General features: G+C 37.6%; 2 protein-coding genes, 1 long non-coding RNA gene and 2 pseudogenes across 5 annotated transcripts; 2 read left to right on the top strand and 3 right to left on the bottom strand.

The window, feature by feature from the left end:
- Positions 1–31,361: 31,361 nt before the first annotated feature.
- On the top strand, positions 31,362–35,945 carry LOC110757865 (uncharacterized; annotated as a pseudogene).
- On the bottom strand, positions 32,825–34,980 carry LOC110757867 (uncharacterized). The gene is made up of 4 exons (XR_002526851.2): positions 34,330–34,980; positions 34,137–34,197; positions 33,988–34,026; positions 32,825–33,126 (listed from the first exon to the last, which is right to left on the bottom strand). It is a non-coding gene; the product is annotated as an uncharacterized LOC110757867 (long non-coding RNA).
- Positions 35,946–36,703: 758 nt separating the features above from the next.
- Positions 36,704–59,768, bottom strand: LOC110757860 (protein ACCELERATED CELL DEATH 6-like; annotated as a pseudogene). Its single transcript, XR_015834473.1, has 4 exons — positions 59,024–59,768; positions 58,158–58,919; positions 55,101–55,630; positions 36,704–37,152 (listed from the first exon to the last, which is right to left on the bottom strand). The product of XR_015834473.1 is annotated as a protein ACCELERATED CELL DEATH 6-like (transcript).
- LOC148295842 (protein FAR1-RELATED SEQUENCE 5-like) lies at positions 41,981–46,146 on the top strand. Its single transcript, XM_088250096.1, has 2 exons — positions 41,981–42,381; positions 43,551–46,146. Exon 2 carries the CDS (start codon positions 43,573–43,575, stop codon positions 46,144–46,146), a length of 2,574 nt encoding a protein of 857 aa, XP_088106222.1. The 5' UTR covers positions 41,981–42,381; positions 43,551–43,572.
- LOC148295841 (uncharacterized) lies at positions 47,904–53,696 on the bottom strand. Of its 2 annotated transcripts, XM_088250277.1 has the most exons (11): positions 53,408–53,696; positions 51,766–51,897; positions 51,634–51,691; positions 50,248–51,543; positions 49,667–49,977; positions 49,486–49,570; positions 49,313–49,387; positions 49,131–49,238; positions 48,922–49,062; positions 48,649–48,831; positions 47,904–48,566 (listed from the first exon to the last, which is right to left on the bottom strand). In XM_088250277.1, exons 2-11 carry the CDS (start codon positions 51,870–51,872, stop codon positions 48,282–48,284), a joined length of 2,649 nt encoding a protein of 882 aa, XP_088106403.1. In that variant the 5' UTR covers positions 51,873–51,897; positions 53,408–53,696; the 3' UTR covers positions 47,904–48,281. The 2 variants fall into 2 exon arrangements, with proteins under 2 accessions (XP_088106403.1, XP_088106404.1); XM_088250278.1 differs by lacking the exons at positions 51,634–51,691; positions 53,408–53,696 and having other exon boundaries at positions 51,766–51,899.
- Positions 59,769–72,089: the final 12,321 nt, after the last annotated feature.

The raw sequence follows: 72,089 nt of genomic DNA, 5'->3' as shown, positions 1-72,089 counted from the left end.
TAAGGATAACATGTACACCCAAATGTGCGAATAAGAGAATAATTCGGGTCTTTACGAAACGACCGCCGATAAGGTGTTTCCCATTTGAGAAGTGGGGTAGGAAGACGATTGATTAAGTAGAGAGCGGTGCAAAAGCCTCAACCCAGAATGAGTGAGGAAGATGGGCAGTAAGGAGCAAAGTACTCCCCATGTTAGCAATATGGCGATGTTTGCGCTTTGCTAGACCATTTTGTTGGGGGGTATGTGGACAGGAAAAACAGTGAATGATGCCTTTGGAAGCACAAAATTGTTTAAAAAGGCCATTATCAAATTCTTTGCCCCCATCACTTTGAAATTGTTTAACAGGCAATGAAAATTGAGTTTCAACATAGGAGACAAAAGTAGAAAAATGATGAAACACTACCTATTTAAGTCTCATGGGAAAAATCCACGAGAAACGAGTAAAGTCATCAGTAAAAAGAACATAATAACGGAAACCTGAAATTGAAGCAACATGAGACATCCAAACATCAGAATGTATTAACTGAAAGGGTTCACAAGAATAGGCCTCATCATTTGGCCCGCGGGGTCAGGGGCCTACGGGGGCCCGCCCGGCCCGGCCCATTATGGGCTTTGAGAGGGCCTGGCCCGCCCACAAAAGCCCGGCCCGTTAGGCCCACATGCATATATAATTATGTATAAATAAGGGTTTAGGATTAGGATTACATCACTTGAATGACAAATCTCCCTCTTTCATTTTTTTGTGTGTGTTACTTGTTTGAAAAATTGTGTTTCTATTGAATTCTACTCATTCCTAGTTTATAATTGGATGATTAGCACATTGATTTGTGTCATTTATTAATACAACAATTATATATCTATAATAAGACGAACAACATATCATATCACCAAACATAATCATACCACCAAATATAATCATACTTTTCTTTAACACATCACCAAACATTTGCATATTTATTCATACCATCCTTATAAAAAAAAGAATTTTTTTTTACACTTATTATGTTTTAGGCCCATTTCAGTCCGGCCCGTTGGGCTTAGCCCGACCCGGCCCGATGGGCTTTTTCAAGCCCGGCCAATGAGATGGGCTTGGGCTTTGAATTTTCTAAAATAGCCCAGCCCGGCCTGACCCGATATTTTCTCTATTCTCTTTAAAGCCCAACCCGGCCCGGCTCAGCCCATTGACGAGCCCTACACAAGAACAATGTTCATGAGACGAAAGGGAGAGACGAACAGATTTTGCTAAGGCACAATGGCTACAAGAATTATGAGATAATTTAAAATGAGAACCTAACGAGGACTTCGAGACTAAGGTGCTAAGCACTTTATTGGATTGATGACCCAACCGGTGATGCCAAAGAGACGACGAGATGGTGGAGGGAAAAGCTGACTTGGAAGGAGACACGAACTTCGATGCAAGAGAGGGTAAGACTGGATAAAGACCATCACTACAACGACCCTAAAAGAGAATAACACCTGTGTGTAAGTGACGAATAATATAACCCCAAGAAACGAAAGTAATGCTAACAGGATAATCGTGGGTGAATTGAGCAATAGAGCCAGAGGAAAATTTGACATTACCAGAATGAGTAATGGGAAGGGAGGCACCATTACTAATGAGAACCTGATCAGAAGTGGTGGAGACATTTTTAAGGGTGCGAGCGTCATTAGTCATGTGATTGGTGGCACCAGAGTCCAAGTATCAATTAGGATCATAGGGTTGAGAGATGTGCATGCCAACAAAAGGAGGCGAGAAGGCAGCATCACAGATAGACAGGGGGCACCGAGTAGCTATATGGCCAAATTGTTAGCAAGACCAACATTGAAGAGGACGCGAGGTCGGAGGAGGCCCCAGGATGCTAGAGCTGGGCTAGGAGGGACGGTATGGTCGGTGATGGGATTGACTGGAGCCTGGAAAATAGGCACGAGTGGACCGAAGTGTGGAGACTGGGAATTATGGCGGGTGCCACAGGGGCCACGTGGGTGGCTGGAACAGTGAGACTGGGGTTGCGCAGAGTAAAATGCTTGTGGCGGTGGCTGAGGAGACATAAGTGCAGTGAGAGATTGTTGGGCTTCGAAGGCGAGGAGACGAGTACGAAGATCAGCAAAAGTAGGTAGTGAAGGGAATTTCATGATAGCGGTGATGAGCATGGCATAGTCAGGGCCCAGGCCACGAATCACATAGCTGACCAAATCATCAGAGGAGACTGGGGCACGTATGGCTGCCAACTGATCAGATAAGCTCTTGGCAAGAGCAAGATATTCAGAAATTGTCTTAGTCCCTTTGGTGATAGAGAGAAGGTTGAAACTTGAGATGGGTGGCATTAGAAAGAGATTGTTGAGAAAATTTTGATGAAGATAGTCCTAAACTGCCTGTGAGGTGGCGAGACCAATAACTTGAGCAAGGACCGGCTCGGTGAGAGTGGAACGAAGAATACTGATAAGAGATTGATCAGTTTGATACTAGGTAAGATATTCGGGGTTGGGAACGGGGACCACGGGGTCCAGAGCAGTGTCAATAACTTTGTCTTTGGTGGGGGTGAGAATAGCAGGGGGGCATGGGTGAGAACCATTGATGAATCGCCAAATTTTTTTGCCAATAAGATAGGGTTGGACTTGACTTTCCCAGAGAAGGTAATTGGTTTCCGAGAGTTTGGCAGAGATAAGAGTTGACAAATTGGGGAAGGAGAGAACACCAGCTAGATAGGAGGAGGAGGAGGAGGAGGAGGTGGAGGAGGCCATGGAAAGGAAGGGAAGCAGAAGAATTTTTAAAGAAAAAGGGTGGCTCTAGATACCATGTAGAAACAGATTCTTTTCGTATTTCAAATAAGCACTGTTACATGGGTTTTATACAGTCTGTTAGTGGTGTAGGAGTTACATACCTTTTACAGCATAATTGTAATAGACAATTATGCAATTATAGGCATTAACAACTATAACGGAAAACTGTATTGATTGGCCTTTATTGTCAAGAACGTGGGGGCTGCCTAACAAAACTGTATCTTATAATAAAACTGGATTTTTATATTTTGATTTGTTGGGAATTTGAATTTCTAGTATTTCTAGTATTTCTAATGAGGGATGAAAATAAGGGAATATAAGGCAATGGCCAGGCCGAAGGTTTCAAATCCTAAGCACAAGCCCTACCCAACCTTAGAAGATCGAGCCAAGCGGACCTAATTAACCATTGGGTCAGGTTGAACTTTGGCCCATTGAGCCTTGAGTTACCCACTTTGGCCTGCGAATTGCGGGCCAAATGATGATCCCTATTTTATATAATCCATTCCAGCTAATTTATATCAGCCTCAAGTGTTTTCAGTATTTTCTCAATTACTCGTTTCTCCTTTTAGTTCTTTGTTCAATTTCTAGGCTACTAAATGCTGTCTTGTACCTAACACACTAAATAAAACAAGGAAGCCCCTTGGTAATGATAGCCAAAATCATCATCATCAGTAATATGATACAAGTTGATATAGCACAAACTTACCACATGATATGATGCACTAGTTTCCGAAGTGCTTTCTGAAATGTCATGAGATGTCATGCCCCTATCATTCAAGACATTTAAGTTGGTCCTTCTATCCAAAGTGAAAAGGTCCACAACCTTGGGATGATGGTACATCTTTGCCATGTTTGATATTATCTTTAGGACTTCTAGCGTCAGTAAATGAATCAAGTATAAATAAGAACAACATGATTACAATGATAATGTTTTTCTATAAAGAGGTTGTAATATCTATCAAAATCTATCACACTGGTCGTTGTGAAAAAAAAAAAAAAAAAAGTCACATTAATATAGGCCCTTACAATTTAAAAACTCTAGACCATAACCCACCAATAATAAAACCTTTAAGTAAAACTCAATTTTAAAATTAGATGCCATACAGGATGTGTAATGTAATTTGATTTATTTACCAATTATACCGTTAAATTACTCTTTAATTGCTGACAGTTTTTTAAGTCCCTAATTTTAAGCAATGGAATAATGAGCTACAATCCAAATTAGTTCAAACTTCCACTAATTAGGAAATATTTTTGCTCACCACTTTAACCCAAGGTGTATGCTCACCACCCTTCTTAATACTTGACACGAGTCCATAGATATAATCATGGTTACCTTTTTACTTTAATTTATATAACCATGGTTATGCTTATAGACACGTGTCAAGCGTTCTACAAAAAAGGCAAAAGACGACGGGAATTCATCGTCGTGTATCCGGTTTTCAAACCGTCGTGAAATCGACCGACATCTTTTCCAAAATAAAACCACGACGGTAAATCCCCGTCATTGTTATAACAAACAACGTCATTAACAAATAACAACCGACGTCTGTATACTGAAAAATGAGCCAAAAAAATTGTAAAGGATAAGAATAGACGACCTATTTTGACAAAAAAACGTCGTTTAAATAAATAAAAGAAACATGAAATACAATTATGATGTCTTTAAATAAATAAAAGACGACGTTATTAAAACATACTACGTCACCACTATTTATATAACCGTCATGAAATAAATTTTCCACTTCGTTTTTTACATTAATATTGACGTGGAAATAGCGGTTAGGGTAATTACTTACGACACATGTATTTCTATAGACGACGTTATATTTAATAAACAACGTCGTCCACAAATAAAAGACAACCGTTTTTCAGAATTTATACGTCATCTTTAAAAACACAACCGTCATCTAATATATTTTAAACGGCACAAATTTTCAGTCGATCGCCGTATAAATTTATATTAACGACATGATATGAAAATAAACGACGTGGAAAATATGTTAGGGTCATGACTTACGACACATTTATTTCTATAAACGACGTTGTATTTGATGGACAACGTCGTCATCATGTAAAAGACAGCCGTGTTTCTAAATTTATACGTCGTCTTTACCAAAATGACAGTCGTCTAATCTATCTGAGATGGCAAAGTTTGTCAGCCAATCGCCGTGGAAAATATTTTTAATGACATAAGAACGACGTCCAAATATCACTTTACGTCAACAAATTTACCTTTGGATTTCAAATAACGTCGTGAATTGTTCTTTTTCCACTTCGTTTATGACATAACAAGCAACGTGGTAAAATTTAAGACGATGATTTTTGAATTGTTACGGATGAGTTCATGATCTAAGACGTCGTCTTTTGTAACGTTCAGGTTCGATATCTCGCCTTTTAGACGTCGGTATTATGGTATTGGAGTCGTGTTATTTGTAATTACATGTCGGCTCTTTATGCTTCTCCGACGTGATATCGTTAATAACTGTTTCACAATACCGTCGTGGTTCTTCATTTTTATGTTTATTTTAGACGTCGGTAAATACGTTGCCGTCGTTGAATGCTCCAAAACGTCGTTTTTATTGACAATTTTATTAAAACAGACGTCTGTTTTTCACAGTTTTATGAGGACCGTCGTTTTATAATATTGAACCAGTATTTTATGTACTGATTGTTTTGTGGCCAAAACCTGCATAATGAAAGTGAAGAAAACACATTACAATTTATTACAAAATTAATGTCGTACGGTAGTGCCGTTTAGGGCATAAGTAATTTCATAAATTACAAGAGCATCATTCAATCCATATATCTTCACACCCATCTCGAATATTTTGACTCCCAAACTCACCCACCAGTTCATCTAATGTGTCAACATTTGGCATCCCTCTAGTAAATGGCTCACACTCAATTCTCACATCACTTAAGACATCATCACCAATAACATCATTATATTCTCTATTAGGCGTTGATAACACTACCGACCAACCACGATGCATCTGGTCGTCAACAAAAAATACTTGTTTGACTTGAGAAGTCAAAACAAATTGGTCATTCCTATGTCCAATTTTACTCAAATCTACAAGAGTAAATCCAAGTCGTCGACTACAAGGCCGGAAGTACTATCTATCCAATCACACCTAAAGACTGGGATTGTAAACTTTTGGTAGTCAAGGTCCCAAATTTCTTGAATGACACCATAAAAACCCATATTTGAGAGAATTGGGTTTTTATCCTTGGCAGTAGCAACTTGCATGGTATGTGCAAGTAAATAAACTCCACTATTTTGAACTGTCCGCACATCATCTTGTGCCTTGATGTTAAATTTAACACCTTTAATAAGATAGCTCCTATATGATGGCACTGCCATGTTTGGACCAGCTGCTAGCCACTTTAAATTTTCTGATACGCCATAATTGTCTCCCTCATTAAGTTCACTTTGAACCTGCAAATTAATCATATCTTAATTCAATCTAACATAGAAAGAAGAAAATTAAAAGTCCAATATGTTATTGGATAACATATACCTTGAAGCGTACCCATTGAATGAAAGTGCTATTGTGCTTATCTTGCATCCACTTTGTTCTCTTTCTAAATTTTGGATAAGCGGTCTTGATGTGGATCATATGTTCCCTACATGACACGAAAAATTCAAGCATTACGGTCCCAAACATATAAGATAAACATAAGGAATAATTTAAAATGGAAACTTAAAGAATAAAACTCATACTCGATATAAGGTAGGACTTCCTCCGTATTCTCCAAGACATATAGATGTGCTTGGTTCAACAGGTCCAGACCAACTAAGCTCACTGTGCAACCTGATAATGGCTTTGAAACTCCTATCTTCTGACTTGATGGCACTCCAATTGTACTAATATCAGATAAATGTTCGGTGCAAAATTCTACAGCTTCTTCAGCTATATATCTTTCGAACATACCCTTTTAGAACTTTCATATATCTTTCGAACGGATACATCCATCTAAAATATACTGGCCCACATAAACGAACTTCTCTGACAAGATGTACTGCTAGATGAACCATGATATCGAAGAATGAAGGTGGAAAGTATTTTTCAAGCAAACACAAAGTAACTACTACATCTTCTTCCAACTTATCTAGCTTGGAAACATCAACTGTCTTTGCACATATAGCACTGAAGAAGAAGCACAAACGAGTTATTGCATACCTTGCAGGCTTCTTCAAAACAGAACGAATTGTTGCATTAAGGTATGACAATCATGTGATTTAAGGCCAAGAAGTCTTGAATCTTGTAAAGATACAAGATTTTTTATATTTGAAGAATAACCTTCAGGGACCTTCATACCATAGAAAGAATTGCAAACCGCTCTCTTCTCTGCTCTTGACAAATTCCAAGGCCCTAGAGGCAAACAAGTACTTCTTTCTCCATACTCGGGTTGCAAATCAATTTTGACCCCCATGTTCAATAAATCTAACCGAGCAGCAATCCCATCTTTATTTTTTCCAGGGATCTCCAGCAATGTACCAATGATACTATCACAAACATTCTTCTCAGTGTGCATAACATCTAGGACATGCCTCACTGGAAGGTATTTCCAATACTTGAGATCAAAGAATTTTGACTTCTTCTTCCAACAAACTCTGTCACCATCATTTTCACCTCCACCTCCCCCTTTTTTCGAGCCCCATATGTAATTAATATCTTCAACCATATGCAGCACTTCTTCTCCAGTTAATGGCTCGAGAGGCGTGCCATATTCAGGTTTCTCATTAAAAGCTGCACGTTGCCTCCTATATGGATGATTGATTGGTAACCATTTTCTATGCCCAATGTAACAAAATTTGTGGCCATTTTTCAACCTGTGACTAGGTGTATCATCGCCGCATATTGGACAAGCTTTATATCATTTAACAACACAACCAGATAAGTTTCCATAGGCGGGGAAATCATTAATTGTCCACAGTAATGCAGCTCTGAGTGTAAAGTATTCTCCTATATGTGCATCATACACTCCTTTAATCCCATCCCACAAAGATTTTAAATAATCAATCAAAGAATCCAATCATGTGCAAAAATATAGTAAGGCCACCAGAAGAGCAAAGAAATGCTCCACCACCTACTGGAGGTTTTGTGCCTTACAAACAGAATCACAAGTCATACTCGTTTGACATGTCTATTGCAGATTGTATTTTTGATGAATTAATCGAACGCAGAGCTCTCAAACTTGGTCCAAATCAGAAACTCCCCATACTTGACGAATTAAAGGGAAAATCATACTGCAAGTACACAATTCCTTCTCCCACTATATAAAGAACTGTGTCCAATTCAAGGATTTGGTGCAAGATATGATCATCAAGGGAGATATCAAGATGGAGAAAGCACCACTTGATGCAGGGAGAGGGATCATTTTCCAAACACGCTTGTGAACATGGTAAACATCAGATGGCCTAACCAGGCCAAGAGGAAACTTACCGTAGATCTGGAGGAAGAAAGAAGCATGAAAGTCACCTTAAAACAAACAGAAAGACCCAAAGCCTCGATTGTCGCTGGGGTGGTTTTATGTAGCAGGTGCAAAGTCGAATGTGATCTTGAGATACCTGCCACAGGTGCCAAGATTGATAGGGAAATCATCAACAGAGGAGCCAAGCTAGTGGATGACATTGTCAAGCCTTCTGCTAGTTGTTTTGGACCGTACAGTCCAAGAGAAGATAACAAGGGGCAAAAAGTGTTTTTGATAGGCTTAAGGGCTTGAAAAAGCCTAGAGATCCCTTTTCTCACCAGAAAGAAATTCCTAAGTAGAAGTCCAGGAGAAAAAGAAATGGTGATCCCATCATCTCCATCTCCAAATCAGTATAGTGTGGCTGCAACAAACACCAACCATTTTATGTTAGTCTAACTCTTTCAAGAAGCCAAAGGCAATCTGAAGAAATTCAGGAGTATGCTTACTTTGTGGCTATGAGGAGTTGAAGTGATGTGAACCAGCAGCTCAGACTTTTCTGTCTGATGTTTTCCCTTCTCAGCCCAATGCTCTTTGTGATAACTTCATGTTGAATGTGCATTGGAGTTTGCATAAAGGAGGCAAGGTATGGAATCACTCTCTTTAGACCCTCCGTCACCCTTTTCCCCTTGTCCACACTAAGAGCAACCTCAGTAGTTTTCTGCACATGGAGAGAGCATTAGCAAAGTAGTTGAGAAGACCAAATCAAGGTCTGTCAAGCTAAGTGCTGATGTTAGCGTGAGGGAAAAAAGGAATACCTGTGCTGATAAGACAGTTTGTGTCTTAGAAACTTTGGTTGTTGGTTGGGGAGCTGGAACCTTTGAAGTCGGCAACCAAAACTCAGAATCAGTCCCAACTAAACCAAGCAGTGATTTATGACTTCAATAGGGAATTGAAATTATTACATGTTGATTCATCGGACTTTTTGCAGCAGTTGTTGTTTCAGCAGACTCCATTGAGGCAGTCTTTTTTGCCTAAGGAAAAATCAGAAAACAAGTTGTTAGAAAGACCAAAACATGGTTTTTCAAATAGGACTCTAATATTTTGCTTACCACAGGAGGAGGAGTAGTCGTCTTTGAAGCTTGTATAGACTTGGAAGAATAGGTTCAGATAGGTTTTGTAAAGGAAACAATCAAAGAGTCGGGATTTCTCTCAAAATCCACACTTATCAAAATAAAAGACCAAGAATGATCTTACCTGAGCAGTTGGAGCGACTTTTTAGGCATCCACATTGAGTGCAGTGGCCTCCATCACTGTCTCTCCTCTTGCCTCCCTCTCCTTGATCTCTATCTCTATCTCATTATCTTTGGAGGTCACAGGCTGAGGATGAGGCACCTCAGGAGTCTTATGCTTTTGAATAAAAGTCTTAACTACAAAGCTCAAAAGAATCAGGTTCAGTTAGTCCGATGACTTTCGAATGACAAAAATGTCAGATCAAAGTCCAAGAATTTACCTCTCTTGGCATATGAGGCTTGTGCAGTCTCCACCGGTGAAGAAGGAGGCTCTACTGCAACTTCAGTTTCTTGCTCAACCTCAATCTGAGTTTGAACAAGCTTTTCTTCCTCAGTGGCTGCCTGCTCTGCAACCTTTGCTTATAATCAAAGGAGACTCATCCTCTCCATCATCTCCTTCATCTAAAGACAAATTCAGGCAAAAGTTAGTTGAAAATTCTATACATCGGACACAACATGTCTAATCAAGATTCTAATACAGTGAAGTGTCTTACCTTCCCATTGCGTCATCCCAACCTGGGAAGCTGTTTCTGGTTCTGGAGTTTGTGCTCTCTCTACAGGAAAACAATCAAAGCATCGTTAGTTGAAATTCAGCATCTTGAGGGGTCTGAAGGAGCTCTCCAAATTTAAACTAGTATAGAGGTACTCTAGTATAACCTGCTAACAACCCAACTACCTCCCACATAAATGAGGGTTGTAGGCTTCCACTTCATACACATATTGGTGCAGTTTGCTGCCACCATATGGTAGATCTCTTGGGAGCAGGCATGTAAATGCCTAGGCAAAGAATTCTTCCGTAGCTCTGCATGCTTGGGGAGGAGTCTCACAGATCAGCCTATCCTTGATCCAAGGATACCGTCTTCGAACACTAGCCAACTGTTGGCTTTCTTTTCTCTAAGTGTCGTGTCTGAAGATGGCTAGCCAGAACTCTGTATTTGGCTCAAAGAGAGCACTCCCTATCAAAGCCTGTGCATGTACTATATCGTCTCTAAATTGCACCCCAGTGGCCCTCAACTCTAGGAAATACCATTGCAGCCACATCTGGACCATCCAAATTGGGCCATTGATGTTCATGTTGACAGGATCCATTGCCACATCATGAAGGGATCTGTAGATGGAGGCCAATACCCATTGACCAGTAGCTACATTTGTGTAGTTGTGTAATGCCTTTGCTAGATGAAGCCAGTCCACTCGAACACAATTGGAAGCATTAGGAAAGATGAACTTATTGATCCAATATAATAGGAACATCATATGTTCCTGTTTTGGATCTTTCCTAATACTTTGTACTAAAATGCTCTATGAACTTGTTGTAGGCTGAGTGGTAAGTTATTTCTTTCTTTGAGGTTGAGCACTCTCTCTTCAACTTCTCTCCATGACTGAATTTCCTCTGATAGTCATCAATGCAGTCAGGAACTCTCCCATGAGGCCTAAAACCAAAAGTGGCTGCCATGTCTAGCAGAGTTGGTGTCATTGGACCAACTCCGAAATTAAAGGCATTGGAAGAGCTATTCCATAACCTCAGGGCATAGGCTAAAATGGATTATTCTGGCTTCAAGTCTTGGAGGCTAAAGGTTATGGCATCAAAAATTCCATTTGCTCTCCAATAAGTACCAAATTGGGATTCCATATCAACCACCCAATCTTTCTAAGCACTGCCAAGCCTTAATGGCTCACTATAAGGATACAACATCTTGATGTTGGCATCTCAGTTCTCCCAGCATGGAGTATAAGGGCCCTTAAACATAATATTAGCCCTAGTCGTTTCATGGTTATAAATGTTATAACATGTCATATCTTTCATGATTGATTCACATGTATGCTTGATACTTGGAATTTTGGATGTTGCATGAAAGAGATTTTTCATAATGGACAAAGGGTGGTGGCGGCATCAATGGGTTTTTGGTCTTGTGTGTTTTTCATGCTTACCTAATATACATAGTTGTGTTGGTCTTGAAATTCTAAACACAAATATGATTTTTTCCAAGATTTTAGGATTTTATATGATTTTATAAAAAGGTTTTGAAAGAATAAGAATGTTATTTATGTTCTTGAGATTTTCATGAAAAGTTCTTGTTGATCCCTAGAGAATATTGTTTTTGATTCATGGAATTGTATGAGATATGATGGTTACATGTTAGTCAAAAATATTTTATGACAAAGGCCATGGGGTTGTACCTTGGGTCTCCTATTGCCATTTCATCTTTTGAAATTGGCCAATAAGAATAAAGATGCTTTATGGGTACAATTTGGAATTTCATGACAAATGGGACCACACACACAAAACCTCCCCTCCCCCTTGAAATTTTGGCAGCCACAAAGATGAGACCCATTTTGGGTCTTCATGCAATTACACAAAAATGTTGGGTCCAAATTTAAAATGTAGTTTCGGTTTTGGCCCATTACTTTTGAAATTGCAATTTTTGCCATAATACACTAAAAACAAAATTGTTTTGTCTTTTGGTGAAACATTAAAAAATTTATGTTTGATTTAAATGTTCCATTGGAAATAAGCCCATAGGTTCTAAAGTCTCAATTGTTTAATGTATCATATCCTTTATTGTTTAATTTGATTAAATGATTGGAATAAGGATGATTATGGACTTAAGGCTCCAAAAACCAAATTGAGCTATGTGATTGGCCGTTAATTCATTAGATGAATGGGTTTGATTGAATGGATGGATTGTAACTATTTTTTTTTTTTTTGAGGTTTCTTAAATTAGCAATTGGTTTGTAAATTAAATAGAAGCTTGCATGCTTCTCCTCTCTCATTCTTTTATGTAATTTCTATCTCCCTTCGAACACAATTCCCTCAAGGTCCATTGGGCCTTGAGTCTTCTATAGAGATTAGGAAGAAGGGAGCCCAAGAAGGAGACAAAGGAGAAAGAAGATTAGTTAGGGACTTTGAGAATAGTCTTGGGTCCAATGCCCATCAACCATGAATGTTTAAAAAAAGTTAAAACGCGTAATAAAATCAATCGCCCACCAAAGACCTAGATTCAACATCTTGACTCGATGTTCAATCAAAAATAAATATCCATAATCATCCATGAGCCTATAGACAACTATTTAACCATACTTAGGAAATGCAAAAGGTATTTCGTTAGTAGTAACACATATTCCTAATTTCAAAATAAAATAGTTTTATGAAATTGATTTGAGTTTTTGAAACTAAATAGTGGGAGTATAGTGTAACTATTAATATGTTTAAATGGAGTAATAGTTGTCCTAGGACAATATGTTGTCAAAACTATTAAAGTATTTAACAAGATAAAAGATGAGACCCAAAACTCCCTCAATCAATTGATAACATTAAGTCGATAAACGAAGGCATTCTTGATGTCCTTTGCGTGACACTTGTGAAGGCTTGCCTCAGACACGGGGAAGTTGACAGCAAAGACACATGTTTAGGAGGGATCCATTTCATGCATTTGATGTTGCAAAGGTAGGAACAAGCATAGGCCAACATTCTAATATGATGAGGTTTTATGTTTGATTCCTACACCAAGCAAGCATGGTGGGCTAAGACTTAACTAGTACAATGGGACTTCACGATAACATTCGGGGGTTCACATTTGCTAGAGGCCAAATGAAATGGGTAATCACATCAAGTTGTGAAGAGGAAAGCGCGCCTTCTCTTTATTGTTCGAGGTATCCTTAGATCCTATTATGGTGCGGTGATCCGGAGAATAAGGAGCCTCCCATCCCACTAAGAGTTTTAACCAAAACTCTCAGATTCCATCTTGAGGAATATGAGAATTTGCCAAAAATAGTGGGGGTAACCTTTTGACTTAAAGACCCGAGTCAATGCTAAATCTAAAATCAATCTAACACTTAGCTATATGTATTTGTAGATATGTCTGGATCCACATTCGCCAAACTCTTGGACAAAAATTGTCTAGAGGGCCATAACTTTCCAATATGGTACCGCAATCTCAAGATATTCATGACTATCGAGAAGATTGTGTACGTACTAGAGCAAGCTCCTGACATAGAGCCTCCTGCTGAAGATGCTTCTCAGGAAGTATGTGCTAAGCATGACAAGCATGTTAGGCCAAGTACTACATTCTGGCTTCCCTGAATGAGGAGCTTTAGAAACAGCATGAGCATATGATGCATGCTGCTGACATAATAACCCAAATCCAAGAGCTTGATGGAGAAGGCACACACAACAAACGCTTTAGAGCTGTATGTCAGCTTTTGAAGACTAGGATGGTTAAGGGAGCCCCAGTACACCAACATGGATTGAAGATGATAGGACTCATTAAGTAGCTGGAAAGTCTTAACAGTCCACTGGACCGCAACTTGGCCACTGATATCTTCCTTGCGTCCCTTTCTGATTCCTTCTTCCAATTTGTTATGAACTACAACATGGGGAAGATGGAGCACACACTCTCAGAGTTGCTGAGCATGTGTGTGACTACTGAGAAGACCTTCAAGAGAAAAGCAGGGAATGGGACCATTGCTGTTTTTGAGAAGGGTTCAACTTCTTCTGCTAAGCCCAGTAATAAGGGTAAAGGCAAATTCAATGCCAGCAAGAAGAAGAAATGGAACCCTAAACTCAAACCCAAGGGAAGCGTCAAGAAGAAACAAGAAGAAGGAAAAGAGGAGAAAGGACAGTGTTTCCATTGTGGGAAAGGAATTGCCGGGCTTACTTAGCTAGCCTGAAGGACAACCAAGCTGAAGGTACAACTTAATTAGTCACTAAAGTTCTAAGAAAATGTTTATACCTTACTTGTGTTGGCTATGCAAATCTCACGGCCTAGAGCTCCGGGCCGAGGGGACGTGCGTTAACACGTGGCTTCCTTCTTTTGGATGCGGTGCGGTTATGCGTGGGCGTGCCAGCACGGTCTACCGTGCGTCGAGATGTGGTTTGGATAAAATGGTTTAGTGGTGCGCCTGTTTGAATTCGACTTCTAATCAAACGATTGTGGCCGAGAGAGGAACTGATCTCGGCCGTCAGGTTCACGGCCTGAGCTACAAGGCCGTTTAGTGGTGGTGTGGATGGTGAGTTTTGGGCGTTGCTCCGGTGCATTGCTCAGTGAACGACGGTCGTATGATATATGGGGTGAATGAAAGAGTAATATAGATGGTGCTCCGGCGCCTTGAAAATCAAGGGTCGTATGATATATTGATGAACGGATTTTCCTTACAAACTAACACTACTCCTAGGAAAGCAAATAAGGATATTGAAAGTGCATTACAGGAAAATATAATTTGCTCCGTGGGAGGCTTTGGTTTGGTGTTTGAACCCCTTGAATGTAGCTTGAACTTGGTATTTATAAGAGGAGCTCCTGGAGGAGTAATCGAGGCTAAAAATCTGCATGGTGGAGCCTGATCAGAGCAAGTGGGTAGTCCAATCGACATTTGGGATCGTGAAGCATGGTGGTGTGACCCCATGAATCCTGGTAAATCTCGGCCGCCGCCCTGATCGTGGGTTCTGCGATTCTGGCCGTGAGGACGCATTTAATGCCCTTGTTTGGTGGTTGGCGATCTGACCTCAATCTGTAAGAATGTTTGTCAGCATGTTGGCACCTAACCACTCTGATTTCTGTCACCAAATCCTGACTTTAGTCACTTCCCTTCTTCCCTCGTGCATTAAATGCCCTTTTTGCGGCTAGTGGGTTTGCTAGTTAGAGGCGTTACTTTATTAAATGAAGCGTGGGACCCTGCTGCTATGTGAAGATTTGACTCCTAATATCTTCGGCCGTGTCCCCTTCGTCCCTCGTCCTCGGCCTGACGATACCGTGTTTGCAAGGCCGAGATGACTATGCCCTCGCAACTTTTCCTTTGTTTTGAGGAAGGTAAAAGCGCTGCGTTTTGGATTGCGAACAGGTGCTGAGGCCGAGGGGGAAAACCCCTTCGGTCGCGCACGACCGTGATTTATCAGGTACAAACAACTTGAGTCTAACAAACAATGATCTATTGTAGGTCATGTTGTTGCGCAGACAGAGAACAAGTAGGAAGCTTATAAAGATGAAGATTGCTAGGATTCGGAATCGTCAAGCAAGCTTTTATTTGTTTATGGAGATCTTTTAGAACTTATGAACTTATTTAGTTTATTTGGTTTTGGCATGTATAAAGAACTTACTTGCTATCTTCATGTTTTTAGAAGATAGTTTTATGGTTTGTATGACATAACCACTAGTTTGCTTTATATATGACTATTCGTATTATGGTAATATGAAGTTTGATCTCTATATGCTTTGTGAGTTGAATGTATGAAACTGTTCTTACATTAATTGTTTAGAATATTGAGATATGGTAAATCTAATACAAGAATGATTTCTAAAGGGTTTAGATTTCACAATCAAGATAATATTAATAGGATAAGCAATGTGTGGTTCTTTAAAGGTACCAATTCTTACCTATGAGTTGCATCTAGAAATTGAGAAATCCAAACAATCTGAACTAGAATGGAGATCATCACATGAGTTGTATAAGATAATGAATGGAATGGTATCCATTGTCTTTCTATAGCATTCACCGTTGATCGCTCATGGTTGGACTTTAGGATTTCAAGAAAGCAAAGAAAAGGGAAATCATTTAGAGAGCATCGACACTCTTTTAATTGTTATGAAGGGTTAATGCTTAAACAAGATACCTCTTAAGAGGATGTGATCTATATCATAAAGGATAATAAAGTATAAATCTTTTATGATAAGTCATCGAAATCCATCCTTACGTCGTAACCCCAAGGATAACAAAATATTTGATAAAATCCAAAATTGAACGGTAATGAGATTGAAATTGTTATAAAGTTTAGAACTTTATAGTTTGAAAGGTAAACTTGTGGGACATCCTAGATCACCTGAAGGATGTCGTATCCATCAAAGAGTTAATGGATGCTTATTGTGAAACAAGTGGAATGATTGGTTGTAAGCCACAAGCGGATTATCGGACAAAGTGACAATTCAACTCTTTTTTGTTGACTCACCACATTTAAACATCCAAGATAAATGGTATCTTGAATAAAGCATTTTAGAAATGGTTATATTCCAAAAGGAAAAGTGGGAGCCCATTCAAAGTTCAAGAGAAAACGCCATTACCAAGTGAAGTCTTCTTCAAAAGAAATCTAAAAGAAATGAATGAAAAGTTCATGTACTTATCATATAAGTATACAATCTTATATGATATGACCAAGATACTACAACAATTTGCACTTAATGCAAGATTATATTAAGGACAACAAGATGACACCCCAGGATCAAAATCTGGACAACTGATAAGTATGTCTTTTATGTTAGAGAAACATAAATAAGACAAAAGGCGAAATATAGGAAACAAACACCTGAGTGACTCTGGTCGGATCCTAATTCCTAAATTATAGGAAACAAACTCTAGAAAGTTGTTTTAGATAATCTTGGATGTTGTAACATAGTTCATGACCAAAAGCAGTACATATCTATGCAAAAGAAGTTGATACGTCAACACCTTTTGGATGAAAAGAAAAATCTCCAGTATAGGAGTAGTTCCTACCATGAAAGATCAATCCTCTTATAGTAAGAGAAATTCTCATGGGGCAATAGCTCAAGCCGAGGAACTCAAGTCTCATCAGGCGTCCAAAATTCGAAGAAAACGTTATATAAATGAGTTGGTTACTCATGACGTCGATCGTCTCTAAGTTGCAATAGAAAGTTGATATAGCAAAGATCACAAAAGCCTAGAACACATCGGCTATGTCTTGATAAGTGTCTCAAGGTCAAACACATTGTGTGGCTAATTGGCTTTACGTGCAAGTGGGAGACTGTTAGATATATGTCCTAGAAGTCAATATAAAATGGATAATTCTAAGGAAATAATATATAATAATCGAAGGGGAAAGAACATTGCTTTAAATACATAACGTACACAAAGTAACAAGTCCATTGACTAAGATATAAATGGAAAGTGGTCTAAAGAAGTTAGATGCACGAGACCTTTCCGTACGTATAAATATCGTATCCTAAAATGTTCATGGTCATAGGATCACCAATTGGACAATGGTGACCCGCAAAGATTGGTACATATTATGTTTGCTCAATTGGGAGGATGACTAGTCTCAAGTCATTCATGTAGAGACACTGAGACAGATGTGTAGGTGCTCTATAGAAGATGGAGTGCACTGAACGCGATCAACTCTAGAATTCTTGTATGGAAGTCTTACTCACAAGTGTCAAACAAAGAATTCTAAGTTGTGATAATGCAAATTAATCCTTAGACCTGAGACATCACAGTTGTCTTGTGTATATGTTGTTTCTCTTTGAGAGCACTATACGGTTGTATAAAAATGATGTGACTTAAAGGTGTTCCTCAGGATTCTTAGCATGTATGCAAAGACAGGTGAATGTACAACAAGGAATCTCTGCTCTTAGTAAGAAGAGAGAATACTCTAAAGATATGATTCGTGAATCTTTGGCCAAAGAATCGGATGGAAATTGAAACAAGAATGTTTGCAATTTCATCAAATTGAATCATATAATCTAGAGATGTCATATTAGGGATTTTGACACAAGTTTACCATATTCCGAGAATATGACATAGAGTATTGAATTAGAGAAGGATCGAATTGCATTATAATCACAAACTGACTAGGTTCTCTAAATGAATTCATTTTAGCTTGGGTAGCCATAACATATTGCTAGGTGTCACTCAGCTTGTGGAAGCCCTGTAAGGACTAATTATAATTAGCTTTTGCCAATAGAGAGAATTGTATGGAGGGATACAATTCACACTTGATTCAGAGTGAATCATTCATACTCACTGCCTTGCTAATTAGAACCTATAAGATCACACACCGAAAAGGAATCGATTGGGAAATTATGAAGAGAATGAAAGATTTTGTGACTTGGTCAAAGTCAATGTGAAAGTCAAAGGTCAAATGTCAAACGGTTGACTCGACACTTGACACGGTCAACTAAGGATGACCGGGATCAACACAAGTGAGTGATTGAATTAGTCAAGTCACTAGAGTAATTAAATTGATTAGATTAATTTAATTATTCAATTAAAGTTATGAAACTTTAATTAAAGGTCCCATATGGCTTGGAGATTCAAAAGGGATTTGACCATATGGACTTAGGCACATATGTGACACATTATAGGATTAATGTGTTGGACCAAGATAGCAAAAGATGACACACAAAGGGGGGGTGTGGCTACACTAGGGTTTAGGGGCATTTTTGTCATTCTTGTGATATTTTTTATCCTATAAGTGTGTAGCTATGGAATCCTATCATCCTAGAGTTTTCAAGTTGGTAAAATTGGAAGAGAGAAAACATCAAGCTCCACTACTACAAAAAATGAAAAAGACGACCAGAAAAAGACGACGGCAGAACATAAAACCGTCGTTGTGTTTAAAAAGACAACGGTAACAAAAAAACGGTCGTGGATAAGTGCCTTAAACAACTAAAAAATGGAGGTAATGTTGAATATTTTTTAAAAACGACGCACACAATTAAAAAGGGTTTTCTTTTTAAAAAGGTTTTCTTAGAGTTAAAATCTGACTAAAAAACAACGACAACAGGTATGAATCCACCGATGTAGAAAATAAAGACGACAGTTCACCAAAAAACCTTCTATGTTAACTCCTAACTAAACACGACCAACTGTCCTTTGTCTGCGTCGTATAATATAATGGAATCCACGTCGGTATACTTCGACAGTGCCTTCTCTGCAAATCGCCGTCTTAATTTTTATATCTTTTTAAGATTTAATTATTTTTTAATTTTGGTAGCCTACGAAAATTAAAATGAGATCCCAAGAGGTATGATATCTTACCTTTGAGATCTTTGGATCCTGATCAAAATCGAACCACCAAAGTGAGAAAGACAATATTTTAAATACACAAAATCCAAAAAGAAACCAAAACTGACCACTGCAAACTTTGAGAAAGACAATGTTTTGAAAGTTAATGATGTGTGCGTCTTGGTGTCTTTGAGATACACCAAAACGCATACATCATTAACATCCAAATTATTGTCTTTGAGATGTGAGAGAGAGTGATGATGTATGTGTGTATGTGAGAGAGGAAGACGAGCCTCCAGAGAGATCAGAAGAACTTGGAACCCTAAATGAAAACTGAAACTGAAAGAAAGAGTCAAATTTATACAATAAATCTTTAAAACTCACGGCGGTCCTTATACACACACCGCCGTCTAATTGTAAAAAACCACATCGGTTATTCTGTAATGGATTCCACGTCGTATAATTTTATGGAATCCACGTCGTATAATGTAAAGGAATCCACGTTGGTATATTACAAAAAAAGATGTGTCAAACAATATACCATGACGTGAGAGATTAATTTATCGACTTATTATTTTGGCGTGTACTACGACGGTACGTACAACACTACTGTTGTATTTATTTACCACGTCCTAAGTTCAAATTACCGTCGAATTTTTTCTATTTATACGTCTGCCTTCTCTGTAAACCGTTGTCTTATTTTTATTGCTTTTTAAAATTAACTAATTTTTCTTTTATTTTGGTAATATTTTTCTTAACACAAAACACAATTTAATTCTCAATCCTCAACAACATTTTCGTCTTAAAAGGCAAATCTCTTCGTGGTTTCTTTTCTGCCTTCACCCTCAGCTTGTTCAACTGTTTCTTCCTCTCATATGCAAGCTGGGCCCTCTCCTTCCTCTTGTTCTCAAGCTCTTGCATAGCCACTGATCAATATTTAATAGGAGCAATATTTAAAAGGCAAATAATTTCAGATAATCAGATAATCTCCAAAAACAATAATTTCACGAAAACTAATAATTTCATAAAATCAAAATCAACAAAGTGTGAAAAGCTCACTTCAGAGCATCAGGAATGACCATCCTCTTTATCTTATCATAAGGAGCATCAGGAACACCCTCGTATGCCTTCAAACAGGCAAGTGCGGCTGCAAACCCATGCTTGGTCTTGTGAGGAATCACCATTTTCTTACGTCGGAAGGAAACTTTCTTTGCACTCCAAATTTTTTTTTCTCAATCTCTTCACTTTTTCCCATTTCATTTGAAAGCCGTCGTTGTCTGGAAACAAGATTCTATCAAATTGAGGAAATGTTTCACTGGGTTTGATTAAATTCATAAGTCCATACTCTCACGACGGAAATAAGATTAAACCGTCGTCTGGTGGGAGAAGAACAGTCGTTTTGTGTTTGATGTTGTAAATTTTAAATCACGTCGGTTCTTAGGATGAGTAACCGACGTGGTGTATACATATTTACGTCATGAACGATATAAAACCGTCGTCTTATTGCCATACATGGTCTGAGAGACTGTTTAATAGGACGTCGTTGTTTTAGTGTTACCGTCATAGTGTTGTATTTACGACGACGATGTTGTTTTACAACCGTCGTCCTAATGAGATATCACGGCTTTATTTTTAGGACGTCGTTTCTTTATTATTACGTCATTTATTTTTATTAACCGACGTTGTTTTCCTTGCAGATTAATTAAAAATGGTTTCGAAATCTCAAAACAAGGAAGCTCAAGCGTCAGAGGCCAAATCAGTTTCAAAGGCACAAGGGGATGAAGCCAAATCAGTTTCAAAGGCTCAAGTGGAAGGAGAAAAATCAATTCAAAACAAACCCTCGAAGAGGATGAGATTTTCCTCAAACTCCGAGAAAGACTCGAGCACAGTCACATTTGTTGAGGAGCCAAAATCCGACCGCGGAATCAGCACAATGAGCCGTGTTGTGAAGAGGAAAATTCAGAAGATTAAGCCTGTGGTTGAGTTCAATAAAAGGGGCAGACCACATGGCAAGGCTGCTAGTGAGATGCAGTCTTACATTGGTGTTTTGGCACGCACCAGAGTCCCTCTTGTGGACAAGAAATGGGTTCAATTGCCCAAGGACGTGAAGGAGCAAATTTGGGAGGCTGTTCAAATGGCCTATGTTATTGGGGATGGGTGCAAGACCATGGTCTTGTCGTCTGCCGCCAAAAAATGGAAGGATTTCAAGTATAACGTAACTAGGCAGTATATCCTTTCCATTCGCACATGACAAGGAGAAGTTAAAAGAACCCCCTGAGCTTTATAAGTTCATAGAGAAATCGCATTGGGATGCCTTTGTAGCTTCAAGGTTATCCCCAGATTTTGAGGCTGTGCATACTGAGCAGAAACAGAGGAGGGAGAAATTGGAGTACAACCATAGGTTGTCTAGGATAGGGTATATTGGTTTGGAGGACCAATTGATGGAAACCATGCCCGGTAAAGAAATCGATCGAGCTCTTCTATGGAAGAAGGCAAGAGAAGATAAAACAGGGAACATCCCTGATCCAAAGGTTGCAGAGAAGGCAAAACTAATCGTAAGTCTCACTAACTCTATTCTAAATTTGAAAAACAGAGTGTTTTATTTTCGTATAGACGTCGCACGTTTAAATAACCGACGTTATAAAATAAATACCACCGTTGTAAAATGAATAGAACGTCGGTTTTTGAATAAATCAGACGTCTATATAGAATTAATACGACGGTTTAAATTCCGGAGACAACCGTTTTGTTTTAAGTTTACTCACGCACACACTCTCCCTCTCTCTGTCTATTTCACTGAAATTTGTGGTGCACAATTTCTGGAAAAGAATGCATATTTCAATCGAGTTTTTTCACTTCTTCATTAAAATTTACGACGGTTTTATCTCATCTAGATGTTAGCATATATATATACAACGACGGTACTTTTGTGCAGCCGTATGAAATTAAGTCCTACGTCTGTTTGTTCAATAGTTCGTCGTCTTACTTTAAATACTACGACGGTCTTTGATTTATGTTTTAATCTGTTTTTATTTTGAATTGGGTTTTTATCTCCCGACGTTGCAAATTATAAACAACGACGGTATTTAAATACCGACGTGTGTAAATTAATACTAAGTCAGTAATTTAAGAAAACCGTCGTTGTTTATAATTTACAACGTCGGTTTATTTATCTGTTTTACCGTCTGCTTAGTTTCTAACAATCTCTCTTTCTCTCTTTTAGGATGATTTGCAAAAGCAAGTCTCCGAAGGCACTCTGACTGTCTTTGGGACCAATGATGTCTTGACTCTTGCTTTGGGAACCCCCGAGCATGGTGGGAGAGTCAGAGGAGTTGGTGCTGGCGTTTCCCCAACTCAGTTCTTCAATTTGCCGAAATAGCAGAGAGTGAAATTCGGTGACAAATTGAAGGAAAGTGTGAGGGAGGCAGTCAGAGAAGAGACCTTGAGGATTGAGGCGAAGTCAAGGGAAACTATAATGAAAGCAGTCAGAGCAGAGAGGGAGGCTATGTTGGCATATTTCCGTCAACTAGTTCCTAATTTTGATCCCAGCCTAATGCTCAAGACCCCAATTTCTCCAATTACTCCAATTACTTTACCCCCTCAGGATCAAAGCCCAAAAAATCCAATGTCATATAAGGCAAGCTGCTCTAGGGCCACTGGTATCAAACCCCTAGCTTGGGGATTAGAAGATCCAAAGCCTGAAGCTGATACTGCTGGAAAACAGCAAGAGGACACGGTAAAATCTCTGCTATTTTCTATTTCTGCCTTTTAAATTTTAAATAGACGTCGCTCTTTTTAATATCCAACGTTAACATTTAAAACAACGACGGTATATATTTACCGACGTTGGAAAACAATAATACGTCTGTTTCTTTAGGGAAGCGTTGTGTTGAGTTAAATACCACGATGCTTTTACTTGATTTGCAAATTATTGGATATTAAAAATAACGACTGTGTTTTTTGCCGTCGTCTAACTCTTTTATAAACCGTCGTCTATTTCATGATGGCATGAACTGCATTTTAATTAGACGACCTTTATTTAGTATAACGACGTTATAAATTTCACACAACGACGGTTATGTATTTTCCGACGTCTATAACCTTTCCTCCGTCAGTATTTACTAGAAACCGTTGTTTATATTATATACCACGTCTGTTTTTTGGGTTTGGTTAGAGTTCTTTATCTTAGTTCACACACAAACTAACTTATATTTCTTTATTTATTTCTTGTAACAGGATCTCTCAAAGCTAGACATGCCACCTCCTCTGTTAGCCTTATGCCAACATGTCCAGACCAAGTTGTTGCCTACTAAGGAGGCTGTGATAGTTCACATGCCCAAGGAAGTGTTTGGCATTGAGCATGATACCTTCCTCTTACCTGAAGATATTTTGCAATTTGGTTCCATGGTTGAGATTGGAATCACAGTGATATCAGTATACATGAGGTAATTCTAGAAATCCCATTTTGTTTTACATTTCCCTTTCTTTTAAATTAAAATCTCATTTAATTTACTTTCATATATTTAGGTTCCTATTTGACTATTTAAAAATGGCAAATATGGTAAACCTTGTTGGCCTCGTGGACCCTGGGCTAGTCAGCTCTCAATCTGGATCTCTATCAGACAGAACAAAAAACCTGTCAAACCGCTTGAAAACAGCAGATGGGAATCAATTTTTCTTGGTCTCTTATAATCCAGGGTTAGTATTTAAAGTATTTTCCTAAGCTTGTAATATTTTTCTTTGTAGTACTATTTAACCTATATGGATCATTACGTGTAGGGGTGCTTGGGTGATGGTAATTGTGAGACCAGCAACGGAGATTGCCTATTCACTGCCAAAACGCTTAGTTGACGACGACATGAAAAGTATAGTGAATACGTAAGTTGATTTCTTCTGATCTAAGATTTTTTTTCCTTTAAAGTATTTGAATATACAACGGTTTTTAAGAATACCGACGTTATCATGACAATATAATGACGGTAAGTTATTACCGACGTGTTAAATAATTTATTACGTCAGTATTGTCTTAAAAATGTCGTGTTAATTTAACTACCACGTCGTTTGGGTTTTATTTAAGAACGTTTTAATTTTTTCTGTTCAATTTTTTGTTATACAACGTTTTCCTCTTACCGACGTTATAATGTTACACAACGATGTTAATTTTTTACCACCGTTTGAAACAAAATATCACGTCATTTTTTTTAAAACTCCGTCGTTTTGACTGATTTACCACGACGGTTACTATTTGTATTTAAATTTTTTGTTTTGTCATTAACACCCTTTGTTTTCTTGTAACAGGTCAATTAAAATGTTTGACATTCATATAAACAAAAATTCATGTAAACAGCAGGCCATTTGGAAAAATCTACACGGCACTCCTGAACAACCAACAAGTGCAGAGTGTAGCTATTACGTGATGCGATTCATGAGAGCTATTACGTGATGCAAAATTTTAGATATACTTTCTTTATTTTACTACGTCAAATTTTTGTTTAAAACTGTCGTTTGTATCTTTATAACACGTTGGTTTTTTTGTTTATTTTGCAGTTTGAAAAGAAAAAAGATAAAGTTCAGTATAAACAAGAGGATATTGACGAAGTTAGGCATGAATGGGCAGAATTCGTGAACAACTTATTACCGAAGGATAATTGATGTACATAAATATTTATGAACAATGTTTAGGTTTATTTTAGTTTATTTAAAATGTACATAAATATTTTTCTTGTAATCAATCGAACAACCATCAAAAAAATTAAATTTTAAAAAAAAACTTGTTTAGTTCCCAAAAACCGACGTCTGATTCTAATTTACACGTCTCATATGTGTACACAATGGTCGTCTTGCTGTAACTGGAAATATAACATCGACGGCAATTCTTAAAAACGACATGTAATAGTCATAAACACGGCGGTTTATAATTAATTCATCTTGTACAGATGAATTTTGTACCGATATACTACGTCGGTTAGTATAACCATATCGACGTCTTAATAATATACAAAGGCGGTTATTATTAAAAATTTGACGTTGTATATAAAAACAACGTCGGTGATATAAAATAAGATGACGTGGTAATACAATAATCCACGTCGGTTATCCAAACAATTGACGTCGTTTTCTATTCGTTTCGACGTCTAAAATTTATATGACGTCAGTTTGTGATGTTTAACATCGTTGTAAAAGGATACAACGTCGGAGAGGTCATTTTTCATTTAATTTTTAATGACTTTTATATTTTATTTGATTCCATATTAAATTCAAAACTAAATCCAAAAATTAAACTGAAAACTACCAAGAACTCATTGAAATATTGTCTCTATCCTACAGCTTTAAAAAATATAATTTTAGAAATATTTTTTTATTGTATTTAATTACTAATATTAATAATATATTCAAAACAAAATCCGAAAAATATACCGACAAATTCTATGCACTCATTGAGACAATATCTTGCCCGTTAAGGCCTGAAAAATGTAATTTTAGTTTTCAAAGTTCAAATGATAACAAAATTCAAACAAATTTAGAGACAAAGCACGTTACTCCTTATACTTTACATAACATAACCCTAAAGTTTATGTGATCCATTGGTGCCCATAAATTCAAAATTATGAAATCCATATTTTAGCCTACTATTATAGAAGGCATTGTTGTAAGGAGTCCATAGCAATTTTCGGTTCATTTTTCTCATACTTGTGTATTTTTTTAAAATTATTGTAGAATTTAGGGTTTAGGGTTTAGGGTTTATTGAAACGATGGCGGTTTTCTCCCGCTGTTTTTGGTCAACTACATAAACCAAGAATAATTGAATTGGGGATACGACGTCGGTTATTAAATAGCGACGTACGTTATGTTTACAACGTCGGTATTGTGTATAAACCGACGTCGTAAGTAAGAATTAGATGTCCATATAAGTGTTGACCGTCGTCGTTGAAAAACGCGGTACTTTAAAAGTTTTGACCGCGATCTAAAATTTTCAGAATTTCCCTTTAACCCTCAAATAGTTCATTCTCTCTCTTCAACATAAATTTGTCTGAAAGTTTTCGCTCTCTCTCAAATCGTTGGGTAGATTCTCCAAGCTCTCTCTCAATATCCATGTAAATACGTAGATTCTAGTCCCTTTAACCCTAATTCTCTCAGCTCTCTCTCAAAGCATTGGGTACGTAGATTCTCCAAGCTCTCTCTCAAGCAGTTGTTATATTCTCGCAGCTCTCTCTCAATATCCATGTAAGTACAACCTTAGTCCCTTTAACCCTAATCTCTTCTTAAATCCATAAATGTTTTCGTTGGTAGCTATGGGTTCTTTTATGTTTTGGTGTTTGCATTCTTGTAATAATTACTCTCTGTTTGGGTTCTTTTATGTTTGTTTGGCCATGGGGTGTTGGAAAAGGAATGGGGATGTTGGATTTAAGCTGTTTTTTTTTTTTTAAACTACGACGACGGTTGACGGATCGAACCGTCGTCCAAATGTTTATTATACGTCGGTTATTCATTTACTCCCGTCGTCTGCGTTTTAAGCCAGGGTTCTGGTAGCCTAAAGACGACTGTTTCTCCATTAAACGTCGTCTTTAGGCTACCAAAACCCCGTACAAATTTCTGGGTTTGGGTATCTTAATGACGACGGCGACTATAGATGCCGTTGTCTGAATTTATATTAAACGACGATTATTTTGTAAAAACCGTCGTCTTGTTCATCTTTTATATTTTATTTTCAATTTGTTCTCTGCTATTTGAATGAGGTAGTGTTTCATTGATGGTCTTTCCACTTTAATATATATATATATATATATATATATATATATATATATATATTTATATGATTTTATAGAGTGTGAGATGGATAAGTCATGGATGCATGCGGATATAAGATCAAAGGCATATGAGTTAGGGGTGGAAGGATTTTTGAATTTTGTGTCAGAAAATCTTGGAAATACAACTAAGATTCGCTGTCCATGTGTTAAATGTGGGAATATTCGATTGTTTGGGGTTGGAATTATAAGGGAACACTTATACTTTAATGGAATTGACCAAAGCTATAAGATTTGGACATGGCACGGAGAACCTTGGGAATGGACTACCAATGCTAGTATAAATGTGGAAGAAGATGAGCAAAGTAGGTTCAGTTATATTTCTGAAGAATTAGGGATGGATGATAATGATTTTGCCAATATTGGATCTGATCCTTATGAGTTTGCCAATGTGATTGGGGATGGCGATGAACCCTTGTACCCTGGTTGCAGTAAGTACACAAAGTTGTCGGCTTTGGTGAAGTTATATAATTTGAAAGCAAAACATGGGATGAGTGATGTTTGCTTTACAGAATTATTGATACTTCAAGGAGAATTGCTTCCAAAAGGAAATACACTACCTGCCTCTATGTACGAGGCAAAAAAGACTTTGTCTGCTTTAGGGATGAGTTATGAGAAAATCCACGCATGTCCCAATGACTGCATTTTGTATCGGAAGAAGTATGAGGATGCAACTAATTGTCCTACTTGTGGTATCTCAAGGTGGAAGGAAACCAAAGATGGGTTCTTGAAAGAGGGTGTGGCAGCGAAGGTGGTGTGGTATTTTCCTCCAATTCCAAGGTTTAAAAGGATGTTTCAATCACATAAGACAGCTAAGAGTTTGACTTGGCATGCTGCAAGAAAATCAATTGACGGTCATATGTCTCATCCAGCGGATTCCCCGTCTTAGAAACTTGTTGATGAAAAATGGCTCGACTTTGGTAATGAGCCAAGAAACTTGAGATTGGCTCTCTCATCTGATGGATTCAATCCCCACAGTTCTTTAAGTAGCAGATACAGTTGTTGGCCAGTTATGTTAGTTACATATAATCTCCCACCATGGCTATGCATGAAGCGGAAGTTCATGATGTTGACCTTACTGATTTCCGATCCTAAACAGCCCGGAAATGATATAGACGTCTACTTAGAGCCTTTGATTGATGATTTAAAATCTCTAAGGAAGCGGTATGGCTGAAGAGATTGGCAAAGGAATTCGGGATTGCCCAAGACATGGTGGTGATACAAAGTGATAGTCAAAGTGCTATCTACTTAGTGAAGAATCAAGTGTTCAATGGAAGATCCAAGCACATTGATGTTCGATACCACCGGATAAGGGATTGGGTGAACGATGGGGACATCATGATAAGGAAGGTTCATACAACGGAGAACGCTTCGGATTGTCTAACAAAGCCAGTCACAACAGCAAAGTTCAAGCATTGTTTGAGCTTGCTCAATCTTGTTCCATGCTAAAGATTGAGGTGGAGTTCTTGAGAGTTATCAGGACGATTCTCAAGACATTACAGATGTCCTAGAAGGCAATGATGTCCACAAGGAGTTTTAGGCTCGCCAAGGTGGAGATTGTTGGAAAATTGGCTTGCATAAAAGATACTAAGTGTTGGACCAGCGATCGGTCGCAGGATATGGGCGACTGGTCGCAAGGTATCCTCAAGGTATCCGCGACCGGTCGCCCAGAATGCTGTTTCATTTTTTCTCGAGTTTCCAACTCTGTTTTCAAGGGCTATCGCCTCCCACCTACTTGCAAGGACCCTAGGGGTCACTTCTGAGTCAGAAGACGGTTGGCAATCAGTTGGGAGGTTTGAGGGAGCATTGAAGGGTGATTGTTGACTTGTTCCAAGGTGTAGCCACCCTATGGTTCTTTATAGGGTGGCTGGACATGTTGCCATAAATACATAGCTTGTGGCTGGCCTAACCTGCGGTCCATGTCAGGTATTCAAGGGCAGAACGTGGGAGACAAAGCAAGGGTCTCCTCTCAAGGCTAGAGGCTTATATATTAAAGGAAAGAGGGAGCAAGTCTGCAGTGCAAGAGTTAGAGAGAGTTGGAAGGGAAGTAGCTGGAAACTAGTGAGTCAAGTAAAAGAGAGAGTTCTCAAGTGTATCAGGTGTGAGCAAGGGTGTGAGAGAAACAGAATGTGAGGGTAGTGTTCTAAGGGGGTTTCTATTTGTAAACCAAAGTTGTAACCTATCTTCATTAGTGAAATTTCTCAAGGGGATCACCAAAGAGGATGTAGGCAAATTGTTGAACCTCTATAAACACTTGTGTCATTTGTGCTTGAGTTATTTTCTGTGTGTGTGTAAGATTCATCCATCATTGAGTCTTGTCCAAAGTCCATCAACAACAAGGTCTAAAGGGCAGTGAGTTGGTTCTAATTCACAACACTTGGGTGGTGCAGAGATTTGTACCAAGGAAGAGCAAGCAACAAGTCTTAATGTCAAGGAGCCGGTCCAACATAATGCAGCAACAAGTTTGCTCAAGAGGAGTTGGGCAAGGAAGGTTAGTCAAGGTTGTATGACTAACGGTTCATCATCAAAGGTGCTTGATTTCAAAGCTGCAGAAAGTGAAGTCAAGACAAGGGATGATGGGGAGGATGTTGTTGAAGAGAAGCTTCTTGCCAAGGTGGTCATGGATGAGACTCCATTTGAGGTGGAGCTTGACACAAGGGCTGAAGAAGGAGGGCAACAACAACAAACTCACAAAGGGGACTTGAGGTGGAGCCATCATCAATTGCAAGGTCCGGGCCCATGGAATCCATCAAACCTTCCCTAGGTTTTGGATGGATGGACCAAGAAGTTCCAGCCACGTTTCAGAGTGCTATAGGGAGCATGAAGCGGGAAAGATGGAGAGGTGCATTGGTGAAAAGGGATATGTTCTTAAATCCAAGAGCAAGGTTGGCTAAGTGGGGATTTATTGAACAAAGGAGAGGTATGTGGTTTGCATATCATAGCATGTCCAAGATTCAAGGTTCCAAGAAGGCAAGGAGCAATGAATTTGGCATGGGGGATCTCTCTTCTGCACAAGAGGTCCAGGTTACTCAAGTTTAGGCTTGGGTGGAGCACCTTCCACCAAAGGTGCATTGAGGCAAGAGGTTTATTGCCATGGTGGAGCTCTTGGAAATTACTAGAACGATTTCTAAGAGGTTGAAGAGGTTCTAGAGGTCAACAATGGTTCACGGGGTGATTAAATGGTTCACCAAGGTGGAGATTGTTGCGAAATGGCTCACATTTAAGGATGCAAGTATCTCAGGATGCGATCGGTCGCAAGGGAAAAGCGACCGGTCATTTTTACACAGAATCGAAAAGCTGGAGAAATGGTATCCGCGACCGGTCGCAATGTATCCGCCACCAGTCGCAATGTATCCGCGACTGGTCGCACGCAGTGCTGTGCTGATGGTTTCCTATGTGTTTTCAACTACTTTTTCGGTGGCTATCGCTTTCCACAAGATTGCAGGGGCTTAATGGGTCACTTCTGAGTTAAAAGAAGGTGGACTACCTGCTGGATAGTTGGGAGAGCACTCATTGCTAATTGGTTGTCTTGCTTTGAAGGATTCACTCTCCATTTTTTGGTTTAATGGGAGGTGGCTGAGTGGGAGTTTATTACCTACTTGATCTAACCTTTAGTCTAAGTGGGTGACTAAAGGAAGGAACGTGGAGGACAAGCTGATGCCTTATCTCTTGTCCATTGGTTTGTGTAGGTAATGGGGAATGAAGCAAGACATTATAAGATGAGAAAGCAAGTTGAAGTTAAGTGTGGTTAATCTCAAGGAGTGGTCAAGTAGCTGGGAGCTAGTGTGTCCAAAGGAGATTAAACTCACCAAGGGAGAACGTGAGGGAGAGCAATCAGTTCAAGTTAGGAGCTGAGTTGGGGTCTTGAGAGTTTAGATACCGAGGAGGGAAACACCAAGGTTGTGAGAGTATTCACAAGTGCGTCAAAGTGTTGAGCAAGGGGTGAGAGAGAAAAGAGAGCTTGGGAGAGAATAGAGTTCTAAGGGGGTTTATGTGTAAACCAAAGTTGTAACTTATTCTTTCATTAGTGAATTTCTCAAGGGGATCACCAAGAGGATGTAGGCAATTGCTGAACCTCTATAAATTCTTGTGTCACTTTGTGCTTGGTTGGTTTCTCAAGTGTGTGAGTGTGTGATTCATCCATTATTGTGTTTGTCACAAAGTCCATCAACAACAAGATCATTAGGGGAGGGTGAAAGTGTTAGTCCATTTTCACAACAATAAAGATATTGTCAATGCATGTGCCTTTGAAACACTTGATGTTATCATGAGTTGTTTAAAAGATAGATTCTTTTCTATATTGGTGAATGAAGCACGTGATATTTCAGTGAAATAGCAAATGGCTATGGTGTTGCGTTATGTGGATGACAATGGACATGTAATTGAACGGTTTGTGGGGGTTCAACATGTTACCGACACCTCTTCAAGTTCACTAAAGGATGCCATTGACACATTCTTTTCTTCCAATGGTTTGAGCTTTTCCAAGCTACGAGGACAAGGTTATGATGGAGCTAGCAATATGAGAGATGAGTTGAATGACCTTAAAACAAAGATTTTGAGAGAACAACCTTGTGCATACTATGTTCAATTCTTTGCTCATTAACTACAACTAGCACTTGTTGTTGTGGCAAAGAAGAATATTAATATTGCCTCTTTCTTCACAACCACTAATAGTGTGGTTAACGATGTTGGAGCATCTTGTAAGCGGTGTGATGCACTTAGAGCGCAACTCCAAGAAGAGCTTGTGATAGCTTTTGAAAATGATTGTCTGATAACGGGGCGAGGTTTGCATCAAGAAACAAGTCTCAAACGTGTCGGTGACACACGATGGAACTCACATTACAGTACCATTATTAGCATCATTTCTATGTTTTCATCTGTGATTCATGTGCTTCAAATGATTATTGATGATAATCCCAATGATAGTGCCGGTGAAGCAAATAAGATTCAAAGAGAAATGCTTACTTTTGAGTTTGTGTTTCACCTATTCTTAATGAAAGCTATATTGGGACTCACAAATGATGTGTCACAAGCATTGCAAAAGAAAGATCAAGAAATTGTGAATGTAATGGTTTGAGTGAAATCATGCAAGGAAAAGCTACATTGGATGAGGAATAATGGGTTTGATGTATTGGTTGATGAGGTATCTTCATTTTGTTACAAACATCATATTGATGTTCCTAACATGGATGAGGCATTCGTACTTCCAGGGAGGTCAAGGCGTAATGCTCCAATCACTACAACACAAAAACCCTTCTATGACGTCTGATTTGCGTCATTGAAGGCATTTTATGACACGGATCAAGCGTCGTAACCCACATCGTCGAAAGGGGGGATCATGGAAACTTTTTCAAAGCATGACGTCTGTTCCGGGTCATGAAATGGGGTTTCAATAACGCGGATAGCGTGTCGTGGAAACTTTTTCAAAGCACGACGTCTATTCCTCGTCATGGAATAGGATTTCAATGACGCGGATAGTATGTCGTGGAAACTTTTAATAAACACGACGTCTGTTCCGCGTAATGGGATGGGGTTTCAATGACACGGGTAGCGTGTCGTGGAATCTTTTTCAAAACACGACGTCTATTTCATGTCATGGACTAAGCGCCATTGAACTTAACGACATTGCTGAGACGTCATTGAAATATTTTTCATGACACAATCTAGACTTCGTTGAAATTCTTTAATTTTTTGAATTAAAAATTCTTAATCTGTATATATATATATATATATATCTCATCATTTTAATTATGCAAAAAGAAATTAATATATAAAAGCAAAAATATAGACACAAAGGCAAAGTACTCTAAATTATATTTCTATTATTCAAAATGATTCTAGTACATTAAAATTGTCTTTATCCAATCCCACTAAACCGTTTCCCTTTCAAGAAGTTAAAAATACGAAGAATGAAGCTTACAGGACAAAACAAAATTATTCAAGCCCATAATTATCTTCTTTATCTCTCCAGCAACTTGCTCTTCTGTTGTGTAGAATGACATATTCCCAATATAAACAGTCGTTGATGCCAGGAGTGCTTGTTCAAATTCCTCCTGTGATCCAGTAAATCTTCTATCCCGATATTGTGAAAGCTTCGATTGATCCTAATGAAAAAAGAAAATGATGAAAGATACGGTAATTGCAGAGAGGAATAACACAGTTATAAAATGCATGTTGGATCACAGAGGATAAGCTGTATTTTCATCAGTATTTCAAAGTGAGACTTGAAGAAGCATACAATAATCTGGAAATGCACAGATGTACAATATGGCCACTGGAGTTCCCTTTTTTTCTATAACAGAAACGATTATGAAAATAGAGTAAAATGAATCTAAGAAATCATAATGAATAAATCCCACTCAGTTCTAAAAAAAATTCACTGCACATGAATAGCACAGGGTACTTGAACAAGAAATATGGTTAAGTAATTACTATGAACAAATCTTTTTAAACATTTTTCAGAACTTCTCTAGCATCCACACATTTGATTGACAATATATGTCCCGGCAGTGTGCCACTGCTCTACACAGCTTCTCCAGAAACTCCAAAACAATCGCACTTAAAGTATTTATAAAAATAAATAAATAAAATGGAAACTACGACATATTTGACTCGACAGCAAAGAAAAGAGAAGATAGAACTTAAACATTCCCTTTTGCACATTGCACTGTCTAGTTCTCAAACAAAAGAAATTAAAAGGGGTGGGGGCTTAACTTCTAATTTCCATCTCTCACCCACCATGAGTTTCTTTTCTTGTCTTCTCTTCTAGTAATATTATCTCCTGCCCTCATATTACCAATGCAAACTGAAAGTTTATAGTGATTGAAAGTTTACAATGCAAACTGAAAAGAAAAACCTAGTGCATTGACTTAGATTTTTCACTCCGACAAACAGAAACTTGACACTAGTACTAAATTTAAAGTCCAAGTTGAGAAGAAGATCAATAAAATCCAAGACTACTTTACCTTGAATAAAGAAGCCATCACCGTCTGCAACTCTACTCACTGTCCATAGGCAGATACCCCACAGTATTATGGTTCAGAATTTAGACACCAAAAGAATTGACACATTAATTGAAACATTAATTGAAACATTAATTCATGGAAAACTTAACTGGGACAAGAAATCGAAAACAAGAATCTCACTTTCATCTGAGTTTATACTTCATCTCAAGCCTATCAAGCAATCACCGCCAAACCAGAAACCAAATTAATGTAAAAAACAAAACAAAAAACCAAAACAGAGCAAACCCAATATCTCATTCAATATCACAGATCACTTAATCAGAAACCAAGTTAAAGTTTTACCTGTCTTGCAGGCCTCCCTTACTGCAGCTGGCTGCACCTCTGTAGCGTACAGAACTCAGCAGCCAAATCCAACACCATAAAAAAATACAGAAATTAAAATAGCAAAACAAAATCACAATAGCATGAACAAAATTAAAACAAAAAGGATAAGAGGGAGATGATACCTTGATAAAATCTTGGTCTTCAATCAAACGAATTTTAGAATAAAATCTTGAACATACCCAAATTGAACCACCAATTTCAAACCCAACTGAACCTTCTGAAAAATCATCCACCATCGACCATGGCTCAGTGCAACCAGATGGAGATTTGTGACTTCGAATGAGATGAAGAACTGTAACTTCAAATGGGAATAAGAGAGATAAAATGAGAGGGAATCAGATACTTGAAGATGAAGCATTTTGGAACTAAAATTGGGATTTTGGAATTGAAATTGGAGGAAGAATAGAAATTTTTGAAGGTTTAAATTGAAACATTTGAGGTGAGAGAAAATTTGAAAGGTAAGCTGGTGTAGAGTGTTGAGAGCTTTCTGAATTTGGGTTTGGAATTTTTCAGAGTGATTTGAGAGAGAGGCTTGCAGTCTGAGATAGAAGAGAGATGAGAGAAGATTTGGGTTTAGGGGTCGGAGAGAGAATAACACGCACCAAACTTAAATTTGGTGAAAAAAAGAGCGGCACACGAAAAAAAATTGTGGGAAAAAAATTTAGAAATCTATGACGAAGCATAGACGCCGTCAACTCTATGACGCAGAATCCGCGTCATCTTATATAAGTATTTCATGACGTGTAGAAGACGTCGTTAATTTAAGGGTATATCTATGACACAGATCATGCGTTGTCATATAGGGTACATCTATGACGCAGGTCCTGTGTCGTTGTATAAGTACTTCATGACATGTAGAAGACGTCATTAAATTCACAATGTTAATGACGTATGATAGGCGTCGTCTTAATGTACTAGAATCAATGACACACATCCAGCGTCATTAAAAATGATTTTAATGATGCGTCCAACGAATGTCATAATAACAGTGTCATAAACTCACTTCAATGACGCATTTTAAAAACACGTCATATTTTATTACATTTAATGATGTGAATTTTCAATGCGTCATTAAATTTGCATCATAAAAAGACACTTTTGTTGTAGTGAATAAAGACAAATCGTCATTATTATCGTGTGGAGCTCTATATTTATGTCACTGATGAGCAACTTACAGAGTTAGATGATCGTTTTAATGAGGTAAATACTGAGTTGCTTATTTGTTTGGCATGTTTGAGTCAGAACGATTTATTTGTAGCTTTTGATAAACAAAAGCTACTTCGTCTTGCTCAATTTTATCCTCAAGACTTTTCAGATGGAGATCTTTTGGCACTTGAAGATCAACTTGAGCTTTATATTCATTATGTGCATTCGAGTAGTGAGTTCTCTAAATTGCAAGGGATTGGTGGTCTTGCAAAAACAATGGTGGAGACAAGGATGCATCGAGCATTCAATTATGTGTATTTGCTTATTACTTGGCTTTAGTTTTACTGGTTGCAACTGCTTCAGTCGAGAGGGCATTTTCCGTCATGAATATTATCAAGGGTCCACTTCGGAACAAAATGGGAGATTAATGGTTGAGTGATAGCTTACTTGTTTACATTGAGAATGATGTTTTTGATTGTATTGAAAATGAAGCTATAATGCTATGTTTTCAAAATATGAAACCTCGTCGTGGCCAATTGTAATTTGTAATGTTGTTTTGGACATGAATTATGAATGAATGTACTATAATTTCATTTTCAATGTTATTTTAATCTTTAAAAAAAAAAAATTGAACTTTTACACTATGACCCTACGAGCTAAGATTCCTGGGTCCGTCCCTGCTCTTAACAAATTCTAACATAAATAAATTAAGACAAACACTGGCTAGCTCACTCGCAAACACAACCTGCTGGTTCTCCTTAAACACATTCTTCATCGTTAAATAGATGGTTTACGTTTGCAATCCAGTGTAGTTGCTCCAACACAAGGAAACGACAGGCGTATTCTCCTCAGATTTTTTTGGTACGGTGACGTGCTCCCGAACTATCCACCAAACTATCAATCACGTTCCTGAGGTTTTTTGGGACCTTATGCTTGAACCTGCGCCACAACTTCCTCGCCAACCAAATGATAAGACGAATGGTGTGGATTGTAGCTATGATCCCAAGCAATGTAGCCCAAACCGCAATGGATATCTCGGATATATTTTCATATGATTTGAAAATTTCAGTATTAGGGAACACTATGATGAGAGCATGTATATAGGTGAGTGCCATAGAAGTGAGAGTGAGACACATGGCCATTGATAAAAGCCACATAATTACGCGATTCCGGAGGGGAAATCCGCCAACAAGCAAAAGGGTGACACTGAGAGAAGCAATATACGAGACGGTATTGAATGTTACGAACCTGAGGAAGTCTTTTGGGAAGCCGCTGCCTGCCACTGAAGTTCCAGCGCTACTATTTGTATTATTGTCTTGCCAAACACCACCGGGTGGGTTAACTGCAGCTTCGAATGTTGTAGTTGATATCATGGTTGCCACCACGTGTCTCTTCCAACCAAGTTCTTGGGTATTCCAAGCAATTTACCAGTCTATTTATCAGACACCAAGCTATCGCTACTGCTTTGTTCTGAATCTGACCAGCAGCGGCAGTAGTTCTTTTTGTTTCCATACCTGGGCCTGGCTCAACCAAAATTTGATCAAGTTCAGGTTGGCTGCTCGAGTCTCTTGGATTTTGTTCTGAGGAATATAACTGGATCACGCCATTTTCTTCTTCTTTTACAGCAGGTATCATCTGCACAAGTGGTACCATTAATATTTTGAAAACTTTGTTGCTTGAAACCAAGGAATAAGAATCGCGTGCAGTGGTGGATCCATGAATTTTTCAGGGGTGGTGCAATATTTAAAACACTAAAAATTCAAAAAAATAATTTAGACAAGCAAATGCCCTTAGAATTTAAACAATATTAATGTCATTCAAAATTAAAACAAATAATAGTTTTACGTCTATTATGTGAAACAAAGTAGGGTAAATATTTAGTTATGCTCAGATACGCTCATATTATTATTCTTCTCCAATATGGAGGTATTTATATAAGTACAAAGATGTGTTAACCCTAAATAAAATAGGAAATATATCTAAATTACAATAGGAAATAAATCTCTATTAAAATAGGACTAAATAATAATTGGTAAATAACCAAAATTCTAATGAAATAAGGAACCAAAAATCCTAACTAAGTAAGGACTCGCCAACAGTCCCCCTCAAGTTGGGCAAAGATATTTCGCACGCCCAACTTGACAAGCGAGTCACAGAACACCATACTTGAGAAGCACCAATTGTAGAGAAGGTCTTTTCGTCAACCACGAGTGAAACAAGTGACAAACTAAAGCAAAGTTCGCAGTGGAAACACAAGAGCAAACCCTAAAAAATAGGGCACATAGCAAAACACAGAAATCCTGTGAGCACAGCAGTAGATAAGGCAGAACACAGAAGCCCTGTGAACACGACAAAAGCAAAGGCAACCAAACCCTAAAAATAGGGTAAGGCAAGGTAAGGCAAATAAAGGCCAAGCAAAGGCAAGGTGGCAAGGCATGGCAAAGAAAGCCCAGATAGGGCAACAAAACCCTAAAAATAGGGTAAGGCAACGCATGGCAAGGCAAAGCCAAACCCTAACAAATAGGGTAAGGCAAGGCAAAGAAAGTCAAGAGCAAAGGCAAGGTCAATGAGCATGACCACATCGAAAACACACCAGCAAAGGCATGAGCAACAATACTGGCACCATAACAGGCAGGAGCAACAATACTGACACTAACAAGAGTAACAAGGCAGAGACATAACAGGCATCATCAACAGCAATACAAGGCATTGGCACCAGAAACAGCAAAGACAACTTTTCTTCACTCCCCCTCTCCCCCTGAAGAGAAGGGGTCGATGGAGCCATATGATCAATGGTACTTGAGAAACATGCACTAACTAACACTGAGATGTAGCAGAATCAGCCATGGCAGATAGGTGGTTAAATCGCAGCGGAATAGATAAGCAGTGGTGTCACTCCCCCTCAAATTTGACGATGTATGAGAGTCGAGATTTGGAGAAAGTAACACCCAAATAAAGTTGCAACACTCCCCCTCAAATCCAACACTGGTAAAGGGTCGAGATTTGGAAGAAGAGAAATTGAATAATAGTAAAGAGACTCAAACATGCCAGTCTCGTGGCAGAAACAAATGCAAGAGGGGAAGGAAGTAGGGAGGTGGATGAATTTGTATAGATAGGGTAGGTGATGTTGACAAATGCGAGAGGTGTTGATAAAGGAAGAGACATATGGTGCAAAAAAAGTCAATAAAATAAAGGATAAAAAAAAAGAGGCAAGACATCCAGCATGTGGGCAAGAGAAGAAAAGACAGAGAGAGCTCAAGAGATAGAGCTAATCACAAAGGGTGTTGGCGGGCAGAGAGAGAACATAGAATATTGAATATAAAAAGTGAAACAAGTGGAAGACAGAGTGCATGTGGGATATGGGCAAGATAAGAAGCCGGGACAATGCCGGCAACACAAAGAGAGTAAGTAGCTGTGCAAAGAGAACAATGTGTGGATTGGTCGGGATAACTTTGAATGAATTGGTTTTAGGCTGGTATGGTATGGGATTGCAGATGCCAGACGGGCTTGGAAACTTAATTGGAAGCTTGACTTGGGATGTGATACCAAGTCTGTAACACAAAGGAAGAAATCACGGCAGATATGGCTCGACGAGCGTTGACGAGGCTCGCGGAGGAAAGCAACGGCTCGGTGAGCAGTGACGAGGCTCATGGAGGAAAGCAACGGCTCGGTGAGCGGTGATGATGCTCACGGGGTAAAGAGACTTGTTATGAAGTTTCAAAAATAGAGAAGCTAAGACATCAAGAAAGACCATCTGGCATACAAAGATGAAAAAATAAAAAATTTGGAACAATAGCAAAGAAGCATGTGAAGGCTAGGTGCGGTGAAAACACATATGAGAGGATGAACAAAAGATGGTGACAATACAAGACGAAGACCTATGATGGGTTAGGAATGAGGAGTGCCAACGACTCTCAATTTGGCAGAGGTTATCACAGGGGAACACAGCGGAGAACAGCAAATACACAAATACGGTAGATGCACGAAGACAGGAATGACACGAACACAATGACACAACACACAAACCCAGGAGGGCACACAAGGCACCGATAGGAAAAAAAAATATGAGGCTAGAACACGAGTGAGCACAACACACAGGTCACCAGAAAAGTTGGCTCTAATGCCATGTGAAACAAAGTAGGGTAAATATTTAGTTATGCTCAGATACGCTCATATTATTATTCTTCTCCAATATGGAGGTATTTATACAAGTACAAAGATGTGTTAACCCTAAATAAAATAGGAAATATACCTAAATTACAATAGGAAATAAATCTCTATTACAATAGGACTAAATAATAATTGGTAAGTAACCAAAATTCTAATGAAATAAGGAACCAAAAATCCTAACTAAGTAAAGACTCGCCAACATATTACTAATTGATTATAGTCAATATGGTATATCAATTAATATGAACAAAATCTATGTCATATGGACACAATTAGTTTACCAAAATTCATATCAAATATATATGAACAAAATCCATGTCAATTACATAATTAATCTAACGAAAGTCAATACTAATTAATCTAACCAAAATTAATACCAATTAATCTAACCAAAAGCTAGCACATGTGGTTTGGAGGTCACGAGATAAAAGTATACGGGATTACAAGTTCGGGGTAACTTTCGGTGAATTTTTCGGTGCACATGAGTTTTTAATGAATTTTTTTAGTTAGTCCAAAAAGAAATTGACATGTGGCGGTTACTATTGGACTATTTAAAAAAGGAATCAAAATTGAAGCCGAGTCTTTCTTCTTCGTCGAACTTCCTCTGCAACATCAATTCTTAAAAAACTTCTAAAATTCATAACTTTGGTTCTGGAGCTCCGATTGATGAACTGTTTTCTCCTACATGCTCGTGAGATTGACTCCAACAATCTAAGGTAAATATTTAGGGTCTCACACAGCAGCAAACAAAACAACCTCTTTGAGGCATTTAGTCGAACAATTTATGGTCACTAGTAGAGGGGCAAATTCCAGCATCTCCAAGGAAGTTTTCGGCAAGTCTCCTTGTGCCTTTGTGGATTCACCAATGATCGCGTGTAGCATCAAAAATTAATCCCAACTCAAAAATAACAATAATGGTGAATAAAATTAAAATTGTAGTTGTCTCGAATTTGGAGTCTCAAGTGTATTAATTATAAGAAAAATTAGTGTATAGTGATTTAAAAAAAAAAATAATAATTAGTATATGGTAAATGGCCTATTTTTGTTTTGGGCTAGGTGAATGAGTTTTAAATTTTGTTTTGTTAAAGGTCAATGAGTAAGCCCATGTGCGATAGGAATGACTAACATTTACGTTTTTGTCCCTTTCCTTTTTTCTTTTGGCACCATTATAAACCCCCACCCACCGCTTACACTAGCCGCCACCCGCCAACACCCTCTTCCACTGCCAACACCAGTCATCGTTACCATCCTCCGTTGCCACCCATTGACCACCATCTCCGGCCACCATCCACCACCATTTTGGGGTGTTGGTGGTGTTGATTGGGTCAGCGAATTTGGAGGCATAGAAGGAGAAAGCGAGATGGAGAAAAGGGATTCTGGCGAGGATGGGCCAGTCAGATCGTCATGGAGTTCAAATCCAACCTGATGTGGTTCCCGTTGAAATGAGATGCATGACTTGTTGCACGATGGGGTCATCGTCGTCGAGGGAAGAGAGAGCTTGAACGAGAGGCAAGACGAGGAGTGTGGTGGAAAGGTGAGGAGATAGCAGAGGAAAAGGCATGAGAGAGCGTAGGACATGTGGATGGTGGGAGATTGGGGGTTGGAAATGAAGTTGGAGTTTGAACTTGACGTCCATAAGGATGTCGAATTCAACGGCGACAAAACCCGACCCGTGTTTCGAAGAGAGAGAGAGAGAGAAAGAGAGAGAGAGAGAGAGAGAGAGAGAGGGGAAAAGAGAGAGAGGAAAGAGAGAGAGAGAGAGAAAGAGAGAGAGAGAGAGAGAGAGAGAGAGAGAGAGAGGGGAAAAGAGAGAGAGGAAAGAGAGAGAGAGAGGGGGAAGAGAGAGAAAGAGGAAGGGGTTGGCGGCGGGGCCGAGAGGGTGTGGGTGGAGGAGGGTGACGGCCATGAGAGGGTAGGGTGGGGTTAGGTGGCAGTGAGGAGATGGTGGGGTGCTAGGGTTTGGGAAAGAAGATGAGGGATGTTCTTTTTTATTTATTTAAAGTTCAGGGTTTAGGATTTTAGTTTATCAAGTCACTTTTACCGTTAACTACTTACGTGAAAATAGATATGCCACGTAGACCCAATCATATGGTGCCACGTGGTCCGACAATATTATTAATTAATAAATAATAAGAAAACATTAGTAATTAAATAATGTATGACACTAAAATTAACTTTGTTTGGCAAAAGTTAACTCCAACCCGTATCACCAAATTCTATTGCGATGTCTGACACGAGATTGGGGGCACAACTTTACACGTATCTAATACCCCTAAGACGGAAAATTCTACAATGGGCGTGGTGTATCCATGCGCCCAAAATATCAGCCATTGGATGAGTAAGTGGAGATGAGGGTTAAATCCACACCATTGACTGCTGGTAACCTGTTAAAAGGGTTGGTGCAGGTAAAAGTGAATAAAATAAAAATTAAACAGAAAAAGAGAAAGAAAACAAGAAAAGAAAAACAGAAAAAGAAAGGGAGAAGGGAAGATCGTGAACTGCTGCTGAGGCTTCTCCAAGAACGGCGCTCTCTCTTTCATCTCTCCCTCTCTTCCCCTACATCTGAATCGCTTGATTCTGGAGATGAATTGAGAAGATCTTAAATCTCGGTGGCTGGGCATTTTGCGTGGTTCACAAAAAATCGGTGGAAACGAGTTGCTGTTGCTGAAACGAATTTAAGTGGCCATTGCAAAGGTAAAATTAATAGCTTTATTATCCTTGTCCATACTTGAGTTCCCAGCTTTTTCTCAGCTTGCATTTTCCATATGAATGGAAATGGGGTCGGTTGGATTGGCTGTTGCAAGATTCTGTGCTTTCCCTACAGCTTTCTATCATTTTCTCAATAATCAAACCCAACAACTCATTGAGTGATTAAGTTTATTAGTTTAAGCATGCACAAAGAGGACACCAAACTTTTCAATCCCGAAAAAAGAACCCCCAAAAAAAAAAAAATCTTTGTATTATAAGCATATATTAAAATGTTGAATTCTTGATGGTATCTCTCTTGTTTAACAAAAATAAAAAATGAAAATGAAAATTTACCACATGATTTTTATTATCCTTGTCCACACTTGAGTTCCCAAAGACCAGCAATATAACATTTTGCTATATTGATCTGCTCAAAGAAAACCAGCTATTTCTATGGGTGATTTTCCCTCTATGAAATCAAGTAATTATGTTATGAAAAGAAAACCAGAAAAACTAAGCAGAAATTAATGCAGCCCAGGAAGCAACAAAGCAGAAGTAAATGGGTTTTTGATTTGCTAAAAAGAAAACCATTGTAATTTGAGTTATTTCACAGACAAGAAACACAATATGATCAATGTCAATATCTTTCTCTTCTTTAATGTTGGGCATATTGTTGATGTTGAAAAGTTTGTGACTCATTCAAAAAACATTAGATAGAATTTATTAATTGTAATGCAAATGGGATGATATTTGTAGCCTTGCATTTTGGTAATGGAAATGTAAGAGGTACTTCAATATATCATTTTGAATCCAATTACCAATTGGTTAGTCCTATTTTGCAATGATTGTATCCATATTTCCATGTTATTGGTAGCCTCTTGCATTTTGAGAACATATGTGATTTGTGAATGCAATTGACAAACAGTTACGTCTAATTGCATTATAGTCTTGCAATTGACAACCAGTTACGTCTAATTGCATTATAGTCTTGCAACTGACAAACAGAATAGTCTCTTTGCATTCTTGTCGCGCAATTGCCATTATATGTGCACAAGTATGAAATGTAGAATCTCTCAGTAAGGACTAATCCTTCATAATTTAATTGTATGTTTATATTTCTACTAAATGCAATTGATGTGTATCCATTTATGTTCATATTAAATATTCCATGGAAGACATGTTGCCTATTTTCAGGAAATGGATGCAGAAGCAAGTAAAACGAATGGAATTCAGGGCCAAAACTCTGTACCTAACAGTGAAGGTTATTTTGCAGAGGCTGAGTCACTTGAAGAAACTGAAAATGCCCCATCTTTACAGATTTTGGACAGTAGAACAGAAGAAATTACTGAGAAAAGCGGACAGTTTGAGTATGATGGGTTGAACTTCCAAAATATGAGCATTGCTGATTTAGCGGAGAGAGAGTTTGCAAAATTTGAGGAAGCAGAAAGATTTTACTGCAACTATGCTCTTGCAATTGGTTTTAGCATAAGAAGAAGTCGATTGAGACGTAGCGAGGGTGGGGTTGTGATGGGAAGACAATGGGTGTGCTCAAAAGAAGGGAGTAGATCAAAGAAATGGACGAATAGAGATAATATGGTTCGTACACCAAGGAAAGAGACTAGAGAGAATTGTCATGCTACATTTGCTGTGAAGTATTGTCCTAAACGGGATGCTTATATTGTGACTAAATTTGTAACGGAGCACAGCCACCGACTTGCTAACTCTCGTGAGGTGCCTTTTCTTCGTTCGCACCGGTGTGTTACGGAATCTAACATAGCACAATCTATGTCTATGAGAAAAGCCTCTATTAAAACCAATCGGACATACGACTATATGGTTGACCAAGCAGGTGGATACATGAAAGTGGGGTTCACCAGTAAGGATCTATATAACAGGATCGATTTCGAGCGTCGACAAGTAGTATTGGATGGTGATGCAGAAGCAGCAATAAGCTACATGAATGCCAAGGCAATAGCGGATCCGGAATTTTTTTGCATGTTTAGTGTAGATGAGGAGAATAGATTGGCAAATTTGTTTTGGAGAGACTCTCAATCTCTACACGATTATTGTTGCTTTGGGGATGTGGTGATATTTGATAGCACGTACAAAACCAACGTATATGACAAGCCTTTAGTGGTGTTTGTTGGTGTAAACAACCATAACGCGACTATAGTTTTTGGTTGTGCATTTCTTGTTGATGAGACTGCTGATACATATCGTTGGGTACTCAGAACTTTTTTGACTTCTATGAAGGACAAGAAGCCTGTATCTATTGTCACGGACGGGGATGAGGCAATGCGTGTAGCGATTGATGAAATTTTTCCCGATGCATATCATCGTTTATGTACATGGCACATCATGAGGAATGTGAACACCAATGTGAATAACCCAGAAATTGTAAGGGAGTTTAGCTATTGTGTGCATGGTGGTTTGACATCAGTGGCGTTCGAACAACATTGGCAGCAAATGATAGATACATATGATCTAAAAGGCGATTGGATCGAGATGATGTACCGTAAACGGAAACGATGGGCTGAAGCGTACTGCTCAGGGCATTTTTTTGGTGGGAATACCACAACACAACGTGTCGAGGGTATGCATAAGAACTTGAAGGATGGAATTGGTAGAGGCATGAAGTTAGTGGAGTGTATGCCACGGATTGAAAGATCGTTATTGAGGTTGAGAAATGAGAATGTGAAGGATGACTTTGATTCCAACAATTCACACCCACTCCTTCGTACGCACCTCCGATCACTAGAGGAACATGCAGCTTCTATTTTCACTCACGATATTTACAAGTTGATAAGAAATGAGATAAACAAGGAGGCTAAATTAATTCTCGTGCAACCCGTAAGAAACAATGAAGATCCTCGTGTTTACACATTTTCCAAATTTGGAAGACCCGATGAGAAATGGACTGTAGTGTACTACAAGAAAGAGCAACATCTGCAGTGTTCGTGCAAATTATTTGAATCCAGTGGAATTCCATGTTGTCATATGTTTGGAGTCATGAAATGTGATCATATGGATCAAATACATCCGTCCGTAATAATGAAGAGATGGACAAAGGATGCAAGACGTGGGAGTGAATTTGTAGTCAAGTCGGATGATGTTCCCAACGAAACTATTCAAATGGCTAGGTTTGGGTCATTAAGCTCTGATTTTAACAAGCTTTGTTTTTATGGGTCGCAGACAGAAGTCGCTTACAAGAGGCTAAAGGCTGAATTTGGGAGATTAAATACTTTGGTTGAGAGATGGAAGGAGCAACATGAGCAAACTAGTCTTAATCTAGGATGCCATAATAATGTTGTAAGAGACCCCATAGTTGCTAAGACAAAAGGAAAGCAAACAACGGGAAGCAAAGGCAAAAAGGCCCCCCAATGCGGAGAGTGCAAGGTTACTGGTCACAACAAAAGAAACTGTCCAAATAGCATTGTTGGTGAGAGAGGTAAGCGGAAAAGGGGTTATACAAGTGACAGGAGCGATTTTCTTTCTAGTTTTGGACCACAAGATGACACAACTGTTGGAAACAAAACATTTTTTTCCTCCTCGAGTGCTGTTCATGGGACTAAGACGTTGTCCTCTTCTTATACAACCCCTAACTCGGGCTTCTCATATGGCGAAGTGTCTAGTGGCTCCACTCATTACAACTCAAATGATTTCACCTTTGAGACACCCGAGTATAGTGTATTGGAATCACAATTTGACACACAAGCCTCACCACCTAGAGATCGTAATAGATTTTGGGTTCCGTTCACCCCAATAAAATGACATGGATTGTAGTACTTCCACTATATATATGGTTTAGCTTTTATGTACGAAATATTCATTAGAACCATATTGTTCATGTATTTCCCCAACTTTTGGCATGACATATATTATTAGTGTTATTTTGTATCTATGTTAATGTTACATCTAGGAGTTTTGATACATTAATGTTGTTAGATGCAATAAATTCCATTGTTTTTCATATTTAGGTTAGGTGCTTAATTATGAAGCTACATGGAAAATGGGAAAAATGATATGGCAGAGTTCTTTGGAAATTGCCTGAACGTCAATATGATTTTGCAACACGAAATGGCAATTACACATTGTCTGTTTGTCAGTTTCATTGTCCAATTCAGAATGTTTCACCATCAAACATTCATAATTGAGTTTGTCAGATATAGTCATTCTTAGTGTTTGTTAAACTACAAATTTGACATAGTTAACAACCAATCTTTGTGGGCAAGATCCCTTACTTGCACCCTTTACTATTTTTCAATATGTGCGCTATTGTTCACAATGTGCACTTGCACGTTTAACTTTGAATAATTTGAATCTATTAATTAGGTTGAAACAAATATTTTCGCACAAAATTCTTTAAATATCAATTTGTATTGTTTGTATAGATTTACTACGGTAGTCGATTTATGGTAGGTCATAAACTTATTACAATGTGGCTTTAAATTTGATAAAAAAATATAAATATAAATAAAGCTCATGACTACCTTACATTGAGACTTATTACAATATGACTTATTACAATGTGACTTATTACAATATTAAGGTAACTAGGGACATTGAGAAAGTAAATTGGGTCCTTATACGTGTTAACACAAACATTTACTATATTAAGGTCTTGTTTTACTCCGTTTTGGACAGGTATGTTCCATATGATTGTAAAATGCATCATTAATCTTGTAATATCGTACTTTACAAATATAAAGACTTGTAGTACAACATTAGGGTAAAGGGGAACATTCGGAAGGTAAATTGGGTCATTAGTATTGTAAACATGAATGTTTACAATATGAAGGTCTCGTATTACTCTATTTAGGATAGTTATGTTCCAGGAGATTGAACAAGAATCATCCTTATTATACTAAAATGGACATACTCATTCCATTACATTGTAAAAGTCATACTTAATATCGTAATACTGTAATTTACAAGGGAAATGACCCCCAACACAATGTGAAGGTGAGAATGAACCTTGGAGGAGTAAATTGGGTCCTTGTCCTTGTAAGAACAAATAGTTGCAACAATAAGCACGAACAGTACACTATTATGGACATAGGCATTCCACAAATTAGTAAACGATATCCTTACATTTGTGAATCACAAATACTTGGGGTTTTACATAATGCAATGTGTTCATTTATTTTGTTCATTTTTAAATATAAAGTAACAACAGTATTATATTGACGTTTTAGTATGATTTGAACTAAAAGTCATTGTTTTTTCTTTTAGGTACTTCAATCATGGAAAGGGAGAAAGATCAAGCATGAGGCAGGCATTGCACACTGTAGTTTACCAATTACCAAACAGGCATAGGATTTCGCACATTTGAATTACAAATACATAGATACTGTTTGTCAATTGACAAACAAGAGGCAGTAATTGGACATTGTAATGCAATTGGAATCCAGAAACAATAAATTACAGTTCCCTGATTTGGCAATTATTGTCACCCAATATGGTCAATCCGCTGAACACTAAAACATTGGAATGACCGTCATAACTTGCAATAGAAACAGAACCAAGGCTAGCAGCACAAAATAAAGTTAACATATTAACTTCATCAATTGTTCGTACATATGGTTACCCAACAAAGTTAACATATTAACTTCACCAAATTGCATTTTGACACCCTGTGCTAGTCATAATCTATAATATGGAAACCAAAAACTAACACCAAATAGGACATTCGACCTAGATGTACAAAAAAATGTTGCCTACCTAACCACGGTCAGAATCCTTTGACAATCACTTTACAAAAAACAAAAAAGTTGTCAAATTATACCATGGCGACCCTCCTTCCAAATATATAGGGCATGCACCAAAACCAGTACCATCACAGCATTAGATCTAAGGTCACAAAAATATATACTGGTCAGTCATTAGAGTCCCATTACCCAACCTTGTTAGCGGCGCCGAGGTCTAGGCTGACCGCGACCTGTACGTATTTCTGGTATAGTCACCGCTGATTGTTTTTGTTTCCGATTATAAACCCTCTTTCTTGTAATGGTGATATCCGCCACATCCTTGTCCTTAGCCTCAACATTACCAAGCTTGTTCCCCTTCGCCATAAAATCAGATGCATTTTCCATCACTTTCAATGTTTCACGTATTATCACATCACGCAATTGATTTTTTTCATTTCGGAGCAACTCAATAGCAAGTCGCATTCGTTGTACATTAGAGTCGTACTGCAACAAAAAAAAAAACATTTAGCGTTTCATTACGTATTAATCAGTTTTACCAAAAAAATAGCACATGTGCAATGCATACCCGGTCATGCCACAATTGACGATAATATTGCATGTGTCTTATGACAAAAATGCCACAATCCACACCATTAGGTTGGATGGGATTGGCATCCAATGGGGACACAACAGAAAAGGAGGAGAACGTCCACCCCGTCCCAAATACCGATAATATGTCCTCATGAAAAACAGAGTCTAGGTACAACAACTGTTGCATACACAAGAACATAGTCAACATTAGTAACATTTAGCAAAAGAAATACGTATAATGACATTGAACAAAAGCTTCTCCACTTACAGTAATATGGCAATCGTTCTCGCGTTTCTTATTGTGACGCACATCAGGTAAACTGTCCCAAATTTCAGCTTTCTTGTGGAAAATGTCACAAATCAAAAGATACCAGTGACCAATGACTTCGTCGTGCATCGGAATATATATCTGCAAAAAAGTGGTATGTTCATTATCACCGATAATTGATATTATTGGAGCTTGCATACGAAACCCACCTGCATGCAATCCTTTAGTCGCCCATTAAATCTTGCGAGACGACAAATCTTTTGTGTCCTACCACATGATGTTGTACGATCACTGGGACGTACAAGCTTGGCGCCGTCCTGTATTTTATGAGATATAACACATCACTAGCAGCACAAAAAATATCATTCATTAATCTTATCCATTTACTTACCGACCAAAAATACGTAGGTAGGAACCACTTTGTAGAGGTGGTATCATATAAATATTCTGCCATTACATTGATTACCTATTACAAGATAAGACACGATTGTTAGCATCCTAGTACCAACATTCTAAACATGTACTAATGAGTAGTTAAATATATATTCGATTCGTAGTCCTTACATCATCGAAGAGAGGCAACCCAGGGGCAAGGCTTCCAAAATGGTGACGATTTATAGCTACATCACCAGTGCTAACGAGTAGTTCACTGTTAAACAGAAAAAATACAACTTCTAATCAATTGTTGTTATGTCATTATCATAACACATAAAAATTAATTTCACAAATTTGGTTCAGGGTATACCTCCAAACATTTGGATCCAATGGATTGCAACAAAATGCAAAACTTAGTAGATCTCTATCATCTTCAGAGATATCGTTGCTCATCCGGAATGGACCGACATTTAATCTCTTCATAATCCGCTCGTGAGCAATTACATGTTGGGTTTTTGCATTTGCTTTAGCTTTCAACACATTGATGTCTTCATAAGGAGTTCTCATGTGGGGACCCGGCTTTCTAATCGCTCTTGCACGAGTCACTATCGGATCCCTTGTTGAAGTTGAACTACAATTCTCTAAGAACAAACTTTTTACGTCGTTCTGACCCATTTTATCCTAGTGCTCACAAATCATTACGAAATAGCATTTACAAATCAATATAACTGAAACAAACATATATTAAATGATACAAAGAATTTGCATAAAATAAGGACACCTAACTTTGTTATTACATAGGGACAAAACCAAATAAAATTACAACATAATCCATAGTACAATGATGTCTGCAAATCAAATACTCGATAATTGTCATCATCCAAACATGTAAACAAACAAGTGAAATTATGAAAACAAATACAAACAAGCTACAACCAATACTCATCATACCTCATTCTGAGGTTGTTTTGGATGTTTTCTGTCATGGATGACTTCAACAAAGGGAGCCGAAGTTTTAGCAACAGTTGTAAATCCTTTCACATTGTCATCTTGCTCGTTGGGAGTTCCGTCTTCTTTGTTTGGCCTACTTTTTGGAGGTTTAGTATTTCCAAGGTCTTCTTGTCCCCCATCAGGCCCCATTTCAAACATGTTATCATCTTCCTTATTAAGTTTAACTTCTCGTTCATTAGGGCATGAAGTGTGCAATGTTCTTTCTTTCTCTTCATTTTTTGATGATAACTCAGACATAACCTTGGAGAGCGATTCGTCTATACGAGCAACAGTGACCACCAAAGTTGCCAAATCCTTTCTTATTGAACTTAACTCTTCAGCAAAGTGAGTCATTGTTTTGGCATCATCTCCGAGACCTCCATATTCAGTTTTCATAACAACTACCTTATCACTTTCAAACCCCCCTCTTTTTTGTAGCCACTTCTTCATTTTTTCGGTTTCTACTTTCCCCCACACAGTGAGTGGTAGCATAGACCTATCCACAAGTACGCTACCATGAGCTATAGCATCAAGGTAAAACAATTGAAGGAATAACAAGCAACCACCGATGTAAACTTGATTGTTCTCCTTAAATGACCTGACACTGTCTAATAAAAATCTAAATGAATAACTTGCCCAATTTTTCTTTGCGATTGCCTTGCTATCTCTTAACGGAAGCAGATATTTTAGATTCACACACAAGGAAGTGGTTGGACATAGCAACGTGCATAGAGCAAACATGACAAAACCAACTTTGAAAAAGTCGTCTGCTTCTTCTGTCCCCACCATTATCTGCTTCAACTCATTATTTTTTAAAACCTTCTTCCCACCCAAAAATGAATTTCGCACCTTTACAATGTGTTGGTCATCCATGGATCCGGTGAAGTCAACTTCCTCTCCTCCATCCTTAACACCCATTATGCGCACGAAGTCATCCACAGATATCTTAAATGTTTTCCCATGTAGCTCGATTGATGATTCACCATGATTAAATTTATCAACCAAAAAACGACACATTGAACGAGACAGTTTTCCGCACTTCATTTCCAACAACGAAACAAATCCCATTTCTTCAATGGCTGCTTTTTTCTGATCGCTTAAAATATTTATAGTGTCCTGTATATCCTTCGGACTGCATCGTGTGGCTATCTTCAAACAACTTTTGTTCGATGTGTTAGTTGAAGCTGTTTTAGATTCATACTCTGCTTTCTGAGTAGCATCCAACTTTTGCCACATATTTGCGATTTCCTTCTTCGTCTGAGGAAGAAAATAATAAAATTCAATCAATTCATTATAAGTTGTGAACTGTAACGTCTCTACTTAAATGTATTGTTTACAATTTATCACCTTTGTATCCACTTTCTCCACTATTTTTTGTTGCTTCATTTCATCACCCTTTATTTTCCTATTTAAAACATTCACATTTAGTTAGTCCTATAAAAAGTACTTAATATACTGCAAGAGCCGTTTAACACTTACAGAAAGTTAAAGTAACCGGTCTTGCGATGAATCATCAGCTTGGACTCATCTTTTGTTGTTTTTGGATTTTTGCCTTTACTATGCACATCACTGTTCTTTTTCACCATTTCATAAGTCCAATTAATGATGAGCCTGCATTAAACAAGAAAAACATTTCATATATCAAATAAACTCAATAGAAAATAATAACATGTCAACTCATATGCAAATTGTCAAACTATATGAAATAATAACATGTCAACTCATATCAATGGGAAAATAATATTTGAACTCATATATTTTGTGAGGAGATATGAAATTGCAAGACCCTTAGGCATTGCATGTTTGAGCTTCAATATATCTCCCATTCAACGTAATTCTCAGGGATCCAAAACAAACTCAATGCTTGTTCTCATGCAATGTTTAATAATATGTGAACGAAATTAACTTCAACCCATTATTTTTTAAATCTTTCAATCCATTCCATAGTTCGAACATCAAAGAACACAACACATTAAACAAAACAAAAAATAGTCTTATCAAATAAACAATCGTAAAATAACATGTATATGTCAATTGCCAACGAGGTGCTATGAAATTGCATTAGCCATAGTCAATTGCCAACCAGCGGCATGAAATTGCATTACTCCTAGACAATTGCCAACGAGATGCAATGAAATTGCATTACACCTAGACAATTGCATTTTTGTGCTATACTATATCACCTTCTACATATCCAATATAATTATGACGCATCACGAAACACTTTTAATGGTTGTTCTTAGCCTACTGACTGTAATGACTATTTTACAATTTGTAATAAGGTTACCCACCCACAAAAATGAAATTCATATTACGTTTTCAAAAATAAACTTAAAGAGGTGAGGTTAGGGTTTAGCAAAACACAAGTCATATTTTACAAAAGGTTAGGGTTTATGAAGAGATAAAATGAGATTCTTCAATACTACCCTTACAAAACTTCTAACTAAGTGCTTTAAACCTTAAGTAAATAGCTACCAATCAATGGAGGAATCTTCACCAAATAATATATGTCAACTCATATTCAATTGCCAAATCATACAAACAAATTGCATGAACCCAATATAATTCCATTTTAGTCAGTCATACCGAATAAACTAAAATAATAACATGTCTGCTCATATTCCAATTATCAAACGGACGTTTATTGAACCATATATGAAATTGCATTCTCGCCAATCATATCAAACAAACTCAATTGGATAGTAATATGCCAACACATATGCCAATTGACAAACAGAAAGCTATGAATTGCATGACCCATATGCAATTGTATATTCGTGCTCCAATAAATCATCTTCTATTCATCCAACGAAATTCTTGTGCATAATTTTACACTGCTTGTTCTCTGTATAAAAGATAAATTACGATGCAACTTCCATTCAAATTTTACAATTTTAAATAAGGTTACCCACCCACACAAATTCAATTCAAATTTGGTAGAAAACTTAGGTGAGATTAAGGTTTACCCCTAAACAGAAATTAACCTAAAAATTCTTGAGATTGGTTAGGGCTTAGCAAGAAAGAGATGAGATTAATGTTTACCCATAAACATAATGAACTTAAAAAGAGGTGATGTTAGTTAGGGCTTAGCAACAGATAACTGAGATTGCTCAATACTAACCTTAAAACGCTTCAAATCAACTGCTACCCAATGTTTTCAACCTTAGGAATCAACTGATCACTGGAGGAGATACATGGAGGAGATCGCCATATGTAGGAGAGGTTTTTGGGTTTTGAAGTTCTGAACCAGTTTGAGGAAAAGCGCGCTAAAATATCACAGAAGAAACCTATTACCTCCACCTGTTATAGCAGGTTTTCTTTTTATTTTTTTACAAATTAATTGGCATGTGCACCGCACATGCTTCATAAACAACAAATGGTGCATGGGTGCACCTGGTGCACCGTAGAAGGTGCCCCCCTAAGACCCCTTTTGTCAGTTCTCACAATTCCAAAGACCCTGCTCCTGATTCTGCTTTAATCATTACTACATATACACTGGGTTCTATATTACATACTTCTGCCCCTCCTCGTTATCAAAACGGGTAATAACTCTACCCAACATGTTGGAGACTCTAGGCACACCGATCGATCTGTTTGGTCACAGCTGACTAGTCGTTCAAATGAGCTGACCTTTAGCTCTACATCGACACCAATATTACTCTCTAACCAAAACGACCGTCATCAATTTTCATGTTTTGATAATGTAAATTGTTAAGTACAATGAAATAAGTTTGTATGTTCCCTGCCTTAGCCTCTTAGAGGACTTTTATCAAACTGTTAGGTCCCACCATAACATAATGTGCTCAAGAGCAACGTAACCTCTAGTGGATCCACAACACGATGTATGGTACATTTTAAATTAGGGATCATCATTGGCCTGGGCCGGGATCGAGCCGGGCTTTGATGGGCTTTTTTATTTTTCAAGTCGAGTTAAGGTTTCAAAGGGATCACCCCGAGCCCGCCCATCGGACCGAGCCTAGGCGGGCTTTCCAGGTTGGGCTAGGCCAAGTAGGCACGCCCATTGCCCTAAGTAAATGTGTTGTCTTTTTTACTTTATATTACTCTATTTACTTAAGTTTACAATGTAAATAAGGAAGTACCCCTATTTGGATTCAATTAAAAATACTAGAAAATGAAATTCCCAACAAATCAAAATATGAAAAATTAAGTTTTAGTATAAGATATAGTTTATACCAGTATTGGTACCTCAATATTGACTAATTATGAAAAATGAACTTTTTGAAATACTAATGTTTTCAATAATATTTTTGGCGGTTTATATTTCTTACATTTTAAATAATTAAACACGATCTTATGAGATTTTATTATAAAGTATATACATTGACTTATTGAGGTATCAATATTGATATAAACTGTATCTTATACTAAAACTGAATTTTTAAATTTTGATTGTTGGGAATTTGAATTTCTAGTATTTTTAATTTAATCCAAATGGGGGGATGAAAATAAGGTAATATAAGGCAATGGGCGGGGCCGAGCAGGCCTAATTAAACATCGGGTCAGGCTGGACTTTGGCCCATCAAGCCTTGGGTTACCTACTTTGGCCCGCAGATCGCGGACCAAATGATGATCCCTATTTTAGATAATCCATTCCAGCTTATTTATATCCGGCTCAAGTGTTTCAGTATTTTCCCAATTACTTGTTTCTCCTTTTAGTTCTTTGTTGAATTTCTAGACTACTAATTGCTGTCTTGTACCTAACACACTAAATAAAAGAAGGAAGTCCCTTGGGTATGATAGCCAAAATCATCATCATTAGTAATATGATAAAAGCAGGTATAGCACAAACTTACCCCATGATCTGATGCACTAGTTTCCAAAGTGCTTTCTGAAATGTCAAGAGATGTCATGCCCCTATCATTCAAGACCTTTAAGTTGGTCCTTCTATCGAAAGTGAAAAGGTCCACAACCTTATGATGATGGTACATCTTTGCCAAGTGCAATGGAGTATTTCCTCTGTTGTCTTTTTGGTTTATCAACATTTGAAACTCAACCTTCTTGAAAAAATATTTGACAAGATTGTCCTCGCCACATCTTGCTGCAACATGGAGTATATTTTGGTCACTTGAGTTCCTCAATTCCATTGAATCGGGACAATGTCGAAGCAGCTCTTTAACAATGTCGATATGACCTTTGCTTGATGCATAATGGATTGGAAAGTTGCCACAATGATCCTTTCGATGAGAATCCATGAGACGTCTGCCTAAGAAGCGAACCCCTTCTAGATAACCAATTGATGCTGCACAATGCAGTGGAGTCCTCCCTTTCTCATCTTTTGAGTTCAAAATATTTGCTTCCATGTTTGATATTATCTTTAGGACTTCTGGCGTCAATAAATAAATCAAATATAAATTAGAACAACATGATTATAATGATAATGTTTTTCTATGAAGAGGTTGTAATATCTATCAAAATCTATCACATTGGTCGTTGTGACAAAAAAAGAAGCCACATTAATATAGGCCCTAGCAATTCAATAACTCTAGACCATAACCTACCAATAATAAAACCTTTAAATAAAACCCAATTTTAAGATTAGATGCCATATAGGATAAAATGTATTCATGTAATTTGATTTATTTACCAATTATGTCATTAAATAGACAGTTTTTTAAGCCCCTAATTTTAAGCAATGGAATAATGACCTACAATCCAAATGAGTGCTACTATTTCTAACCACCTGTCCTATTTTCCCACCCACTTTATTTTCAAAATTTTAAAGATAAATTTATCTCTTTGTAAAATGACTTCTAAGGACCTAAGAAAAAAACTTTTTTAAAGCATTTCAAATAAAACAATAAACTAAAATTAAAATAAAACAACATTTTTTTCATTTTGTTGGATTTGGTGGCAGCAGAAATGAATCTGTGTTCCTCATTTCCTTTGTTTTTTTTATCGATTCTTTCGGGTGGTCTCTTTTTTTGTTGGTTGTGGTTGCTAGTTTTTTTTTTTAAAATTTTTTTTTTATATAATAAAAATCAAGTGTTGTGGAGCCTTATCGACCCTTTTAATACAATCGTTTCTCTTTTAAAAAAACTCACTTGGTGTATGAGATTAAGGCCCAGTTTGGGATTGCTGTCACTTTAAAAAAAAGTTGCTTCTACTGTGCTTTGAAAATAATTAGCTGTAAAGTAAAGCAGCTCCATGTTTGGTAAACAATACTTTTAAAGTGTTGTTAGTACAAAAAGCAGTGTAAAAAACGTTTGGTAAATTTTAATATAAAATTGTTGTAACTGTGAATAATGACTAAAATAGACATGATGTTAAAAGTGTTATGTACTAATCATGTGGTTGTGGAGGTAGTGAATGTGGTGGTGCAAGTGGTGGAGTTGGATGTGGAAGTGGAGGTGGTGTCATTTTTAAAAATGAATGATGGTATTTTGGGAATTAAAAAAATTCATTAAATGTTCATCTCTGCTTCTTTAGAAAGCAGCTTTGAAAAGCTACTGTCAAAAGGCCATTGCTTTTAAAATAATTGGGATATTTTCTTTTTACCAAATACCTTAAACTGCTTAACTTTAAAGTGAAGCAGGTTTTTGGTGAAAAAAAGCAATCTCAAACGGGGCCTAAAGCCTCTCCCTCTGATTCTTTACTATTTTTTTCTTTTCTAGAATTTTGTTTCTGTTTTTTTAACTCTTATGAATTCATGGTGAATTAGTGTTTTTTTATTTGGGTTATTTGTCCCTGACAGATTGATGTAAGACTAGAGGTGAATTCGCAGGATTTTTTTAAAAGCAATGGTACATTATTATCCTGTGAATTCACCTCTAGTCTTACATCAAAATTTATCTCTGACAAAGCAATGGTACATTTTTTTCATAAATAATGGTAAATTATTGTGACCATGGGTAATTTATCTATGTAAATTATTGTGACCATGGTAAATTATCTATATAAAAAAATAGGTACATATTTATAAAGAAAAAAGGTACATTATTTATGAAAAAATAGGCACACTATTTATAGAAAATAGGTACATTATTTCTATATAACAAAATAGAAACGTTACTTTTGAAATTAGTTCTATAAAAAAAAAAAATAGTTACATTATTTATGAAAAAAAAAAAATAAGCACATTATTTTATGAAAAATATAGGTACATTATTTATGAAAAAATAGACACATTATTGTATGAAAAATAGGTACATTATTTATGAACAAATAGGCAAGCAATTTATAAATATAAAAAAGGGGTACTAATTTGCCTATATTTTGTAGGTATAAGAATTTACCCAGATTGTATAGGTAAATTAACTATCCATAATTCTTTTTTAGTTTACTAAGAATTAATTACCTTAGTTTGTTGAATTTTAATGTACCTAGAAAATGTAGGTAATTTAGAGAACCTAAAACAGAGGGATCAAGAACTATAGGGAGCAAAAACACATTCTTTCCCTTTGAAAAATTTAATTTCAAACCTCTGGAATTTTTTATAAAAAAATTATGTGACCAATATTAATTTAAAATTTATAACAGTAAATGATCAAGTAGTCAAATTGGGAAACATTCCAAAGAGTACCAACTTATATTTGATTTGAAAAAAAGAGGGGAAAAACTAACTTAAAAATCCCTAAATCTATGCAAAATTGAAACACCATTAATGTGCATATTGGTAAACACTAATTAGGGGTATTTTGTAATTTGAAAAAGTACAATAAATTATTTTTTAAGCTCAGGTTTAGGTACTTGATGAGTTGGATCCTAGTCATCGGATTTTACTTATAAAAATTGGGTTTTATTTATAGAAAAATAAAATGATAGGTTGTAGATAGAACATAATTAGTTTGAAGGGGAAAAGTCATATTTACTATAAATAAAAAATAAAAGAATTATTATTTCAATGTACGAACCTTTTTTCTGGCGGCGTAGAATTGCAGCAAACAACGGGGACTTGCCTTGAATTTTTGTGTTCTTCTCAACTGCTTTTTCTTTTATTAGCTTCACTATCTCAACAAGCCCTTGTTCAGTGGCCAGATACAAAGGGGACTTTTGTTCCTTATTAGTGTAAAGTGAAACGGCAGGATCGGCCTCTATCAAACACTTGGCTACTGATTGGTGCCCTCGAATTAGAGCCTCGTGCAGGGCAGTGTTTTCCTCATTATTTTTCATCCTCAGCAATGTCAATATATCACCATTATTTTCAACGTCTATTGTTCCTCGTGCTTCGCGAAGAAGAGTATTTGTTGTCGTATCTATATCCTTGGATTTGGCTGCAATGTGGAGCGCGGTATCGCCTTCAAAGTTTTTCTCTAACAAAAGGGGCTTGTGTTGTTGTAAGATCTCGGCTGCTAGTTCGGCATGGCCGGAGCTCACAGCTATGTGAACAAACGTGTTATTCTAGGGGCTCCGTCGAGACAGCAACTGAACGCGAGCATTGGGATCCTGAAGCTTCTTTTCAATAGTGTCGTGAAATCTATTTGTGTTGCCCTGAGTAGCATAGCTGTACAGCTGCTGGTACAAGTGCAAGTTATCAGCATCACCATCTGTTTCCTCATAGTCCAGTGTTTGATGATGCGCTTCCATTTCCTGTGATGGTAGTTCCGTTACAGTCCGTATCTCCCTATTAGTTAACGGCTCCATATATGGACTTCAAAGTTGTTTTAGATTCCGATCTGCACAACGTTGCAGAGATCGATCAATGAGTGACTATGAGTGCCCTCTTAATTATATCAACTCAACTATATATATATACAATCACGGTCTGAAACGTACTTACCGGAAAATGATGGAGGTTGAGGAGCCCGAGAGAGAGAGAGAAAGAGAGAGAGAGAGAGAGAGAGGGAGAGAGAGAGGGAGAAGAATAGCTTGCTTCACTTCAAATGAATACGGTACTAGTTCTACACTACAACTCAATATGTCGCTTGGGAAACCCTAAACTGCATTATTTGTTAGAAAACTAGTAACCCAGAAACATTTTCTAAAGAAAAGAAACAAAAGATCCCAGTTGTTAGATTAGCAAACCAGAAAACAAATATACATGCAGCAAACTTATAATATGATTGTATTAAAAAAGAAAAGGGAAAAGTAAATCAATAATGAATGTATGTGTATGAACACGTTTCGAAATATCCGTGATCTGAAAAAACGATAATACCCTCGATATTTTGTCCATATTATTGATATTTTAGGATTACTTATATCGCTGAGGCCTACCAACAATGTGAGAGAGAAACAGATTCATCTTGATGATGCATATGTCTAGTCGCATCAATACTCAGTGCACGTGATAGTACTGCAAGATGTGAACCTTTTGATACTTTTATATCAACTTTAATTATTACTTGTATGCTGAGAGGCCTACCAATAATGTGAGAGAGAGACAGATATTCTTCATTATTCATGTTGATGATGCACGTCATACTACGGTAAAATGTGAACCTTTAAAAAACGAAAGCAAAAACCATACCAAAATATTTTCTAAAGAAAGAAAACAAAAGATCCCAGTTGTTAGATTAGCAACCCAGAAATCAAAGATTTTAGATTCTAGACAGAATGCTATTGTAAAAAAAGGATAATAAGTTCAAAAAGAAAAGGAAAAGAGTAGCAGATGAGTTAATTACACTTTAACATCCCGAGAAAATTTAATTAACAAAAAGAAGTTGGACAAAATCCTATTGAGAAGTACATATTAAAACTGACAAATATACATGCAGCAAACTTATGATAAAACTTATGAAAGGAACTAAAAGTTTTCTTCTCATTTTTTGACTTGGTTAGTCCAAATTATAATATGATTGTATTAAAAAAGAAAAGGGAAAAATAAATCAATAATGAATGACGAAGCAAGGAGAAAAGAAATGAATTTGGAGTTAAAAAGTAAGTACATATCATTGTTGATGTCGGTGAATGGTTTATTAGCCTCTTCATTGCCGTTCTTATCAGGATCGTACATGCGGGCAAGCTTTCTGTAAGCCCCTTGGGAGACTTCTCACATGTAAAGCGATGAACAAAAACGTACAAGTGTTGCACCGACAAAAACATAAACATTGTTAAGAGCAAACATTAAAAGAGAGACGGAAAACTGATCACCTTAGGAAGAACTGCAACATTAATAAAGATATTCTTACAAAACAAACTTTAGTTTATCCACAATGAAAGATTCTTAACAAATACTGAGATCACAACAATACAAATTATGGCTGTAATTCTCAACATAGACATTAAGCATCCACTGTTAACTTATTGAATCTTGAACACTAACCTTGGTGAGTTGACATAACTCTTTTCCTTTGCGGCTTGGGTATAAAATCAATGAAAAAAATGATCATCACTCCAACTCCAACTATTGTTAAAATAATTGACATCATGATATGAATCTTGATACCAAGTATAAACTGGATAACCAACAGCGATTCATCATTTCCGCTGTATTAAAATTAAAAAAAAGGTATTAGTCATAAGAATCTTTATTAATAAGGATTTGATACTTAGAGTATTTTTGTTTGGGTTTGATACATAGAAATCAAATTTTGTTGTGGATATGCCTGAAGAGAAGGCTCAGATTCGTTGGGTTGTCTAAATTATAAACAAAAAATACAATTTTACCTTTTTTGTTTAAAAGCTTGGCTAAAATCAGATCTTAGCCTCCCTCTGTCTCTCTCTTGACAGGAAAACGGGGTAGCCGCATACCCAATTTCACGGCGACTTTCCGTCACCGTAACGACCTTATCTCGCCTTCGTTCCTTAATGAAAGTTGCTCACCATCACCTCCTCTATCATCTCCCCAAAATACCAAACCCAAACAGCCAGCATTCGTGGCCAATTTTATTTGGAACAGTCCATCAGAAGAGGAAAATTGATCACCTTAGGAAGAACTGCAACATTAACAAAGCTATTATTACTGTTCAAACCAAAATTAATACAGTATAATTTCTACAGTTAATGGGCCAATTTTGTGGTTAATTAACTGAGGCCCAACCACTAAGAGCTATTTCAATGTCTAAAAGGGCCCAATTGATGCCTCTGCGCCCCAGGCCCTTCGGACAGAAGCCAATCGCGAACACTGACCAGCGCATGGTCAACCAGCACTTCGAACAAAACTAATTGATGCTACAGTGCCCCATGCTACAGTACATCATTTCGGGTAGAATTGTGTCTGATGCTACAGTTCCACTTCGGACAGAAAGTGTCCGAAGTTATAGTAAAAACCAATTAATGTATTAATAACCAAGCTAAATGGGTTTTAATTACAGCACGTGGTAAAATCACCAATGCCCAGGCTATTCTTAACTGATTTAATTATTTAATAGTCCGTGTTAACTAATTAAAAAGGTGCAATTTGAGCTTTGGGTCAAAAACAAGGACAATTCGAACCGTTATGCTTCTACAGTGTCACACATTAATTTGCTCCAAGTAACAATAAAGAAATTTGATTGTTCAGTCTTTGGCAGATAAAGAATGGTAAAATATCCAAGCTGACCAGTTACATCACATTTTGCACATTAATCACAATATTCAAGACTGGAAATCACCATAAACTTGGAAGACATGTGTGCACTATCTTGTGAATTCTTTATGGTTTGTAACAGCAATGTCCATCAATCAACCATCCATTTTACTGAAGACCTTGAAGCATATAAGTAGAGGAAGAGAGCTCAGTGTTAGAGATCCAACAGTGAATCAATCAAAGCTATTTTGAACAACCTTCAAAATACGCTTACTCTCGACAACCTCGAAGTAACCCAGACTCAAACACTTGCAAAACATCTCACAACATACCAAAGCCAAGACTTGAATTGAATCCTTCTCAGTCTCTGAATTCCCAGTTCACAACTCTTGATTGGAATTCTATTTTTTTTCCCAAACACACACATTATCTAATTCCCAATTGACCATTCCTGATTGGAGTTACTTTGCTATTGTTTGTAACCTATACGCTATGCCAACATCGCTTGGTATGATTTGATAGTTGGTCTCGATTTCCAGCTTATTTAAATCAAACTCCTATCTATGGTTCGGACAAGTTCTGATTGCAAATATCTCTGACAAATCCTCATCGGATACTTCCTGCATCGTCTCAAGTAGAATGCAGTTCTAACCGATAAGATATGTTTCTGAATGATAAGGCTTTTTCTGGCTTTATCAGACCTTGCTTTACTTTTATTTAAGTTCATTGCAGTCCCAGATCTCTCTCATTTCACTTCTTTCACCAACAAGTAACCGCTAGTTGCCAAAGTACAACCTGCTAGTGGCCAGGGGCATCATAGTGTTCAAAACACGATGAATATATTTTTGGCACGCTCGGTGGGACCACTTATATGGTCAATAAAACTTACACGAAAATCTATTTGGGAGAAACTTCTCGTACTCCAATAAACCCTCCTCATGAAAGCAATGTTGACGCTATGGAAATTGAAGCTGAGAATGTTCAAACAATGCCGCCTGAACTAACTCTAATGGAACAACTAATAGTCCAAATGTTAAAGAAGATGGACAATAACACCAAGGCTATCCAAAACCTACAGGAAGATTGCATTCGCGCAATAGCTTCTCCAAGCCAAGAAAAAGGCAGCCCAAAGAGGACCAACCTGACCTCACAACCCTTTGGAATGCTTGTATGAACGTCAACTTGGTGTCAAAACCATACTAGTGGCCTAGGAGCTCTCAATATGTGTCCTCCTCCTTTATCTATTCCAAATACTGGACCAATCCTAGGTCCAAATGTGCTGGAAAACACAAGCTATTGTCCAACCAAACAATGGCAAGGAAAAACATAAAAGTGTCCGAACAAGTGACATAGAAGGTGATTCAGACGAAATACTAGCCTCCAAAATAGGTAGCTGTTTTTCCTCGAGTAACTATGAGAAATGGAAAAAAGGGGCAGAGGGAAAGGGAAAGGGAAATAAACAGTTCAGACCAATAAAAATGCCAATCATACTAGCAATGGCAGCCATGGTAACTATGGCAGGGATGGTATAGCTGAAGAACAAAGCCCACCTACTCCTATGAATCTACTTGAGAATTTTAAAGAAGAAATGAAAGAAAGAATTCCTTGTATGGGACAAGCTAATCTCATCATACCAAATAACAATGACCAACATATGGTTATGCAAAATGAAGTGGCTGAACTAAAGGTTATTTGGTGGCTCATTATATGGTCAAGCATTCACTTGGTACTCCAATTTGGCCTCTAACTCTATCATGACTTGGGATCATATGGAATCCAGTTTTTATGACCAATATTACAGACCTGAACCAGAGGTCACTATTAATGATTTAACAAATCTTAAACAATATGAACATGAATTTGTTCATGATTTCATTGCTAGGTTCAAGAAAATAAGAATGAAGTGCAAAATCCCCATGGAAGAGAAACATTTCACCATAATGGCAAAGAATGCCCTAAGAATCCCTCTAAGAATGAAGTTTGATGACATAGAGTTTGCTAATGTTCAAGAGATTGCTCAAAAAGTTGGAAATTATGAGTTGCTGTTCAAGGAGGATATCCAAAGAAGAGGCTATTCTAAGCCAACATACAGCTCCAAGCCTGCTTTCTTCAAAACTCAAAATCACGTCCATCAAGTGGAAATTTTTGGGGAGAACGTTGAGGAAGCTATGGAATGCATGGATGTGGAAGTAGTAGTGGCTGAGCTAGTGCCACAAAAGAATCCAATCATGTACAAAACTGTAGTAAGGCCACCAGAAGAGCAAAGAAATGCTTCACCACCTACTGGAGGTTTTGTGCCTTACAAACAGAATCACAAGTCATACTCCTTCAACCTGTCTATTGCAGATAGTATTTTTGATGAATTAATCGAAGGCAGAGCTCTCAAACTTGGTCCAAATTAGAAACTCCCCATACTTGACAAATTAAAGGGAAAATCATACTGCAAGTACACAATTCCTTCTCCCACTACATAAAGAATTGTGTCCAATTCAGGGATTTGGTGCAGGATATGATCATCAAGGAGACATCAAGATGGAGAAAGCACCACCTGATGCAATGGAGAGGGATCATTTTCCAAACATGCTTGTGACCATGGTAAACATCAGATGGCCTAATGTTGTGTAGATTTAGCTCCACCAAAATGGATTAAGCTGCATCCTCAACTTGTGATACTCGCAAGTGCACGAACCGTTGGTAGTATAGCATATGTAAGTGCGAGGTCGATTCCACAGGGATTGGTGATTGAATGATCCAATTTAGTTTCCCTACACAAAATAGAAACAAAAACAAAGAACATAAAACAAGGAAGAAAGAAATAAGTAACTCAAGCAAATAAGTTCCCAAGTTCAATTTAGATTAATGGATTGATTCTAGCTAAAGTATGATTAAGCCATGGTGTGTGGTCATAACCTTGTGTTCCTAATTCCCTAATTTGATCATTTGTTGTCTAACCTAAAATTAAGCATTAGGAACCCATTAAGCATAGAAGAACATTTTAAACAACCAAGCATGTATCTAATCCCTGTTGTCGAATGTCCATACATACTCTTCCTATTCATAGTTCAATTCGAATTAAAGCATGGTGTATACTCTTAATTCAAACCAAGATAGCTAACATGCAAGCCTAAATGGTGATCAATCATTCAAACTAGCATATTAACTTATAAGCATAATGAATAAGAACAAAAACCATAATTGAAACTTGGAAACTAATTAAACTTGAATACTTAAGAAAGAATGTACATTACAAGAAAAATAAATTACAACTAAGAAAATATTAAAGAAAGCTAGAATTGAGAACTAGAAAGGAAAACTAAGAGAATTTGAGGGAGAGAAGGGAAGGGAGCTCTAGAGAAGTGTTTGAGAGCTCCCCCCCCCTTGGGGTGTGTTTACAAGCTTAGAGAACCTCCCTATTTATAGGCCTAAGGAAGTGAAAAATCTGAATTCAATATGGCTAATGCATACAACACTTGTTTTATAAAATCTGAAATGGTTGATGCACTTGTATTAGAAAATTTGAATTGGTTGATGCACTTCACCAATAAATCCCACCAGCAGCCCTAGCTCATCTTCATGTCACCATGACCAAGCTTCCAACCAGCTCAATAGCTCATGCCTAGCTCACCATGACCAAGCTTCCAACCAGAAACAATAGCTCATCCTGAGGTCAGCATGACCAGCAACTTCAAGGGCTTACGAATTGGGCTTCCCTTAAGCAAATTAAGACTTTAAGCACTCAAACTTGAAGTTCAGAATGTCTTCTTTCCACCCATATATCATTTGGGCCAATCCAAGGTCGGAGGAGGAAGTTAAGGCCAAAACAAATTACTAACTCATTTTGCGCGCTGATAAAATCCATCCTGAGCATGGCTCTGTGTTTGCTAGGTAACAGACTCCATATTTATCCAATGGGGTTGAATTTTGGATATGTTATAGTATACACCCATTGGAACAACTTTCATGAAGAATTCTGCCTCATCCGAGCTGTGTAGGTTGCTGAAACAAAGCTTGCAATATGACCTACGGAACTGGACTGGCAAGGGGTTGTAGCCAAAATGAGTTTGTCTTTAAGCTCTTCATCCATTCATCCAAATTAGGCCTTAACATGCTTGAATTGCATGAATTATGCTCTCTTACTCTTTTGGCCTACATAACACACAAATAGAGGCAAATAACTTAGAATTATAGGAAACTAAGCAAAAGAAGTAAGTAAATTGGGCATGTATATGTATGAAATTATGAGCTTAACACACCCCCAAACTTAGATTTTGCTAGTCCTCGAGCAAAACAAAGAAAAACAAAGATAAAAGCAAAACAAGAAGTTAACTAGACCACTTTCGTAGGTAACTCGATTGCATTGAGCGTATGCAACAAGCCTTTAAACCTCTAGGCATCCCTAGTAGGAGGAGTTGTGTCTCCTGAGGGTTTAACAAATACGATACCCACAAACGTTTTACTGACTCTACAAAACAAAGTGGTTAGAAAACTTAAAAGATCTGTTAGTCCTTAAGCAAAACAAAACAAAACAAAATACAAAAAAGTTAACCTTCCAACCAGACAGAAATTTTAAACTTCATAGACATGGCTCAACATGGAACAAAACAAGCACTAAGGAAGTTCTAAACATTATTCAAGTGCTACCACAATCTCACAAAAATCATGCTCAAGGTGTGTGTGTGAAGTAGCCATGAAGATACAACTCATGCTTCTCAAACAACGATATGAATTCCTGCAAGAATGAACACAAGTTTGCCAAGCTAAACCAAGATCAATAGGACTTTACTTATGGATGTAATGGGGTTATGGTAATGGTTAGACAAAGAATGGATATTGGAACACAAAGTCTAAGGAACAAAGTAGAGCATGTCATATAAACAAGATCATTGACATTTGACATGTAAGGCACATAATTTGAAAAGCTCACAACACCAGATTTTGCAATTGAATCACTTCACAATTTGATTTTGACATTTACACACTTTGTATAATATTTGGCCCAATTTTGCGGCTCTTTACCCTAGATCACCTTGATTTCTCCTTGTATCACCCTAGGGTCGTGACTACATTGGCCACACTTCTTTTCTCTTTTTCTTTTGATTTTTTTTTCTTTAGCTCATTTATTGTCTTGAATACAATCTGAAATACAATCATACTCTACATGTCCCCTAGATGGTAGGATGTTTAATGGATGATAAGGTGATAGAAAGAAATGGCTAAGTGTTTGGGCACAAAAGGGTTTACAATGGAATATGTATTGTATGGGTTGATGGAGGAAAAAGAAAGAGGCTTAACAAAGATGGCCTAAATAATATCTTAGTTATAACTTAACATTCTAGTGAATCACACAAGCAAAAATGCATACAATTAGGTAAGACATGCAAGAGTTGTATAATCATGGCTAAAGTGCATAGAAAGCTCAAGCATAATTATGTGAGACTTAGCTAGCAAAAGAATAAGATTCAGACCTAACACAATGCTTATCAAATTCCTAAGAGCCATATTAGAAGTTAGACTCAAGATTTATCATTGGTGTGGGAAGGAAAACTGAAAACGACTCAAAGAAAAGAAACATAAAAGAAAAACGTGAGGTTTCAAATTGCTGTTCTGCTCAATTTCAACATATAATCTGTTTTGACATGTAACTTTCAAACCACTTGGTCAAATTTAACGTTCTTTATGTCGTTGGATTCAGCATGAAAACATGAAGAACACAACGCGGACCAATCTTTCAAAACAGTAGCAGAAAAAAAAATTGTAGCAATGAAGAAGCCTACGTTTTCAGACACAAACACAAAAGCTAAAAACTTTCCAGCACCCCCAAACTTAAATGAAACATTGTCCTCAATGTTAAAGCAAAGTAAAGATGATTGAGAACATGTAAATGATAAGGGGAAAAGTTAAGAAGAAGGTTTAGAAAGAAAAATAAAAATAAAAATGAATATATAAGCAACTCAGGAATGACCAGTTAAGGGCCTCAGAAAACACAGCCAGGGGATCCGGGAAGGTTGGAGGGGTCACAATGGTCCCGCTTAAAACCCAAACTTCTTAGACACCGAAGGTGTCGCCTAAAGAACTCCTAGACACTGTATTGACGGAAGTGCTCACTGGAGTTACCATAAGTCAGCTCATATGAAAAATCTTTTTAAATTTTTAAATTTTTTATTTTTTTTAAATTTTTATAAAAAAAAGAAACAAAAATTTAAAATAATAACAAGTAAAGAGAAATGATTGAAATGCTCCCCCTTGAAGCGATTAGGTCGAGTGTGATGCACTTGGAGGTCGCGACTTCTCCCATTGCTCCACACTTCCCATTCTTATGATTGAGGTTGCCATCTCTCTCCATTTTTATTAAGCTGTCATAAATTGCTAAAACAAACACACAAACTTGAAATGGTATTAAAAGGATTAGGAAATAAAAACTAAAATGAAAAGGAAAATCAACACACATCCAATTCCATGCTTCAAAGCAACAAGCGCCAATGGGTTGTGTAAGCTGGGACTTAAACCCAGTTCTCTTGCTTGTTGGGCAATTGTCCTTTTCTGTTGGACTACAAACACAACTTGTTCATTAACGTCATTAACTTTAAAACTTGAAATTGTTCAGTTAAGAAAAAAAAAATAAAGTAGGAAAGCCAAATAGAATCAAACAATGTTACCGATCCCCGGCAACGGCGCCAAAAACTTGTTGTGTAGATTTAGCTCCACCAAAATGGATTAAGCTGCATCCTCAACTTGTGATACTCGCAAGTGCACGAACCGTTGGTAGTATAGCATATGTAAGTGCGAGGTCGATTCCACAGGGATTGGTGATTGAATGATCCAATTTAGTTTCCCTACACAAAATAGAAACAAAAACAAAGAACATAAAACAAGGAAGAAAGAAATAAGTAACTCAAGCAAATAAGTTCCCAAGTTCAATTTAGATTAATGGATTGATTCTAGCTAAAGTATGATTAAGCCATGGTGTGTGGTCATAACCTTGTGTTCCTAATTCCCTAATTTGATCATTTGTTGTCTAACCTAAAATTAAGCATTAGGAACCCATTAAGCATAGAAGAACATTTTAAACAACCAAGCATGTATCTAATCCCTGTTGTCGAATGTCCATACATACTCTTCCTATTCATAGTTCAATTCGAATTAAAGCATGGTGTATACTCTTAATTCAAACCAAGATAGCTAACATGCAAGCCTAAATGGTGATCAATCATTCAAACTAGCATATTAACTTATAAGCATAATGAATAAGAACAAAAATCATAATTGAAACTTGGAAACTAATTAAACTTGAATACTTAAGAAAGAATGTACATTACAAGAAAAATAAATTACAACTAAGAAAATATTAAAGAAAGCTAGAATTGAGAACTAGAAAGGAAAACTAAGAGAATTTGGGGGAGAGAAGGGAAGGGAGCTCTAGAGAAGTGTTTGAGAGCTCCCCCCCCTTGGGGTGTGTTTACAAGCTTAGAGAACCTCCCTATTCATAGGCCTAAGGAAGTGAAAAATCTGAATTCAATATGGCTAATGCATACAACACTTGTTTTATAAAATCTGAAATGGTTGATGCACTTGTATTAGAAAATTTGAATTGGTTGATGCACTTCACCAATAAATCCCACCAGCAGCCCTAGCTCATCTTCATGTCACCATGACCAAGCTTCCAACCAGCTCAATAGCTCATGCCTAGCTCACCATGACCAAGCTTCCAACCAGAAACAATAGCTCATCCTGAGGTCAGCATGACCAGCAACTTCAAGGGCTTACGAATTGGGCTTCCTTTAAGCAAATTAAGACTTTAAGCACTCAAACTTGAAGTTCAGAATGTCTGCTTTCCAGCCATATATAATTTGGGCCAATCCAAGGTCGGAGGAGGAAGTTAAGGCCAAAACAAATTACTAACTCATTTTGCGCGCTGATAAAATCCATCCTGAGCATGGCTCTGTGTTTGCTAGGTAACAGACTCCATATTTATCCAATGGGGTTGAATTTTGGATATGTTATAGTATACACCCATTGGAACAACTTTCATGAAGAATTCTGCCTCATCCGAGCTGTGTAGGTTGCTGAAACAAAGCTTGCAATATGACCTACGGAACTGGACTGGCAAGTGGCTGTAGCCAAAATGAGTTTGTCTTTAAGCTCTTCATCCATTCATCCAAATTAGGCCTTAACATGCTTGAATTGCATGAATTATGCTCTCTTTCTCTTTTGGCCTACATAACACACAAATAGAGGCAAATAACTTAGAATTATAGGAAACTAAGCAAAAGAAGTAAGTAAATTGGGCATGTATATGTATGAAATTATGAGCTTAACACCTAACCAGGCCAAGAGGAAACTCACTGTAGATCTGGAGGAAGAAAGAAACATGAAAGTCACCTTAAAACAAACAGAAAGACCCAAAGCCTCGATTGTCGCCGGGGTGGTATTATGCAGCATGTGCAAAGTCGAATGTGATCTTGAGATACCTGCCATAGGTGCCAAGATTGATGGGGAAATCATCAACAAAGGAGCCAAGCTAGTGGATGACATTGTCAAGCCTTTTGCTAGTTGTTTTGGACCGTACAGTCCAAGAGAAGATAACAAGGGGCAAAAAGTGTTTTTGATAGGCTTAAGGGCTTGAAAAAGCATAGAGATCCCTTTTCTCACCAGAAAGAAATTCCTAAAGTAGAAGTCCAAGAGAGAAATAAATGGTGATCCCATCATCTCCATCTCCAAATCAGTCTAGTGTGGCTGCAACAAACACCAACCAGTTTATGTTAGTCTAACTCTTTCAAGAAGCCAAAGGCAATCTGAAGAAATTCAAAAGTATGCTTACTTTGTGGCAATGAGGAGTTGAAGTGATGTGAACCAGCAACTCAAAATTTTCTACCCGATGTTTTCTCTGCTCAGCCCAATGCTCTTTGTGATAACTTCATGTTGAATGTGCACTGGAGTTTGCATAAAGGAGGCAAGGTCTGGAATCATTCTCTTTGGACCCTCCGTCACCCTTTTCCCCTTGTCCACACTAAGGGCAACCTCAGTAGTTTTCTGCACATGGGGAGAGCATTAGCAAAGTAGTTGAGAAGACCAAATCAAGGTATGTCAAGCTAAGTGCTGATGTTAGCATGATGGAAAAAAGGAATACCTGTGCTGATAAGACAGTTTGTGTCCTAGAAACTTTGGTTGTTGGTTGAGGAGCTGGAACCTTTGAAGTCTGCAACCAAAACTCAGAATCAGTCCCAACTACACCAAGTAGTGGTTTATGACTTCAATAGGCAATTGAAATTATTACATGTTGAGTTATCAGAATTTTTGCAGCAGTTGTTGTTTCAGCAGACTTCTCTATTGAGACAGTCTTTTTTTGCCTAAGGAAAAAATCAGAAAACAAGTTGTTAGAAGGACCAAAACATGGTTTATCAGACAAGACTCTAAGCTTTTGCTTACCACAGGAGGAGGAGTAGACGTCTTTGAAGCCTGTCTAGACTTGGAAGAATAGGTTCAGACAGTTTTTGTAGAGGAAACAATCAAAGAGTCAGGATTTCTCTCCAAATCCACACTTATAAAAACAAAAGACCAAGATTGATCTTACCTGAGCAGTTGGAGCGACTTTTGAGGCATCTACATTGAGTGCAGTGGCCTCCATCACTATCTCTCCTCTTGCCTCCCTCTCCTTGATCTCTATCTCAGTCAGTTGAAACCAAATGCACATAGTTATTACCTAAACTAAGGGTAAAAAACTAACAAGAGCCATAAGGAAGAAGTTTGCTCACTGTTTGAAGGACCACATGCAAGCTCGATCCAGGTTTCTCTGCAAGTTCATGAATTCTGGGGTCTGCCAGGAGAGATGCCCTGCTCACAGCTGGAGTTGGAGAGGCTCCAATAAGCTTCAATAGTTTCAAACTTTTGTGGTCTTCAATTGTTCCAACATCAACATCCTGGACCCTCTTCCTTCGTCTCTCATTGTCTTTGGAGGTCACAGGCTGAGGATGAGGCACCTCAGGAGTCTTATGCTTTTGAATAAAAGTCTTAACTGCAAAGCTCAAAAGAATTAGGTTTAGTTAGTCTGATGACTTTTGAATGACAAAAGTGTCAGATCAAAGTCCAAGAATTTACCTCTCTTGGCCTGTGAGGCTTGTCCAGTCTCCACTGGTGAAGAAGGAGGCTCTACTGCAGCTTCAGTTTCTTTCTCAACCTCAATCTGAGTCTGAACAAGCTTTTCTTCCTCAGTGGTTGCTTGCTCTGCAACCTTTGCTTATAATCAGAGGAGACTCATCGTCCCCATCATCTCCTTCATCTAAAGACAAATTCAGGCAAAAGTTACTTGAAAATTCTATACATCGGACACAACATAGAAAATCAAGATTCTAATACAGTGAAGTGTCTTACCTTCCCATTGCGTCATCCCAACCTAGGA

Source organism: Prunus avium, chromosome 3 (genome assembly GCF_965620075.1).
Source record: "Prunus avium chromosome 3, drPruAviu1.hap1.1, whole genome shotgun sequence".
NCBI lineage: Eukaryota > Viridiplantae > Streptophyta > Magnoliopsida > Rosales > Rosaceae > Prunus > Prunus avium.
This window is presented reverse-complemented; position numbering and strand designations above follow the sequence as displayed.

What these genes read in the sequence shown, in the direction of transcription:
- LOC148295842 (XM_088250096.1), top strand. Translation starts at nt 43,573, where the DNA reads ATGGATGCAGAAGCAAGTAAAACGAATGGAATTCAGGGCCAAAACTCT.
- LOC148295841 (XM_088250277.1), bottom strand. Translation starts at nt 51,872, where the DNA reads ATGGTGAAAAAGAACAGTGATGTGCATAGTAAAGGCAAAAATCCAAAA. An exon ending in TGGAGAAAGTGGATACAAAG is followed by an intron (nt 51,544 to 51,633) that starts GTGATAAATTGT and finishes TTTCTTCCTCAG; the next exon opens with ACGAAGAAGGAAATCGCAAA. An exon ending in GACTAAAGGATTGCATGCAG is followed by an intron (nt 49,063 to 49,130) that starts GTGGGTTTCGTA and finishes ACTTTTTTGCAG; the next exon opens with ATATATATTCCGATGCACGA.